The sequence below is a fragment of the Tursiops truncatus genome, chromosome 14 (genome assembly GCF_011762595.2).
Source record: "Tursiops truncatus isolate mTurTru1 chromosome 14, mTurTru1.mat.Y, whole genome shotgun sequence".
Lineage (NCBI taxonomy): Eukaryota > Metazoa > Chordata > Mammalia > Artiodactyla > Delphinidae > Tursiops > Tursiops truncatus.
The window spans coordinates 31992212-32064300 of record NC_047047.1 but is presented as its reverse complement, the minus strand read 5'-3'; positions in this window follow the sequence as shown (position 1 = coordinate 32064300).

Sequence of the window (72089 nt, the reverse complement as noted above, 5' to 3'; positions counted from 1 at the left end):
ATTGTTACAGACTTGAGGGGAAACTGGAAGAGAAAAAAGAAGAGGGGTTCCAGAGTAATTGGTTTTTACCTAAATGGAAAGGAGGAGCAGTGGAAATAAAGCTGTCAGAAGAAAAGACAGATTGCACTTCCCCATATCCCTCAAGAAGAAATGAAGATTTTCAGAATCCTTGACCAGGTATATGTCTAGTTTTTTTTTTTTTTTCTGTCACCTTTAGGAAGGCCAGTGTACAAAGACACATGCCCAATGAAATTAGAAGTTCCCCAAAAGAGGAAATTCTAGAGTTACCCTCACACCCTCAGAATAGCCTACAGACCCATTTATTAGGTGTTCATAAAACTAAGCATTGTTTTGTTTTGTTTTGTTTTTTTGCGGTACACGGGCCTCTCACTGTTGTGGCCCCTCCCGTTGTGGAGTACAGGCTCCAGATGCGCAGGCTCAGCGGCCATGGCTCACAGGCCCAGCCGCTCCGCGGCATGTGGGATCTTCCCGGACCGGGGCACGAACCCGCGTCCCCTGCATCGGCAGATGGACTCTCAACCACTGCGCCACCAGGGAAGCCCAAAACTAAGCATTTGAAACCTATTATCCTTGTGATCATTTCATTCATCAGTCTCCCCACTGAATAAGTCCCATGAGGGCAGTCTGTGGCAGTGTTATTCACCAATGTGTCCTCAGAAACTAGCACACTGCGTCACATAGAATGTGTTGCATAGTCATGTGTTGAATGAATGAATGAATTAATGCTACATTCCAGAAGTTGGCAACATTCTGTTATTAAATGCTTGCACTACACGTGAAGTGGGATAGTGTTATTTGAAAGTGGACTTAACTTAGTTTAAAATGAATATTGCAAAATCCAGAGCAATCATAAAATTTTTTTAAAGAAATATACTTGCTATGCAAAGAGATGAAATAAGAGGAAATCATATAAAATGTTCAATTAAAAACAGAGAAGGCAGACAAGCAAGGCAGAAAACGAAACAAGGAAAAGAAAAGGTGTAATGAAGAGGAAAAGTTATGAATATGGTAGATATTAATCCAGATATATCAATATATCACTGTAAATGTGAATGGCCTAAATACATCCATTAAAAGACAGAGATTATCAGAGAGGATTAAAAATAAAACAAGATCCAGCTATATGTTGTCTACAATAAACCCACTTTAAATATAAAAATAGATTAAATACTACATCCCAGTCTTCCTTCTCTCCTACACACACACATACACACACACACACACACACACACACACACACACACCCCTGATAAAATAGAACTAAGAATGAGTTACTTCCTATTCTCAATGTACTAGATCCTTTGTGATTATTAATCAAGACATTCGCAGAAAGGGATTGAGACTTCAAATGATCTCATACCTTCTGTAAGCAGTTTTCCAAATCTGGAGCAAAAATGAAAGAAGCACTTAACAAACTTGTTGAAGTCTTGCTCTTACACAGCCAGGATTTAACATGCAGTTGAAAATTAGTTACAGTTTCTTAGGAAAATGATGAAAGAAAACATGCAAATATAACCCATATGTTAGCTTTGATATTTGTCCCCCAAGGCCCTGTCACGTTGCCATTTCACACTTAGCAAATGACAACCTCTCTTGCTATGTTGATTAAAGAAAACTGAAGTTTTTCTTACCTAAATGAAAGTAAGGTTGTTCCCACCTACTGATGCCCAAATTGGGCATATTATTCACCCCCAAACCTATTACTCTTAATAATTTGCATGTTTTTTTTTCTAAAAAAGAAACTGACATTCAACTTTCTGAACCATATAATCTACTAATTGAAATAAATTTTAACAATGCATACAGAAAATGTGAAGGAGACAATATAAGCATTTTTAATTCAAACAATAAATGCCATATGATTAATAATTTGTCAGTCAATTTCCTGTTAAATTAGTTAATACTTGACCTTTGGGGTGGTACTCTAATTACATGAAGCAATTACAAAAGCTCTCCATAAGAATAATAACTCTGGTTACAACAAAATTTGCAAACACACAATTGACATGCCATATATGTCCACCTAGGTTTACTTGCCTCTACAGTTCTTTTTTAAAAAATGAATTGGTTGTCAACATATTCTAAATGAGAAACTTCACATGTACACTCTGATTTCAGACTTCTCTTGAAAAATAGATCTGTGACACCAGGGCTTATAATTCAGCATGGCTAATAGTAACTGCTAGGCTAATAGTAACTGCTCCCTTTAGTCAAGCAGGCATGAACAATCCAGTTTGCCACAGTCACCACCATTCCATATTGCTTTCCTGACAATGAGGCCCAGTACAGTTGCCATTCATCATCATGCTTCTGCTGTTGTTCTTCTTGTAGTAAAGAATTATTTCTCTGTATTTATTCTTCTATCAAAACTGGGAAGATACACCAAGAGGATAGCAAGCATTTTATCTTATCTGCCTGCTTCAATCATGCATATTCACTGACCAGGACATGGAAACATTTGAACTTGCAACCTATGTCCTATAGAACAGCAATGGAATAGTTCTAAGCTCTGCAATTCAAGAGGTACAGGTTAGCAATAAATCAGGGTTCATAGACATTCCCTCACGTAACAAGAATAATCAAGAAGATGGCACTCCAAATAGGAAGAATGAAAAGGGATTTAGGGTCAATAACCATTTTTGGAAAAATTAAGACCCTCCAGAACACTCCCTGTATTAGCTTCCTAAGGCTGACATAACAAAATACCACAGATTTTGTGGCTTAAACAACAGAAATTTATTTTCTGACAGTTCTCACTGAAGTGAGAGGTCCAAAATCAAGTTGCTAGCAGAGTTGTTTTCTCTTGCAGCCTCTCTCTTTGGTCTCTTGCTACCTTTTCAGATAGTTGTCCCTCTGTGCATGCATGCAGCCCTGTGTCTCTCTTTGTAGGCCCTAACCTCCTCTTATAAGGAAAACAGTCAGATCGGATTAGGGTCTATTCTAACAGTCTCATTTTAACTTAATTACTTCTTTAAAGGTCCTCTCTCAAATACAGTCACTTTCTAAAGTACTGGGAGTTGGAGCTTCAATATGTGAATTTGCGGGGGCGGGGGGCAGGACACAGTTTAGTCCATAACAGTCCCTAACTCAGTCTTTGAAACTAGCATAATCTTTATCTCTTCAAATATTCCCTCTCCTCCTCCTCCTCTCCCTCTCCTTCTCTTTTTTCTTCTCCTTCTCCTTCGCCTTCTTCTTTCTTTCTCTCTCTCTCCCCACCCCCTTTTCCCTCTCCCCTAGGATTCAAATTATACATATGTTACAGTGTTTGATATAGTCCCAGAATTCTTGGGTAGTCTGTCCTGTTTTATTTTCATTTTTTCTCTGTGTTTCAATCTGGGTACTTTCTATAGACATAGCTTTAAGGTCACTAATTCTTTCCTCAGCTGTGTCAAATCTACTGATGAGCCTGACAAATGCATTTTTCATTTCTGTTATTGTGTTTTACATTTCTAGTGTTTCCATTTGACTTTTTTATAGTTTCCATCTCCCTGATGAAATTATCCATTTGATCTTGTATGCTGTCTGCCTTTTCTATTAGAGCCTTTTAAATATTATTTATACTTATTTTAAACCTCTGTCTGGTAATTCCAATATCTGTGTCATATTTGAGTCTGGATCTGATGATTGCTTTGTCTTTTGGAGGTGTGTTGTTTTTCATTGCCTTTTCATATGCTTTATAAATTTTTCTACATCCCTGAATAGAAACCAGAAGTCCAACATAACTTTGATATCAAAATCTGAAAAAAAACATTCAAGGAAAGGACTTTACAGACATTGCTAAACAAAATATTGGAAAACAAAATTTTAAATGTATAAAAAAGATAATAAATCATGACTTAATTGGGTTTAATCCCCCAATACAAGTGATTTAACATTAGAAAAATGACTTAATGTAACCCACCACTTTGATAGAAAAATAATTTAATTATCTCAATAATTGCAAAAAAATCATTTGATAAAGTTAGAAACCCTTTAATGATGTAACATAAAAACTCTTAATAGGGCTTCCCTGGTGGCACAGTAGTTGAGAGTCCGCCTGCCGATGCAGGGGACACAGGTTCGTGCCCCGGACCGGAAGATCCCACATGCCGCGGAGCGGCTGGGCCCGTGAGCCATGGCCGCTGAGCCTGCGCGTCCAGAGCCTGTGCTCTGCAACGTGAGAGGCCTGCGTACCGAAAAAAAAAAAACAAAAACAAAAACAAAAAAAAAAACTCTTAATAAAATACAAAAAGAGACCATGATGGAAAAAAGAATATATATATATATATATATATATATATATAAATATAAATGAATCACTTTGCTGTACAGCAGAAACTAACACAACATTGTAAATCAGCTATACTTCAATAAAATAAATTTTTAAATAAAATAAAATAAAATAAGATAGGAAATTTTCTTAACTAATTTTTTAAAATAATAATTTTTAAAAACACACATATATAAAATACCACACTCAAGAATGAAATGTTGAATTTATTCCCTTTGTTATTTAAAATAAGATAAAGATATCCACCCTCACAAATTTTATTCAATAATGTACTGGAGGTCCTAGACAGTACAGTAAAGAAATAAAAAACATAAAGTTTAGAAGAAAAGAAATAAAACACATAAAGGTTAGAAGAAAAGAAATAAAACTGTCATTCAGATACATAATTAGAAGTCAGTTTATCAAAGTTGTTTGAAACAAAATTAACATATAAAAACTTTTGTATTTTCATATTCCAGAAACAATTACTTAGAATATAAAATTTTTTAAATACCATTTATAAAACATATGGATAAGAATAAAAGATCTCCTTGGAGAAAATAATAAAATTACTTTAAAAGAGATTATTAATATAAATATAGGAAGACAGAGTATATTCAAAGACTGGAAGACTCAATGTCATAGAGATGTTCATTCTTCCCAAATTGATCTATAGATTCAATAGAAAAATTCCCAAAGGTTTGTGTGTGTGAGAGGGAGGGAGGGAGGGGAAATGTGGTGGGGAGGTGAGGATGTGTATGTGTATGTGTATGTTTGTTTGAGTGTATTTTGAAACTTGATTCTGACATTCATGTAGAAGTATCCAGTATTGGCTATTCTTGATCAAGACATTCATGAAGAAGAAGAAAACTGGGGAACCTTGTCCTACTAATTACTAAAACTTATCATAAAGCTACAATGATTAAAAAGCATGCTATAGGCTCAGAGATGGAAAAACAAATTAATCAAACAAAATAGAGAATCCAGAAATTGAACAATACTCATCTGAACAACTGATATATAATTGAGTTAGCATTACAAATCAATGGTAACAGGATGAAATTTCAAAAACTTGTGTGGGAACAACTGGGAATTCATTTGGAAAATAAAATAAAATTTACCTTTACCTATAATTATATAAAAATCAATTCCGGGTTTTAATGCTAAACAGCTATATGTGAAAGCAAAGGAATAATATTTTAGAACGTAGCATTTTCTTGGTGTACAGAAGGACATTTTAAACAGGACACAAATAGCAAACCCCATAATGAAAAAGATGGATAAATTTGCCTATACTAAAATTAAGTACTTCAATCACCAAAAGACACCATAAAGATGGCAAGAAGTTAAGCCCCAGCTGGGAGAAAATGTTGTAATTCATGTAACCAAGAGGAGTGCGATCCAGACTATAGAATAATTTCTGGGAGGGAGGGAGGGAGGGAAGGGAGGGAAGGAGGGAGGGAGAGAGGGAGGGAGGGAGGGAGGGAGGGAGGGAGGAAGGAAGGAAGGAAGGAAGGAAGGAAGGAAGGAAGGAAGGAAGGAAGGGAAAGAACGAAGAAAGGAAGGAAGGAAGGAAGGAAGGAAAAGAAAAGAAAAGAAAAGGAGGGAAGAAAGGAAGGAGGGAAAAAAGAAAAGAAAGAGGGAGGGAGGGAGGGAAAAAGAAAAAAAATGAAAAGAAAAATTATTGAACTTCAAAAGAGGAAATCTCAATAGTCAACAACTTATGAAAATGTGCTCAACTTCCCTAGTAATCAAAGAAATGCAGATTAAAAGCACAATGAGCTAACATACTTGCACCAAATTTGAAAAAATTATAAATTTGACAATACCAAGTGTAGCTGAGGATGTGGATGCAGTGTCAAATTTCATACACTGCTGGTGGAGGTATATATTTGTACAACTATCGTGGAAAAAACATTGGCCGTATTTAGAAGAGCTGAAAATGTGAATTTGTTATGACCAAGCAATTCTAGATATATATACTGGAGAAACTCTTGCCTCAGAGGATTTGTACCAATTGCTCGTTGCCTAAAACTGGACACAACCCAAATGTACATCAACAGTAGAATGGAAAAAATAACTTGCGGTATATTCATGCAGTGGAACAATACACCACAAGCAAACTGGGTAAACATCAATATCATGTGTCAGTGAATTTCACAAACATAACTGAGGGAAAGAAGCAAGTGACAAAAGAATATTTACATCATGATTCCTTTTTTGTTAAGTTCAAGAAGAAAAGGAAATACAATGCAATTTTATGATGCATATATTAGGGGTAACACCAAAAACTCTGCAAAGGAAATAACTATCACAATAAAATAGTAGTTATGTTTAACGGGTAGAGGGGGTTATGTTAGAAAGGATCATGAATGAAATTTCTAGAAAACCAGCTATGTTTTATTTCATAACCTAGGTGAAGAGTTAAAGTGTTTGCTTTAATATTATTATTGTTGTTTTATTATTATTTAAATTTACGTTTTTAATCAATCTTTTGAATGTATGCAAATTTTTTTTAAATTAAAGTCTTCAGTAGCCCATAACTATCTATAGAAGTCAGAGAGGTAAAAAGTCTAAAGGGGAGAAGCTTAAATAAATTATAATATATCCATATGAATATACTATGTAGCAGTTTAAAAGAATAAGGTAGATCTATTGGAACTCATATGGATATATCCAAGATGGGCACTAAGTGAAAATAAGTAGTAAAAATTCCATTTATACAAAAATTTTAAATCCTATAAAAACATATATTCCCTTATATATACACATAAGTTTTTAAATTTATAGAATGAGTTCAGAAACACACACACATACACACACACACACACACACACACACACACCCTTTGTAATAGTAGTTACCTCTACCAAAAAGACTGACATAAGTGTAGAGGTGACGTGGGGTGGGAAAAAGGTGGAGAATTCTAGAGGGAATTTTACCTAACCAGTATTACTTGCCCCTTTTATGAGGGATGTACTCCTGCACCAATTGTTTTTTGTTGTTGTTAAAAGTCTAGGACTTCATCCTCCACCAAGGAAGGATAAACTGCCATGGGAAATGTCTTCCCTCTGTAAATAACTGAACATCAGACAAAATATATGAAACAACAGTATTCAGACATTGGACAGCAGGTAGCACAGGACTGTAGTCTGTGAGAGAAAGGGAACAAAGGAGGTGAGTCCTAATAATATCCAAGATTACAGACTAAAAAAAAAAAGATAAATTGAACTTCATCAAATTGACAACTTTTGATCTTTAAAATAAACTATTAAGAAAAGGAAAATGAAAACCACAAAATGGAAGAAAATATTTGCAAAATATGTATCTGATGAAGCACTTGTATCCAGGACTTAAATTTTTTTAAAAAAACTCAATGATAAGAATACAAATAACTTGATTTGTAAAATGAGTAAAAGATGTAAACAAATATTTCACCAAAGAAAATATATGGATGGCAAACAAGCACCTAAAAAGTTTCTCAATATCTTTAGTCATTAGAGAAATGCAACTTAAAGCTGAAACTGCACAACTCAGGTGGGACTTGAACCCACTGTCTTTTTAATTGAGATCACACACTTGGTCTCAGGACTTAATGAAGCTCAGGTTCTTCATGTCTCATCGCAGAAAGAATTCAGTGAGAGATAAAGTGATAGGTAAGAAGTGGATTTATTTAGAGAGATACACATTCCATAGACAATGCAGTCCATCTCAGAAGGCAAGAATGGCCCTGGGAGAAACACACTCCACAGACAGAGAGTGTGGGCCATCTCAGAAGGCGAGAGGCCCTGAAATATAGGCTGGGTAATTTCATAGGCTAATGACTGGGAGGATTATTCCAACTATTTTGGAAAAGGGGCAGAGATTTCCAAGAATTGGGCCACTGCCCAAGTTTTGACCATTTATGGTTAGTCTCAGAACGGTCGTGGCACTGGTGGGTGTATCACTTAGCACGCTAACGTATTACAATGAGCATATAATGAGGCTCAAGATGCACTGGAAGTCAAATATTCTGCCATCTTGGACCTTGTTGGTTCCTACCAGTTTATGTCGTACCTTCAATGGCTGTGTCATTCTTTTAACAGTTGTGCCCTGCCCCCTTCCCTCCTGTTTCAAAACCACAATGAGATGCCACTCTACTTTCCCTGAAATGGCTAGAATTTAAAAGACTGACAATACCTAGTGTTGGTAAGAACATGAAGTAACTGGAACTCATACATTGCAGGTGGAAATGCAAAATGACACAGTCATTTTTGAAAACATTTCGCATACATACCATCTAGCGATTATATTCATAGGCATTTACCCAGAGAAATAAACACATTTCCATCAAAGTTTTGTAGGCAAATGTTCATAGCCACTTTATAATAGTCAACGACTGGAAAAAAGTCCAAATGTCCATGGACTGGTGAATGGATAAGTATATTATGGTATATCCATACAATGGAATACTACTCAGCGAAAAAAATTAATGCTACATGCAACAACATGCATGAATCTTCAAAACAGTCCAGAAACAAACAACGACATAACTGCAGTCAGCAGAGAAAGAATGAATGCTCTCTTCCTCCACCTTTTGCTCTATTCAGACCCTCAACAGATTTGATGATGCCCACTCACACTGGGGAAGGCCATTTGCTTAGCTGAGTCCACCAACTCAAATGCTAATCTCACTTACACACACTCTCACAGACACACCCAGAAATAACGGTTAGCCAAATACAGGCACCTCGTAGCCCAGTCAAGTCGACACATAAAACTATCATACCTTCCCTAAACCCTCCAATCCTTATCTGGGTTAGAAAACCTTCTTTTGATCTCCCAGTGCTCTCTGAGAATACAACCATCATTACAAGTAAAACCGAGTCCAGCTAGGTTGAATTACCCCAAATTTCTGCCATCCCTCCTCCCAGTTTCTGTGCTCCAGAAGTCCCTGATGATTTCATGCTCGAGTTCCAGTTCTTTTCCTCCAGCATCAGCAAATCCCAAGCCTCTCCTGCCCTTGTGAGCTTCAGGGCCTGCCCTGTGTTATGGTCTCGGCTATTCCCTTCCTCCCTCCCTTCCTCTACTGCTGGAAGAAGGGTGCCGGGAGCTTTGGGTCCCGGGAGATGAGGGAAGAGGGAAGGTGGTCCACCACTCTAGTTCGGCTGGCTCTTGATTTCTTTTGTTCTTCTCAAGAACCTAAAAACCATTTTAGATGCATCTTCCACTCGCATGGGGGCCAGTCTCTTGCCAATACCTGCTCATTAAGTCTGAACTAGACATTCCCGCCCAGCCCCATCCTTGGCTAGTGTCAGACATAATTTTACTCGATAATCCTAAAATAACTTTTGTGCCTTCCCAACCATAAGTTACAAAATACTCTCTCCTAGCTTGACATTGCAACAAGCCCAGTTATCCTGTCCTAATTCCTGGAGTCCCCATCTAAGCAAAGGGGTGGGAGAAAGAAAATTCTGCCATATACCTAACACTTATTACCATGGAATTTCTGCTTATTTTAACATCGATCCCACAAGTCATCTTGAGGGTAAACAAGTCATCTTGAGTGTAAACACCAAGCCTTGTTCGTTGCCGTCCTCCCAGTGCCCAGAACAGTATTTACCACGTGCTGAATAGATGAAAAAATGAATGCCTCATAGTTTACTTGAATTGGAAGAATAATACAAGAGGTATGATTTACCCCATGCACAGATCTTTAAGCAAGTCTATGAAAAGATGGCTGTAGAAAGGCTTCAGGCATTCACCATCCTAACCCCATCAAATATTATTTGAGGTACCAAGAATGCCCAGATGTTTTGGTGCAATGCTGAATTTGTACTGAGGGCAAAGGCTTCTATTTTCATGGTAGGACTTAATTTGGAGGTTTGATGGTCGAAAAAAGGAAGGTAAAGGGGGCAGGACTGAGAAGTGTTAGCTAAAAGATGGGGGAAGGGAAAAGTGGTTGGTAGAGAGACACCGATTGAGAAAATACGCCCCCCACTCTCACCTCTACCTAGACTTTGAAATCATTTAAGAAGCAGACTGGTTCCTGCCCTTCCTGAGCTCACAGGCTCAGTCTCTGCGGCCCACCTTTTCCAAGTGCTTCAGTCCTCTGGCAGACAGACCACCACGGTTCTACTGCAGTTCTATGTCTGTCGTCCCCTGCAATGAATACCCTCCAGCCTTCTTCCACACCATATGAATTAAGAGCATAGCAGTGAGAAAAGGACTGGAAGGAATACAATTTCAACGCCATTTGGCAGCTGTGTGGTTTCAGTGGCACCAGCAGCAGCTCACCTTTGGCTGTGGGCTTCAGATGAGCACCAGCATGCTCCCACGAGCCACCAGCCAGAGCGGCCACAGCGCCCTTCACAGTGACGGCCTTCAGAATACAAGCAGACCCAAAACGCGGGGAGCCCATCACTGGAATGCCCTCCCCTCCAGCCTACTTTCTTCTTCTCAAAATCTCCAGCTCTCAGTGCAATTGCATCCCACAGATCTTCTCTCAGGGAAGATGAGAGGAAGGCACCACCCCTCCCCCTTCTCCATTTTTGAAATGACTCCAGGAGTACCAGATGTACAGACTCTTCCAGAAGGGTGTTGGAGGAGAGTGTGGGCGCATTAAGAGCACCGAGGTGCCCCGATTATGCAAGGAATACGAGAGCCCCTCTATTCATCATCTCGAGGTAGACCATTAAACCTCTGGAAGCCTTCCACACAGTTTAGGAACGGAGATCCATTATGCTTTCCCTCAGGTTCCACTGAACACCAGCGAACAAACATATGGTGAGTCAGTTCTAATGGAATTCCACACCACATGCAGGCTCTGCGCAGGGGGCTGGGGGGAAGCTGGCCCCAAGCAGCCTTTGATGGCAGCTTCTCCAAGTGCTTTCTGTGACAGGATTTTCCTGCTTTCACCATGTAGGGATGGGAGGCTGGGGGAATTCGTTGTCTTTTAGTAAAGACTTTGGCGAGGAGGGTAGACATCTCTTTCTGTCCTCATCTCTCAGAGGAACTTATTAGCCGAACTTGGGCCAGTCACTTGGTTCCCCCGGAACCTCAGTCTTTCTCTCCTTAAGATAACCACAGACGATACCAGTTCTATTTCACAGGTGTTGCAATAAGGAAACACTTCAGTGGACAGAACCATGTTTTGGAAAGCGTTGCAGATTCGTATAATTTACCATCACCATCCTCCTCCCGGATTTCCTGTCTCCAGCGCATGTCTCTAAGCTGCATGTGATACAGGAGCCAACCACATTCTCCTAGGAGGCTTAAAACGAAAACAACGAAACTGGAGTATTAACGATATTGATACCAAGAAAAAAAGATTCTCTAAAACCACTTGGAGATGAGCTCTAACTTCCTCTTCCGAAGGTAGAATTTTAAAAACAAAAACCTGTCTTCCCCCTTGGGCCTCCCTCCCCCATACTCCAAAAAAAAAAAAAAAGTGATTATGGAGTGAGAGCCATACTGATGATTTTGACTGATCAACTGGAGAAATTTAGATAAATTTGGCTCTTCATTAACTGCAGCTGTTGTTTCTTTCAGTGCCTTAATGCAATTTATCATTTGAATGTGCTGGCCGAGGAGCGTTGCTGGAGTTTTCTTTTGCCTTCCATCGTTAATCCTAACAGTATGAATCCAATTTCTATAGTTAGCCTTGAAAAAACTCCCTTTCCTCTCCTCTAACGTTCTTATTGAAAAGTTATGCTTTTAGGTCCGTTTCTCTTGCTCTCTCTCTGTCTCAGACACACGCATGCACGCGTGCACCAACACGTGCACCACCATCAACAAATTTCTATTCAAAGCCAAATCCAGCTCCCGTGCCCGAAAAGGACAAGTGTAAGAAGCTCTCTCAAGGCAGGTCCCAGATGCCCCACCCACACCCAGCTTATCACAGTCCCCGCCTACTCCCTTATTTAGAATAATGTTGAGTGTGGCCTCTGAATTCAAACGTGCAGCAGTAAGGCCTCCCAAACTAAATGGGATTTCCAGCTCCAGTGCACAAAAAGAAAGTTTTGTGGTTCCACATGACTTGTCTGTGAATGAGGGCTGTGAGGTGACAGATGACCTCCAAACAATATTGGCTTCTTTAAATTAAACTATTATTCATTTATATGGAAGGATGACTCATGATGATCTGCATTTAAAAAAAAAAAAAAAAAAAACGGCCTCAGAACTTGTTTCCTGTTGATGTTCTAAGAATAGCCTGATGCTGGGCTCTGTGTGGTTTCTCCTTATTCTTAGAACTTTACTTACCGTCTTAATTATTACATTGTTTCTTTTGAAGAAGAGGAGGAACAGACAGACTGTATTTTCTCTCTTCATACCATGATGGATTCAGTGTCAAGAATAATGCTACAGGGTGGTAGCCACCAAAGGATGCTGATATGTTTCAGGAAAACCCACCCAGGAAAGGAGAAAATAGAAACACTTTAGCATCTCTGTGTCTTTCCTGACTTCATTATGTAGGCTGGGATCCCAACATCTTAAACTAAAATGGAAAAGAGAGCAGAGCCTCCTCTGCAAGCTAAAAATTATCCTGTGTTTGGAATGAGAGTGTTGAGAAGAACAGACACGGGTGTTGTAACATTTTCCAAAGGAGAAGGAGCAGGGGCTTTACTCCTGTGCAGGCTGACAAAAGGAAGCCACAAAGAATGGGGGTCACTCCAGAGAACTGAGAAACAAGTTGGGGCCATCTTCAAAGGTCCCCATTCTGAGTTTTTGAGGGAGCAAAGGTGGGCAAGGAAGCAAGGGAGATGTTACTGGCTAGTTCATCAACAACTGATTAAAAGGTTCTACTTCTAGTTCTGTTTAAGAACCAACCACACACACACAAAAAATCACACATATCTGAGGTAGATGGCACTGAGCTAGGCTCACGGAAGCACTAAAATCTTTTCAGAAAATCAGGAAACAAAGGTCAGTCATGGGATGAACTCTGAAGTTCAAGTTCACCTTGAATGCTAAAGCCGATCGGGGCATTTTACTCACTCTGGCAAGAAAAACATCGTCACAGCACACACCCATCAGTGATTTTAGTCCAGCAGAAAAGTTGGCCCCTCTGGCAATAGCAAAATCTGTTAGACAAATGATACCCTAGAAAATGCATGATCCTCTATAAGCTCCCAACACTCAGTGAAGAGCTTAGTAATTTCCATGTGTTGAGCACATCTCAATTCTCCACACAACTTGAGTGGTAACTAATAGCTCCACAACATTACCAACCACACACGTCCCATCTCTCTTTTCATTTTTGAGGAGGGCTCTCCTCTCTCCCTGCCCCTCCCCCCCAGTCTTCTTTAATATTAAGGAACTGTTTTTTGATTCTGTATTCCCTTATCCATCTTCCTTCAATACCACATACCTTGAGGAGCCAGTCACTCACCCCCACGTCACATGAAGTACACAGATAAAGCAAAAGTCCTGCCAAGCAAACTACCAGAACCAGGTCAGATGCTGTCAGCTCTTCTGAGGGAAGCTGGGATTCACTGCCCTGACCTATGAGGGAGACTGATGGGAATAGAGAGTGCAGCCCTGTCATCCCAGCTGCAAAATTTTTAAACACCAGCCCCCCAAATCTTCCTTCTTTTTTCCTCTGAAGAGCCACCACTTAAACACTTGACCACAGGATGTGCCACGAAAACCTGGAGCTCTACAGCAACCCTGAAACCCAGCACATCTCCAGGATGTGTCTCATGCCGAAGCCCTTTCCTAATGGCTCAGAGTGGAGGACCAGTGCCATGGGTCTCCTTGAGGTGTTAGAATACCCCCTCCTCGCTCCCAAATGAGTACAGACCACACCAGAAACTCCAGCCCACAAAACCAGGTGTGGGACTTCCCTGGTGGCGCAGTGGTTGGGAGTCCGCCTGCCGATGCAGGGGACGCGGGATCCTGTCCCGGTCCGGGAAGATCCCACATGCCGCGGAGCGGCTGGGCCCGTGAGCCATGGCCGCTGAGCCTGCGCATCCGGAGCCTGTGCTCCGCAACGGGAGAGGCCACAACAGTGAGAGGCCCGTGTACCGCAAAAAAAAACAAAAAAAAAACAAAACAGGTGTGGCAGCACAGCAACAGTGCTCCAAGAAAGGTCCATTCCACATCCCTCCATCCCAACCACCTCCTTTCCACCCCTGCTCTGTACTCTCCTCATCTGTGAATGAGGGTGAGAAGTCAGAACAGAGCAGACAGGACCCCAACGTTAGCTCTCACCATCTTATACCAGAAGCCTGTTGAAAGAACATTGCCATCACTCCACACCGGGATAGAAAACAAAACATAACAAATGCCAATAGTCTGTGTATCTCTTACCATCCAATAAAATACTGTCATCATGACTACCACCCCAGTGCCTTGCTGGAAAATACCTACTCAATATTACTGTGCGTTAAGTCTGCAGTAAATGAATCGATAAAGTTATTTGAACATCTACTGTCATAGCTGTAAAATGCTTTGTAGCCCAAGTTCAGTTTCAGTGCCATAGTTCAAATTCCTGACCTCCAAACAAAATTTGCAAAGGGGCTGACCCCCCAACCCCCAGACCACTTTCCTCGGACACTTTGGCCACCTTGGAGAAGCAGGCCGTCCCCCCCACCCACTGGGAAATCAAGGACTTTCCACACTACTCGACCTCCTCAGTGAGAATTATGACTCTAAGAACTAGAGGGGGGATAAAGAGATGATGTACTCCGTCAATATCTATCGAGTCCCCAGTATGTGCCAGGAAGTGTGCGGGCCCCAAAGCCATAATGATAAACCGGGCAACCAGGCAGTTGCTCTCACGTATTTCACCATCTAACCTTCACAGTCTCGTGAGGTCTATAGCCACACGATTTAACCAACAAAGAAAGGTAAAGAAACTCATGAAAGCCCCCCAAATAGAAGTGGATAGAGCCAGGGTTGAAATCCAGGTCTGTTGTCTCTAAACCACTGTTCTTTCCAGATTTCACTGACCCCTGAGTTAATGAGGGGTGAATGGGGGATCAAGACCTGTCCTGTTCTTTCCTGTTATTAGAAAACTGGTAGGAGATCATCCTGCGTGCCAATCAGGCCCACTCCCTGTTCAGTCCAGCCGGAGCATCGTCAATGGGAAAGGGGACCTCCTGCTGGTCTCAATGATGGCACACGGCCACGTGCTGATACCAGATGGTCCAACAGGCCCATTTGGCCCCTGGGCATGGGCTTAAGCCACCAGCAATGCCAAGGACTCCAAAATAAAGTATGAGAAAAAATTTTCGAAGAATTAATTCTTAAAAAAAGGAAACATACCAACATGGTAAGATATGAATTTTGTTAGATTTCTTTGTACATATTGTAGAGTCTAGTGTTATTTTTCTCTGAATTACATAGAGACAGGGGGACACTAAAATCTTTCAGTGCTTAAGGCCTCTAAAATTCTTAATCTGACCTGTGAGGTGCTCCTAGAAGATTCTGCTCTTATGCCTCTCTTATGCCCAAAAGAGAAGGCACACATTTGGCCTTGCTGTCTTTAGAAAGAGAAGGTTTTATTATCCTCATTTTACAGTAGTAACTGCAATACACAATACAGTAAAATGACTGAGCCAAGGTCATTCACACAGGAAGGGCCAATAGTAGACCAGAAGCTGAGGTTTCCTGCTCCCTTTGGCACTGTTCTATGCGTCCCTCCCTAGGAGTTGTGAGGATGAGTGCTATCATGAGTAGGAAAACTGGGACTTCCCTGGTGGTGCAGTGGTTGAGAATCCACCTGCCAATGCAGGGGACAGGGGTTCAATCCCTGGTCCAGGAGGATGCCACATGCCATGCAGCAACTAAGCCCGTGCGCCACAACTACTGAGCCTGTGTGCTGCAACTACTGAAGCCCACGCACCTAGAGCCTGTGCTCCGTAACAAGAGGAGCCACCACGAGAAGCCCGCACACTGCAATAAAGAGTAGCCCCGGGCTTCCCTGGTGGCGCAGTGGTTGAGAGTCCGCCTGCCAATGCAGGGGACGTGGGTTCGTGCCCCGGTCCGGGAAGATCCCACATGCCGCGGAGCGGCTGGGCCCGTGAGCCATGGCCGCTGAGCCTGCGCGTCCGGAGCCTGCGCTCCGCAACGGGAGAGGCCACAGCAGTGAGAGGCCCGCGTAATGCAAAAAAAAAAAAAAAGAGTAGCCCCCACTCGCAGCAACTAGAGAAAGCCCGCGTGCAGCAACGAAGACCCAACGCAGCCACAGATAAAAATAAATTTTAAAAAAAAGTATGAAAACTGGGAATGTTGTCACCAAGATGGTGAAGTGGGAGACTCGAGCCTCTGTCCCCCAACAAAAATCAACAATTAGACAGCTATCCATGAACAAAAAAGCTCTGGAAGGGCTCAGGAGTCCATTTAAGAAAATTCAGCAACACAGCAGAACAAAACACCTAAGAATAATCACACCAACAGAGCAGGAGAAACAGCTTCATTTTGCCCGCAGCATCCCATCCCCCAGGCTGGCAGTGCTCGGCTCCAGGAGAGAATTTCCAGCTACCAGAGTTCCTCTCACCAGAAAGGGAGAGAAGGATGAGTGACCAGCTTCCCCAACCTTTTGGGGCACCCACAAAGGACCCACTTCAGTTTCACCCCACCCAGAGACCAGTAAAACTGAGACGAATAGAGACAGCTAGGAACAAGGAAGAAGAGCAAGGGCCACCAGTGTCAGCTATGCCGTGGGGGTCCCCAGGACTCCTAGTGACCTGTTCTGCACAGGAGCACAGCAGGTTTTGCCACTGAGAAACCAACGGCCGGCACAGCAGCTGCAGACCCCCTGCAGATTTCACCCCACGGCTATTCCCATTTGCAGATGCCAGCCCCCTGAGCCCCTCCCCGCTCTCTTCCACCACTACCCCCAGCAGAGCCCGGGACACACACCAGCAGCCAGCCCAGGCCTTTGTGCTTGCACACATGGAGACATGAGCTAGATGCCCACAGCTGACTCCTACCACCTCATGCATACTTGGGGCTGCCCTTCCAGCTGTGCGCTTGCACACCACCAGCCTGATGCTCACTGCCAGCCTCTACTGCCATGTGCATACCTATGGCAAGATCCTGTAGCCACAAAGGTGTACACCAACAGCCAAGGCACGCACAGCTGCTTGTGGGCCCGGATCCAGCTGTGTCTCTTGCCACTGGCCTATACCACTAGGCTCACCTGCAGCTAGCCACTCCAGCAATGTGCCTGCCTACCCCCAGCCCGACTTCCTTCACTAGCCTCCACTGCCAGGTGTGCCTACGTGGAAAGACCCTGCAATCACAAGAGTGCCTATCCAGAGCCAGCACCCCTACAGCTGAAAGTATGCCTGCAGATGCCCCAGGACCTTGCTTCTAGTCCTAGCCCCCATCACTATGTGAGTATCTACAACCAGCCCCTACTGCTACATAAGCATCTGCAGCCAGAACTCACAGCTGAATGTGCGCGCTCAGCTGGTTCTGGCCGCCGCTACTGCCTGCCTTGGACCCTAGCCACTGGACCTGGAGATGCTGCTGAGGACACCACTCAAGACCCCACCTTGTCTGCAGCACTAGACAAGCACCACACAGTTGTTGATGCTATGGACCCCAGTGGCCTGAGCCAAAAAGACATTATGTCCCTCTGGAATCAGAGTTGCCACATTCCCCTGCACTTGGCACTCTCTGTCACTATACCCAGGGTGACAGCATGCTCCAGAGTGCCCCCTCCTGCATGTGAAGGTCCTTCTGGAAATAACAAAGCCAGCAAATGCACAGCCACCTACATGAGGCTACAGAAACCACGGAAAATCAGGGAAACACGATACCACCAAAGAAACTTCCAATACCTGACCACAAAGCAATGGAGATACATGAACTGCCCAACAAAGAATTCAGAACAATTGGTCTAAAGGTGCTCAGAGAGCTACAAGAGATCAGAGACAAGGAATTTAACAAAATCAAGAAAGCAATACAAGAACAAAAGGAGAAATTCAACATAGAGATAGAAAACATAGAAAAGAGCCAAACAAATTTTGGAGATGAAGAATACAATAACTGAACTGAAGAATTCAACAGAGAGCTTCAGCTTAGTAAGCTCAAAGACAGATCAATCAAAATTATCCAGTCAGAAGATCAAAAAGAAAAAAATGGAAAGGAATAAAGAAAGTCTATTTGAATGAGAAGAAGAAAGGAAGAAAGGGGAAAAGACCTTATTTACAGAAATAATGGATGAGAAATTCCCAAACTTGGGAGAGAGATTTGGACGTCCAAGTTCAAGAAGCTAATAAAATAGGTCACCCCCTAATTTCAATACAAAACTGCCTTCTCCAAGACACATTATATTAAAGCTGTCTAAAACCAAAGATAAAGAGAGAAGTTTAAAAGCAGCAAGAGAAAAAATAATTCTCCCATACAAGGGAACGCCTATAAGGCAACCAGCAGATTTCTCAGCAGAGACCTTGCAGACCAGGAGATATTGGGATAATACATTCAAAGTGCTAAAGAAAAAAACTTCCAACAATATTTTACCCAACAAAATTGTCCTTCACAAATGAAGGAAGGATAAAGACTTTTCCAAACAAACAAAAGCTGAGGGAGTTTCTTACCAAAAGACCTGCCTTACAAGAAATGCTGAAAGGAGCTTTTCAAGCTGAAATGAAAAGATGCTAATTAGTAACATGAAAATATACAATACATTGGTAAAGGTAAATATGTAGTCAGATTTAGAGTATTTTAATACTGTAATATGGTAGTGTGTTAACCACTGAACTCTGGTATAAAGAGTAAGGGACAAAAATATTTTTAAATAGCTATAAATACAATAAGTTGTTAATGGATACACAATATAAAAAGCTGTAAATTGTAACATCAAAAACAAACCATGTCGGGGAGGGGAGGGAAGTGTAGAATTTTGTATACAATTGAAGTAGTTATTGGTTTAAAATAGACTGTTATATCAATAAGATGTTTCAAGTAAGCCTAAGAGGTAGCCACAAACCTAAAACCTATAGTAGGTACACACAAGATAAAGAGAAGGAAATCAATTATACCACTAGGAAATTCACAAAGGAAGGCAGTAAGAGAGGAACAAAACAGCCAGAAAACAATTAACAAAAGGCAAGGGTAGGTCTTTACCTATCAATAATTACTTTAAATGGAAATTCTCCAATCAAAATGTATAGAGTGGCTGAATGGGTAAAAAACAAGACTATGCACTATGCTACCTACAAGAGACTTGATTCAGCTTCAAGGACACACATAGGCTCAAAGTGAAGGATGGAAAAAGATATTCCATGCATGTGGAAAACAAAAGAGAGCAAGGATAACTATACCTGTATCAGAAAAAATAGACTGTAAGTCAAAAAATTGTAGCAAGAGATAAAGAAAATCATTATGTAATGATAAAGAGGTCAATTCATCCAGAGGATAGAACAGTTGTAAATATATATACGCACCCAATATTGGACTAGCTAAATATATTAAGCAAATACTTACAGATCCAGAGGGATTAACAGACAATACAATAATAGTAGGGACTTCAATACCCTACTTTCAACAATGGACAGATCATCCACATAAAAAAACCAATAAGGAAACACTGGACTTAAACTATACTTCACATCAAATGGGCCTCACAGCCATACACACGACATTCATTGAACAACAGCAGGACACACATTCTTCTTGAGTGCATATGAAATACTCTTCCGGATTGATCATATGTTGGGTCACAGAACAAATCTTAAAAAATTTAAGAAGACTGAAATTATATCAAGTATCTTTTCTGACCACAGTGGCATGAAACTAGAAATCAGTAACAGGAGGGAACCTGGAAAATTCACAAATATGTGGAAACTAAATGACACACTCCTGAACAGCCAACAGGTAAAAGATAAAGTCAAAGGGTAAAATGAAAATAGAAACGTAGCATATCAAAACTTATGGGATGTAGCAAAAGCAGAGGAAATTTTGTAGAATAAATGCTTACATTTTTTTAAAAAAAGAAAGATCTCAAATAACCTAACTTACACCTAATGGAACTTGAAAAACAAAGCCCATAGTTAGCAGAAAGAAGGAAATAACAAAGGTTGGAGCAGAAATAAGTGAAATAGAGAACAGAGAAATAATAGAAAAGATCAACAAAACTAAGAATCAGTTGTTTGAAATGATAAACAAAATGGGCAAAACTTTAGCTAGACTTACCAGGAAAACAAGAGAGAAAAAACTCAAATAAAATTATAAATAAAAAAGGAGACATTTCAACTGACATCACAGAAATACAAAGGATCATGAGACAACTGTGAGCAATTATATGCCATCAAATTGGACAATCTAGAATAAATAGATGAATTCCTAGAAACACACAACCTAGCAAGTCTGAATCACAAAGAAATAAAAATATCTGAACAGACCAATAACAAGTAAGCAGATTGAACCAGTAATTCAAAACCTCTCAACAAAGAAAAGCCCAAGGCCAGATGGCTTTACTGGTGAATTCTACCAAACACTTAAAGAGGCATTCATGCCAATTCTTCTCTAACTCTTCAGAAAACTGAAGAGAAAACACTCCTAAACTCATTCTATGAGGCCAATATTACCCTGATATTAAAGCCAGATAAAAAAATACTATAAGGAAAAAAAACTACAGGCCGATATCCCTGTGAACATGGATGCAAAACTTCCCAACAAAATCCTAGCAGACCAAATTCAGTGGCACATTAAAGGATAATACACCATTGATCAAGATGGATTTACCTCTAGAATTCGAGGATAGTTCAACATATGCAAAATTAATACACAAACCACAGTAATAGAATGCAAGACAAAAATCATATAATCATTGCAATAGATGCAGAAAAGGCTTTTGACAAAATTCAATGTACTTTCATGATAAAAACTCAACAAACTGGGTACAGAATAACTACATCGACAAAATATGAACTATCTAAAAATGAAATAAAGAAAATAATCCCATTTACAATAGTATCCAAAACAATAAAATACATAGGAATGAATTTAACCAAGGAAATGAAAGATCTATACAGTGAAAATTATAAGACATTGATAAAAGAAATTGAAGAAGACACAAATATATGGAAAGTTATCTCATGTTCATGGATCAGAAGAGTTAATATTGTTAAAATGTTCATACCACTCAAAGCCATCTGTATATTCAATGTAATCCCTATCAAAATTCCAGTGGCATTTTTCACAGAAATAGGAAAAAACAATCCTAAAATTCATATGGTGCTTTGTGACCACCTAGAGGGGTGGAATAGGGAGGGTGGGGTGGAGGGAGATGCAAGAGGGAAGAGATATGGGGACATATGTATAGGTATAACTGATTCACTTTGTTATAAAGCAGAAACTGACACACCATCGTAAAGCAGTTATACTCTAATAAAGATGTTAAAAAAAAAAGATTAAAAAAAAATTCATATGGAACCACAAAAGACCTCAAATAGCCAAAACAATCTTGAGAAAGAACAAAGCTGGAGGCCTCACACTTCCTGATTTCAAATTATATTGCAAAGCATAATATAAAAACAGAATGGTAGTGGCATAAAAAACAGACACATAGATCAGTAGAACGGAACTGAGAGCCCAGAAATAAACCCTTGCATATACAGTCAATTTGAAAAGGGAGACCAATTATACTCAATGGGGAAATGATAGTTTCTTCAATGCATTGTGTTGGGAAAACTGAAAAAGTTTTCCCAACACAATGTATTTCATGCAAAAGAATGAAATTGGACCTCTACCTTACATCATTCACAAAAATTAAATCAAAGTGGATTAAGGACTTTTAATATAAGATCAGAAAACTTAAAAACTCTGGCAGGGGGTAGGGTGGAAACAGGGAAAAAACACTTTGACATTGGTCTTGGCAATGATTTTTTGGCGATGAAACCAAAGCACAACAACAAAAGCAAAAATCAGCAAGTGGGACTACATCAAACTGAAAAGATTCTGCTCAAAAAAGGAAACAATCAACAAAATGGAAAGGCAACCTACAGAATGGGAGAAAATATTTGCAAACCGTCTATCTCATAAGGGGTTAATATCCAAAATATATCAGTAATTCATACAATGCAATGGCAAAAAAAAAAAATCTGATTTAAAAATGGGCAGAAGACTTGAGTAGACATTTCTGTGAAGAAGACATACAAATAGCCAACAAGTATATAAAAAGGTGCTCAATATCACTAATCATCAGGAAAGCATAAATCAAAACCACAATCACCTCACACGTATCAGAATGGCTATTATCAAAAAGACAAAAGACAGTAAATGCTGGCGAGGATGTGGAGAGAAGGGAACCCTGGTGCACTGTTGGTGGAAATGTAAATTGGTGCAGCCACTAAGGAAATGTTCCTCAAACTATTAAAAATAGAGCTACCATTTGATCCAGCAATTCCACTTCTAGCTATATAAAGGAAATGAAATCACTATCTTGAAGAGATAACTGTACTCAACTGCTTATTGCAGCATTATTCGGAATAGCCAAGGCATGGAAGCAACCTAAGTGCCCCTCAATGGATGAATGGGTAAAGGAAATGTGAAGGATGCATTAACTAACCTTATTGTGGTAAACCTTCCACAAGGTACCAAATCATCACGCTGTACAACTTAAACTTACAATATTATGTGTCAATTACATCTCAAGGAAGCTAGGAAGAAAAAAAAAAGAGTATGAAAACTGGTGTTTTCTCTCCATAAACCTAGAAAGCACTGTTGAACCATGACATATCCTTTTTCATATTTATCATGGAATTCTCAAGTGGAGAAGCCGGCACAATCGCTCATCCAATCCCTGGGCCAACACTGACTGCAGGAGATAAGAAGCTCTAGGGGATCACCTTCCTGCACAGCTGTGGTGGGTTCCTCCCTCAAGCACGCAGCACAAAGAATCCTAAGGCTGCTTGGGTTTGGTCTCTGTACGTGACCTCGGCTTAGCGAGAGCATCTTCAATTTCCCCCATAGTTTTCTCCTTAACACCTCTCCCAAGAGGTATCATCAGGGCAACAGACTTCTTTAAGACCAGAACATTCTAAGACTGTGGTTGACCCAGGCCGTTGGTGGGAATATTTTTCAAGTCTATCTTTATTACCATAATTATTCAACTTGTGGGCACAAGGTAAGCCAGTGACCTCAGTAATCATGTGCACCAGCTCTCCTTGCTACCTGTCCACCCAAGAGAAATTTCAAAACTATAAATCTCTGGGGAAAGGAGCCTCAACCACAGGCTCTTCCCATCTGTTCATTTTAGATGGCCAACTCTCATTTATCTCTTAGACCAAGAGCTCTCACCCTTGCCTATGTCTCAGAAACATCTGGGGAGTTTCAGATGCACCTTGCCTGGGCTCCACCTCCAAAGATTCCGGTTCCTTTGCTCTGGGGTAAGGCCCACATCAATGCTTCTTAAATGCTCCCCAAGCGATTCATGGCTGAAAACCACTGCTCTTCCTAGGTCACCTCCCAACACACACATTTCCCTTTTAGTCTCCCAGAAGCTTGAATGTTTACAGTTCAAGTAAACTGCCTCTGGATCTCAGGGTGAGAGAAGTTTAAAGCCTTTCAGTGCTGTAGGTGTCTTGGATTTCTGAGATAATTTACAACTAGTGAACATAAAGTGCAACTCTCCTCTTCTGCTTTCCTCTCACTAACCCAGGTCTCTTGGCAGGGACCCCTAAGAAGGTTTATTTGTGGGAGAAGCTCTGGCTTAGGGATGAGGCTAAAATTCAGATATGAAACTTTTTCCCTCAGGGATTCTCAGCAGAAGGAAAATGGAAGTGAGTGAATCTGGGCACCCAAGGACCCTTGGAAAAGATCTATGGTCATGACAGGGATTAGGATGGCTGAAAACCGTGCTGACCTACATTATCTTCTCAACCTTCACCTAAGCCTTCAAAGACAAAAAAGAAATAAAGAACCTTGCAGCAAAAAGCCAATGGATTCCAAACATGACATCAGGAATGGGTGTCTGCAATTTTGTCTGTGGACAGGGACTCTGACCCACCCTTCACAATCTCGAATAAAAACGCCTAAATTGAGCACCTAAATGCGTTTGGGATATTGGATATAAGACATGTCCTAAGAAGGAGTTATAAATACTATTGACAGATTTTTGCACAAAATAGCAGGAAATGTTAGGAAAAGGTATCAAGCTGTGAAAAAACAGGCCTGTTCTGTGTTACTCTGGTTTCAGGACTTAGTATTAATAATATCATATGTTAAATATGGGCACAAACACCATCAATGAATAACCAAAGGTCACAGATTAGCCACAAGCATAGTCTGGCTCAGGAAATATTTTTAGATTGATAAAGGCTAGATAAATATATAGATGCATGCATGCATGGATAGATGGATGGATGGATGGATGGATGGATGGATGGATGGATGGATGGTTGGATAGATGGATGGATGGATGGTAGGATGGATGAAGTCTCTGGTGAACAATGTTTAAGCCAGCAGTGGTGAGACTGTTAATAAACAGGAGAGGAGCAGCTCTCTCTATGGCACCTTATTGATCCCTATGGCCACCTTCCACCCATCATTGCAGTTGAACCAGTGGTGTGCCTCAGTCCCAGGAGACTTCTCTAGAAGACTGTTTTAATTAAGACCTTCTCAGCTGCAAGTGACAAATTCCCATTTTTTAATGGCTTAAACAAAAACAGCAATTTGTTGAAAAGATACTGAAATATCTGAGGGAATACAAGGATCAATGCAATTTAGCCTGAGAAATCATTTAGAACAAGAACAAGAATCATGTAGCGAACCAGTTTTCTTTCTTTCTGTGCATCTGTTTCATTTTTTGCAGTGTATCTGCTTCATCTTCCTCTGCCATATTGTAGAGCAGTTCTTCCTATTTGCCAAAGCATGTAGCAGAAAACTGTCAATGAACCTTGTGTTTCACGTAATATGGATCCTGGTACTGACAAAGAATCAAATTGACTCTCAAGCTCAATTCCAACTTCCTGGGAAAGGAGCACAGTGGTCAGTTTGGGGTCAGCTGTGTACTGCTGGAACCATCAACTGAGGCAAGGGGCTGGGGTCATGTCAAGGAATGTACATGCTCTCTCAGTGGCCCTGAGAATGGAGGGAAGAAAAAAAAAGTTCTAGACAATTATAGGTGAGCAGACAATCCAAATTCCTACAAATAGACTGACAACACTGACAAAATTTGCGAGCAACCCTGGACAAACTGTGACACCTGACTCTTCTTTAGCCTCCACTATTTCTGCCCTGCCTCTCACCCCACAAACTTTTGTCTTCTTCAGCTGTCCAAGGCTTTCAAGTGATCTAAGCGGCAATCCAAGGTGCCCGCTATGAGACCCTACCCAGATGTACATCCCCATCCAAACTCCAGACTTTTCTTTTTGACCCGGAGTTTCAGGATTCAAAAACTGAATCCTTGAAGGAACCTTGAAAAATATTTCAGCAGCCAGGCCTGATGGGATGAATAGAAAGCAGAATTCAGCATGCCTGGTAGAGACAGGAACCAGAAGATCACTCAGTGTTCAAGATCCAGTCTGACAGCTCATGCCCTTAAAAGACCATCTTCGTAGAATCCTTTTCTCATATTGTCATTTAAAGGAGTCAGGCCCTCTCTGTGATCCTTGAGATTTTTCTACTTCTATTCCTGAAACCACTGCCTTTCTCTTCTCTTTAAATTTGTGATTGGTTCATCATGCCCTTTTGATCAGAGATCAGCTCACAGATTGGCTGGCTTGGAGTCAAATGCCCAACCCCTGCTGTCCAGTTAGCTCTGTGCAGGAGACAGGGTCATGTGCTATAGATGCTTGTTACTGTGGGTGTGCTCTGGGGACCAGCAGTGTCACCAGGGAGCTAATTAGAAATGCATATTCTCAGGTCCCACAGAGACCTACTGAAACAAAATATGCATTTTCAGGAGATCCCCCTAGGTGATTCATAGGCTGATTAAAATTTGAGAAGAGCTGGTATAGAATATAGCCCTTCAAGTCTGGAACTGCCTTGAGCTGTATCACAAGCAAGCAGCTGTGGACAGCACTGATAACTCAGTCTCTTTTCAAGCCACTAATCCCACCAATAACAGCATTAGCTATCTCTCCTCTCAGGAACACTGCCATCTTTTTATAATAGATTCTAGAATCACAAAATCTGTAAAAAGAAAAGGAGGGATCTCTTGGTGACATTTCAGGCACCATGATGGGTAGCTGGAGAAGAGAGTACTGTTCATTTATTGTGGGAGAGATTTTTATTGGAAGGGTGTGTTATGTTTTGCTTTGTCTTTTAACAGAATCTTCATCATCTATTACAGCTTGCCGTCAGAGAAGCTACTTATTCTGTTGACTCTTCTGTCTCTCTATAAAAAACAACCCTGCCAAAGCAAGTGTCTCTACCTCCTGCTGTAATCAAGTCCTTCCCTGGAAACATCACTGCCAACTTCCTACAGAAAGGGGATTCTAAGGTCTTCTGTCCAACCTCCTTACTTTACAGATGTGGGAACTAAGGCCAAAGAGAGAAGAGGTTGAGACAAGTTCACAGAACTGAGTAAAGCTTCAGCTGAGGCCAGAACCCAGGGATCCTGACTTCTCTGTGAGGGTTCCCTTTGCTAAACGGGGCTGCCACCAAGCAAATGCTCCAGAATGTGGCTTGTGGGCGTGGGATGCTGGGAGGACATAGTAAGGGTGTTCTGGGAGAACACGTTGCTGGTGAAATTTCAGACAAGGGCCTGGAATCCAAGGGTCTGCCTCAGACTCAGTCCCTCAGAATACAGATGCCACAGGACCTTCCAGAACCTTCTGAAAGGGCTTTTAAGAAAACAGCAAGTACAAAATATGAAAACAACTGCCCCCAGCTGCTCCTGGGGTCGTTGTATTCTGACTGCAGCTGTGGAGAATTGTTGTTGAATTCCATTCTCAATGTTGCTCTAAAAGCATTTCAAAGAGGTTCAGAGAAAGCTGTGTGCACTTTGGTAAATTGGAAACTATTTGCGACTAACCATCCATCACTGTCTCTCAACATTCGCCACCAGAAAGAGGTGGGGGCCAAGGGGGCAGAAGGCCAGACCCAAGTCAGGGGGAGCTGCTCACAGTCCCAGTTGCCCCTGTCTTTCTGGGACACCCTAGAATAATACATGTCCCTTTCGGTCCTTGCCAAGGAGATTTTAGAAGAAGGAAAAAGAAAGATGAAGCAGCAGACACTTCTGTTTGCCATATACCTGCTTCTCAAGAATTGTAAGCTTTTGTGAAGTTAAAATAAAAATCAATCCTTCCATGAACATCCTTCCATAAATACTAATGACAGCGACTCTGCGTTGTCTTTAATACCCGCCCACTGTAATCGCCTCCAAGCTGGAGACATTTGTTAAGAGTCACTGTTATTCAACTACTTTTTCTCATTATTCAGTCTTATAATGTAGAAATGTTATTGCAATCTGTCCTAAGATTTACAGAATGTATTTCTGGGGGGGGGGGGCGTGGGGTGAGGGAAAAAGGAAGATGATGACATTTAGCAAAAGAAGCCATATTTTATTATTCCATTCAGATAAATTTCAAAACCAGGCAAGACCAAACTGTAGTGGTTAGGGAGGCCTGCTGAGGTGAAAAGCCAGGAAGTGATTACCATAAAGCTTAGGATAGTGGTTAATTTGGGAGTGGTGATGGGTAGAAGCATGAGGGAGGGGAGGGAACTCAGGAGTACAGGCTAAGTTCTAGCTCTTGACCTGAGTAGTGGTTACATGAGGACTCACTTTCTGATCCATTTTTGAACAATGCAATTTTATATTTTTGTACCTTTTCATTTGTGTCTATTCCACAATTTTAAAAAATTAAAAGAAAATAAAGGGCCAAGATGAAGAAATGTGTCTCAGCCGCCAAGCCCTTTACTTGTATGAAACCCTATTCGGTTGTGTTCCCTCTGAGTGACAGGAACAGACAAGCTCCAAGAAGGGCATGCTGTGGACAAGATGAGAAGCAGGTAAAACCTGCTTCCCTGTTCCATTCCTGTCCTCTAGGTTATTAGAGGGTAACCAAATAGGCCCAGTCGCAAAGGTTTTTAGTCTCAGGAAGCAAGACCCTTTTTTTCAAGCAAGACCCTTTAAAGGACCCTTTAAAGGAACACTTACAAGGAGGTAACCGTATATAAGATACACAAATGGTGCTGCATAGGTATAACCAAATTGCAGATCTGGGGACACCCATCCTGGTTCCTTGTTGGCCTCTATGGTGGCCCCAAAGGTACTTTCTGGGTGGCCTCCCGGGCTCTTGAGAACACAGTTAAAAAGCCCCAGATCTAATGAATAGCCATTGGTTAGCCATGACTAACCTAGAGGCCAAGACAGTGGTCAGGGGAATTGGGATGTAGGACAGATAAGTCTTAACATGAGAATGAAGGTCAAGCACAGTTAAGTGTCAGCTGGCGAGCGACCATGGAGGGACTCAGGACAGCTGGAGAGCAGTGGGTGCCGGCCCCAGGCAACATGGTGAACAGGGACCCAGTCATGAGACTAAGTTGTGCAAATGAGCGTGAGAACACGTCCAGTCAGTTAACATGAACACAGCTCCCAAAGATCCCCAAGGAGTCTCGCTAATGGGAGTGGCAGGGACTCCAAAAGGCCCGCAGGGAAACACTTTGGGTCACGCAGACCTTTCTGTAGCTTTCACATCACAAGTAAGCAACACGTGCCCCAAGTTCCAATGAAATTAAAGAAACAAAATAGCTGTGATTTTTCAGAAGGGCACGTCACCAGGAAGATGTTCTGCTGCTATGCGGCCAAGGCTCTCCTTCCCTGCCCCCTCCCCTTATTGAAATGAAACAGAGAGACAGGGAAATTCACTGGGCCGTCCTCTACTTTTCTCCACGTGGAAGAGAAGAATGTTTCATGTTGGCCTTTAAACTACAAGGCTTTTCAAACCAGATATCCCCATGCTGAAAATCCTTGCTTCAGGCTGGGCTTAGTTTTGCTTTGTTTTTAAATCAAATAAGACCAAGCAGAGAAAGGTAAGCACCTCTGCACAGCTCTCCGGTCACTGCCAAGTGCTTTCCCATTCTGTCCCACCCTCACCCCACTCAGCTAGACTCTAATCAGCTGCGGGGGCAGCGAGCTCTTCCCCAGCCCCTTGGTGACCTCTGGTGTCTTGCGTGAGGTGGGCCCACGTATAGGATTTGGCAAACATGATGTACTCAACAAATGTGAAGTCAGAGTAGTAATAGTAATAGTAGCAGTAATAGCAGTAACGTTTGTAAACAGCCGTTAAACGGCTGAACTGCCCAGTCTGCCCCTATTAACACTGAGCACGTGGGTAGGAATCGCTGGGGTCCCCACAAAACATAGTACTGAGAGCAGAGGATTCACTAAATCTGTGACTAAATCACTGGGTATTTGAGGATCCATAAAGCATCACAATGGATACTGCATTATTACAGCTGACACTATATACTACAGTGGCCTGTGTTTGATGCAAAGCCAGTTGACAGGAAGAGGTCCCCCACTGAAGACAGGATATCCGCAGAATCACCTCCAGCAGCACAAGCAAAAGTCACCTGCTAAGCACCTGACGGTGCGTCCTGAGAGAACAGAGTCACCACAGTGAGTGCTGAATGTGGGAACTCCTAGGTTACCCTCCTCTGGACCAGGTACTAGGCATCTCTGGAAAAGTCCCTTAGCTTCCCTAGAATGCAATCTCTCATTCCTGAAAACTTAGTTGAGGTTGGTCTTCAGAGCCCTGTCACCCCCTTTACAGTACTGCTCAATGTCACCCCACCCCCCCCCACGCATCCAGGAAAGGTATTTATGCCCTTTCCCCACCTCCCCTCACCCCCAACCAATGGCACCTGGGCAAACAGTGATGCTGGGGTAATCCAGAGGTTCCGCTTAGTCCCAGTACCATTTTAGCAACAACTGACATCCCCACACAATTTCTATTTCTATGGGCTATGTTTATCACATTGATCATATTAGAAGTTTAAAATAAATGTTTTAAGTACTTATTAACTGGTTTGAAAATAACAATAAACACGTTATGTATAAGCATAAATAGCATTGTCATAAGAATAACTATATTTACCAAAACAAATTAATGAGAAGAGTGGTGTTGTTTAGATTTTTTTCCTTCTTTCTGTCTAGCTTTATAGAAGATAGCTGGATTCCCCCATCTGCTTCCACATTCAGTCTGTTGTGATCTGTTGCTTTGCTTGAACTATATGAAGAAAATCTGATCTCACATAGAAATGTGTAAGGAGAGAGAAAGGAGTATGTAATAAAGTAGTCTTTTCAGATAATTACAGATACTCTTCTTTGACATTACATCAAAATTCAACAGTGCTGATTTAATATTGCACTAAAACTCAACAAGTGCCAATGAGGGATGGGAAGCCATATTAACAAACTTTTCAGATTGTTATATTAAAGTTCACTAGTGTATCTTGTACTTTGAATGGAACTTTTTCCCACACATAATTTTATAACATCATGCCTTGGCCATTTGGAAAATTTTGGTTTATTGAGTTATACAGATCTTCCAAATGTACAATGGAAAACTCCACTACATATTCATGAGAAACTAAGAGTGGAAAAGGGAGATAACATCTCAGTATTATAATGAAAGTAATAGTTTTGACCTTGGGAACCCCCAAGAGTCCCTGGACCACACTCTGAGAATTGCTGAGTTAACCCACCACATAAAGTAATAGTTGTGGATGTGTCATTTAGAGAATTGTCACCTCTCCCAGGTGAATGACTTAACCCATTTAGGTAATGCCTACTACTTTTCCTTCGAAACCTGTCAAAATAGGATGGATAGTGAGTGTGGGTCAGAAGGGAGGCCTGGAGCCCATCAAACTCTGTATGAACTACTCATCCCTGCCCCTACCAGCATCTTGGAAATTTTAAGTACAAGCAGTGATGTGCCTGTGAGTGTTGAACAACCAGCTCTCCAGGAAAAAGAAAAGTTCTGTTTTTCAGCATTTGCCAATTCCTATGGTATAAAATCTTCCACCATGTCTGATTTCAAGCGACCAACAGGACATCACTGAACAAGCTGCTGGGACAAGAGGCACACGATTGGTTTTCACAAGCTGGTGTGAGCCAGCTCCAGCACACCCCTGAGAAAGAGACAGAGACCCACCTCTCAATGGGAACAGTGCCAAAGAATTTCCAGTCATTTGGTTTTAGCTTCCACACTCTACCCTCTGGCTATAGATGATTTACATTCCTGCGACATGCAAGAGCCAGTCTCATCCCATTACAATATCAGACTTAGGCTCAGGCCCAGTATCTAGTTCACTAGACCAGTCCCAGGTGTGAGTGAGGCTTCTCAAGTATCATTGTCAAGGACAGTTCCTGTTGCTTGGAAGACCTGTGAGCTAAAGAGGCAAATTTCCTGCCTCTAACACGCCCAACATACTATACACCTTACATGCAATAGTGAAACCTGGCTAGGATGACCAAATAGACGTTCCTGTTCAAAAACCATGGGAATGCGAGGCACACAGCCATCACTGGTCCACAGCAGTTCTGAAATCCAGCCTGGCACGAGTCACCAGTTCCTTGATTAAGACTGTTTCTGGGGAAAAATTCTTTACAGACCCTGGTTCCACCTGGTTCTTGATTCTGCCCTCTGGGTCATCTTTTTTCTGTAAGAAAAAGCCTGCGTCTGAACCTGAGTGGTATTCGTAGCCTGCTTCCTGCCTAAAGTAGTTTGGGTTCCAAAGGTCTCTTCTCATAGTGTACTTCTCTTTCTGTTTTGGTCCCCAAAGGAACAGAGACAGCAAAATCAGGTTAAAGTGAGTGGTGTGGAACAGCATGAGAAGAGAAAAGAGTCTGGGAGGTCAAAGGGTAGCCTGAGAAACATGTGAGGATAAGAGAAGCTATGCCTTAGGAATAATCCATGGACTGCTGATTAGATATAAGATTCCTATGCAGAAGAGGGCCGTTCCTCCACTCCCAGAGGGCCCTGGAGGCATGGCCCCCCATTACCTGAAACCTAAGCCTAACCCTAGTTTTACTATTTGTCTTTTAGTCTGAAAAGATTTATAAAGATATGTATCTTCTCACTTGGTCATTTTTCTAGTTCTTTTTTTCAACTCAAGAAATAATAAATACTCATAAATTTTAAACTGTCCAAAAATAAGTGTTCTTCCCACTACAGTTTGTCTGACCAACCCCCAAGGCAGCACTATTTGCAATCTCTTAGTGCATCCTGCCTAAAATAGTCTGTGAGCAAACACATAGAAAAATGATGATTGATAGATAGATAGATAGATAGATGATAGATAGACAAATAGATAGATAGATAGATAGATAGATAGATGATAGATAGATAGATAGATAGATGGTTGTTTTACATAAATGAGGACATGCTGTGCATGCTGGTCTGCCCCATTGCTTTTCATCATTAATTATCTATCTTGGAGATTATTCCATAAGAATACATGTAAATCTACCTATCATTCTTTTTCCCCCTAGTTTATTTTGGATTCATTCCCCTCCCCGCTTTATGGAACTTCACTTGCTTCTTTCTTTGATACATTTCCACAGCATCTGATCTTCTCCCTTTTAAAGCTCATCACACTCAATCGACAGCTATAGATTGCTGACACAATATACGCCAGACATAATTCTAATACTGTATAAGTATTAACTCATTGAATTCTTGCCCCATGAGGTCAGCACTAGTAGGGTATGAGGCTTTCCAAGGGCCATACAGCTAGAAGTAACAGAGCTGGATTCAAACCCAGGCACTTTGGCACCAGCATCCACGCTCTTGACCACTTTGCTCCACTTCCTTCCCCCACTCCCATACCCCATGCACTGCCTTGACATAGTAAGGCCTCATTGTCTGTCTTTCTCACTAGACCTGAGGGTAAGGAGCATGTCTACATTGCTAGCTGTCAAATCCCCTAGTAGGTGCTCAATAAATATTTCTGAATTGAATGTCAGTAATGATACCATGTTCTGGAAATTCTTTACTATGGTCACTGTGCTAAGCATCTCACCATACAGCAACTCTACGACATTGCTGCCATGATTGTCCCAACTTTACAGCAGAGGAAATGAGAGAGCCAGGTGTGGACCCACGTCTGTCTGACCCTAAAGACTACACTTGGCCTCCAGACCAGCCATTCTCTCCGACCCACCAACCCCCTTCCCTCACCGAAGCCCACCACAGAGAGCCCTGAGCGCCCAGAACCAGCTATGGAACAAAAGCCTCCTGCAGCAGACTCGCTACAGTTCCTACTGCTCCAGAAAAGATTTAGAAGGTGCCTGGGTTATTATGATTTTTAAAGAAGTGTCTCTCCACACACAGTGCTGCCTTAGGACCCAGTGCAGTTCAGTTTCCATGGGTCGTAAGGCACTAAATATCCTCTCGATCACCATCACGGGGATTTACATGAGACACTCACACCCCTGAAGAGAAGAGGGTTCGTGTCTGCCACCCAGCCAGGCATAATACTTGATGTCTTGAACTGGGGAAGAGGGGAAAATCTTAGAAGGACTTTCTTCGGAGTGAAGCTAACTAGCATACGTTTACTGTAAATCCAATAGACCAGTTTCCCCATCTAACATAATTTATCTTGAAACAACACAGGTGGCCTCTATTAAGAGCAGCTCTGGCCAGGCCACTCGGCTCCCAGCGCTGCAGTCTCACACTGCCCTCTGCAGTCTGACTCCGGTCTTCACACGGCTCCCCGCACCCTCCGCCCCCTGACCAACCCCAAGTGTCACAACTTGGAACATCCTGCACACACCTCTAGTCCTTCAGGTAGAATCACCATGGACCTTTGGTCTGGAGACAAAAGGTAAACGATTGTGGAACTTGCTGCCTGAGCTGTTGCATTTACGGCCATGATGCATCTCTTCAGAGCTGGTGGATTTGGAAAGCACACCTTGGGGGGCTCCATTCATAACATTCTTTTCCCGTAAGAGGGCTAAAGAAGGAAAACAATATTTTACCCGGATTGGTGTGATTTGTTCACTCCAACCTCTCCCAGCCCATCTCCGTTTCACCACACAGCACACAACACCTGAAGAGAAGGCAGATGCTATCTAGGTCAAAAACATACTGGGTGAAGAGAGAAGCAATCCAAGGGAAAGAAAGAGAGTTTTGCACACTTGACCTATTATTTAAGAAGAAAAATCCTTAACAGATTTTTCTTCCTGAAAGAGGATGAAGAACCTATCCTAAAACCCAAAACGAATACATTCGTGAAGATCAGAAAAGAACTAGATCTTTTTTTTCTTGGATATATTGTGTATATGTGTATCTTTCTATGTGTATATGTATATGTTCTCCTGGAAAACTCTTCCTAAATTGGTTGGAAAAGAGTTGTCATTGTGTTTCAACATCCCGGCCTCCAAGAAAGACAGCATCAATTCCCTTGGCAAACTTACCACTAGCCTGCCAGATATTCTTAGAAATCTGCTTCCACCCCCTCCCCACACACACAAACACCCTGCACACACATGCATTCTACAAAACCCTCTCTGTGAGGGAGCTTTTCTGGGAAACCAGCTTGAGACCACAGGCAAACACTGGTTCCACACCACTCTACACCAAGTTCAGGGCCCGTCCCTAACTGGGCCTTTAACCCAAAGCTCAAGCTTATTGTTTTTGGACTACACATTTGGGTGTCTGATGGGGATGGAGGGAGATCATTATCTGAAGGAAGAGAAAAGAGAAGATAATGCCCAAGTTTAAAACTTCTAGGAATGGGGCCAAAAAGGGCCTAAGGAAGTCTGTGAACTCAAAAGTTGGCATCATTGGCTTTAGGATCAAGTTCAGGCTCCTTGGTGTATTCAGCGCTCTTCAACCTCTGTCCAGAGTCAACCCCTTGTGTCTTCCACCTCCCACTATCCAGCCCAGGTGTCCTCGGTACATTTACACCACGTCTCCCCACTCCCCTTCCCTGCAGCACCCACTTGCCCATTCCTCCAGCCCTGTCTTTCTAGACATAGTCAAACCCCTTTTTAGTGATGAGCTGGATGCCCACTCCAGCCAGACCTGTTCTGCCTGTGGCCAGTCCTTGTTCACCTTCTGCCGCTCCCAGGGGAGTTGCATTGCTTAGGGAGCAAAGGCACAGCCCTCACACTGAGTAGACTGCATGTTGCTTGAGGCTGGGCACTGTGTACTTGTCTGCTGACCCACCGGTTCCCTGGCTCCTGCTGGCTGGGCAAGCTGCCTTATGACCACATCAGAGCAGAGGGTCCCTGGAGCAGCAACAGATCTGCTCTAAGTGGCCATCATCATGGCCAGCACAGTTCCAGGCATTTTCTGGGCACTCGGCACACTTTAATTAAATGAATTGAACTGGCAGAAAAAAAATGGAGAGTGACCGCCCGAGGTCACATATGCTAGGAAATATGTCAGTCCACTGATAAACTCCATCCGGTCAGCAAACGGGAAAATACTGAGAGGCCAATTTAAAATGATTTGATAGTCCTGCCCATTGTTCTTATTGTACAATCATTGTCATAAAAGGCTAGTCAATTGCTATAATTTAAACGTACACACACCCAATCACTCCACTGGCAGGGACAGATCTGTCCGGAGTTTCTGAAATGTCAGTGATTCTCCAGGTTACCAGAATTTCCAAAGCTCTAAAAGGAGAGAGACATTTCAGACCAGGAGAAAGGATGTTTTTGCAGGGTCAGTTAGATCCTTTAGAACGACAGCACCGGCCAACGGGTCGAGAGAGGGCACAATTTACAATTTATCCCCATTAGTGAGGCTGTGTCCTTTGTTTCTCAGTATGAAAGGCTTCCTTGGATTGTAAGGAGGGTATCTCCCTCTAACCCCCCAATGTTTCCCTTTTTATTCCATAATTTATACATAGATAGGTAGGTAGGTGGATAGGTATATGGTAGATAGATAGAGCTAGAGACAGGGAGATAGATAGATAGGTAGATAGATAGATGATAGATAAAAGCAAGAAAGGAAAAATAGAAGATCAGTAATGGCCCAAGATATCCAGCCAGGTTTCTAGACATCCTTTGGAGACTGTCAGCTTTAGACATAAGGTTCTAATTTCTATCACTTCTGCAGCATTCATCCTGTGTCTTTGGAGGGAAAAATCTCAAGACATAGGTGAGAAGTAGGAGGCCTTTGAGGTTTTCTTGGGTCCTTTCTTTTAATTTTATCAAAGAAGACCAGAGAGCCTTTTTCCCTGTGAATACTCTACTCTCTGCCTCCAAAATTGACCATACTGACTCAGCTAGGGCTGCAGGAACTCTTATATCCATTCTGCCCTTTGTATCCATCTGTGTATATGGTCACCCAAAGCCTTGAATCAGATTCATTGTGTCAGATTATCCAAACTGTCCAGCATGGTGAGGAGCTAGTTTTTACAGTGTCAATAGTTTAAAGGGGAAAAATGTTTTTCCCAAAGATTCCATAGGTTCAGAATCATAAATGGAATTATGCCACATTTCAACCCAGCAGCCCTACACGTCGGTAGAAGAGAAGAGCTAAAACTTTTGTCAGTGTCCAGATTCATTTTTTTATTATTAAGCTACACGGATGTGCACAGCATCAAGGGATGTCTATCTCCAACTCTATTTGTCGTAGACTGTATTAGTAACCAAGTTAGCATATACAAAAATTAAAAAGAGGAAGAAGGAGAGAAAGAAAGGGGGAGGGGGATTTATTAGCAGAATTCTTATTTGGGGTATCTTTCCAAATGCAAAGACAAGAATATGTAGTCAGACCTAAGAAAAGACTGGAGCTAAGAACTGGAAAAGCATGAGGAACCCAGGGAACAATTCTTGTCCATCTCCCAACTCTGTTTTTTTCCGTGCCTCTCTCTCTCTCTCTCTCTCTCTCTCTCCCTCCCACCCTCACCCACAGTCACTTCTCTGTCCTATAGCAGCACATGGCTCAGTCTATTCCAAGCATCCATACATGGTCCCATCAGAAGTAAGGTCGGCAGGATGGGGGCAGCAGTCACGTGGTCCAGCAGGGCAATAACTTACAGATTGAGGAGATCTGACTATTGGGCTTGGCAGGCTTCTCAAAAGATATCTACCCCATTAATACCTTCAAGCTATTAGAGGGTGAGGAAATGTATATAAATTACAAATTAGTCTGAAACTATGTATATCTTACACATGTCTAGACCATAGCAATTAGGAATTTATGTGTTAGAGGTTGAAACATTCTGCTCTAAAATGATAAAAATAAGTTGCATTTGATGTACTCATCTAAAGAGGCTCTAAGGGGCAACATCCCAGAATCAGCCTTATAAGACGGTGGAATAGATATTTATGTGAGGGTATTTGAGGGAGCCCATGATGGTGGAGGGGTCGTCCTGGGAAAATAACAGAGGCAAGAGGGGTGCAAAAGTAAAGAGAATACACTACAAAAAGGAGGGAGCCATTACAGCCTGAAAAATAAATCGCCTTACTTGAAAATCCTTCTGGGGAACAATATGATATTATGTGCTAAAAAGCCTTAAGTATTCCTGGCCTGGGGATTTATCTCAATTAATATTTCTTCCCAAAAAGAAAGAATTTATGGTATGAAGATATTCATTGTAATATTATTTATAACAGTGAAAAATCATGAGCATTCTAAATCACCAAGAATAAGGAAAGTGACACGTGAATTGTCATATATCCACTTGGAAGACTGTCCATCTACAGAAAATGGTGGTTATAAAGATCAGGCGGTGACTTGGAGAAAATGCACGTGAAAGGATGCTAACCCCCAAAAAGCAAATTACCAAATTATATGAATGTTATGATTAAACCCATATTAAAATACATTTCTATGGAACAAAACAAATAAGGACTCCTTATACTTGAAAATACTTATATGGGAAAGTCTCTGTTTCAGAGACTTTGTATGATGCTATTATGGTATTTATAAAATATATATTTTAAAATTTATTTTATTAAAGTATAGTTGATTTATAATGTTGCGTTAATTTCTACTGTACAGAAAAGCGATTCAGTTATACGTCTACATACATTCTTTTGCATATTCTTTTCCATTGTGGTTTATCACAGGATATTGAATATAGTTCCCCATGCTGTACAGTAGGACCTTGTTGTTTATCCATTCTCTATGTAACAGTTTGCATCTGCTCATCCCAAACTCCCACTCCATCCCTCCCCCACGCCCCGCTCGCTGGCAACCACAAGTCTGTTCTCTGTCTGTGAGTGTTTCTGTTTCATACTTACTTCATTTGCGTCATATTTAAAATATATTTTTAAAATCTACATGCAGTGAGCCCTGCTGGTTCCCCGTCTTCAGCCTCTAGTCCTCGCCTAGAATGTGTCTTTTGCTCAGAAGCGTAATTTCCCGTAACAGGCTGGAATTCCTGCTTCCCAGGGAAACCCACTAACACCCCAACTCTCCGTCAGCACAACTTCCTCTACTGTGAGTGCCAGCCTCTCTTCTGTTGTGCCTGAGGACCACTTGGATGGGTCAGAAACTGAAATGGATTTCTGGAAGCTCCAGAGCAACCAGGAAAAAAGCCAGACACCTCCAGAGGCAGATGGTTTAGTCTTACAGTTTTTATTTATTTTCTCTGCTCACCAGGAGAGGTTAGCTGATCTACTGGGCGGGAGGGGGTGTGTGGGAGCTGTGTGTGTGACCAATACGTCTCTGCTTTAGAAAACGTCTGTTTGGCAGGGTGGCATTCACACGGGGCGAAATGTCACATCTTTTGTCCCAGCGTTCCAGGGGATGCTCTATCAGGAGAGTTTTATCAGTGCAATTAACACAAAGGCCCCCTTCTGTCTTAAAAACACAGGCCCCGGATACATGGTGAGATGAACTAGCCATTGTTTCTGCACTGCACAAAAACTCCCCTTCTCCACCCCCCAGCACCCAACCCATTTATGGGGTTTCACTAAGGCCCACGGGTGCCCCCTGACTTATTTATTTAGGAAACACTGTTATTGTCTCAATGTAAACAGAACTCAAGATCAGTTGACAGTTGGAATGGAGCAGCAGAAAGGTTTTCAAAGGCGCCTCCTTGGAAAGGGGTCCCTGCATTCAGGCCGGGTTCCTGTATCATACTGCCAGCACTGTTCACAAAATAAACAAATGTTTGTTTTACAACATGGCAAAGGGGGCTCCCATTCAACGCTGGCCAGATATGAAAACAAACTTTCACATATAAGGGCTTTTGATACACATGACTTACTTGGATGACAAGGGGCTCGGCTGGGGAGTGCTTAAAGCTTATTAATATTGCACAAAAGACTTTTGTTTATCATTTCGCCGGACTGCCTGGGAATCACAAGACTCAAGCCGCCACCCGGCTGGTGTCCTAGCATTTCAGCAGCCGTAACGTGTGGAGATTGCGAAAGCACTGCTGGTTTGGAGCCAAAAACAAACTCTCCGCAGACCCAGGTGAAAGAACTCCGAGCTTGCCGGCGTCTGAGAACCAGATTTGGAATTTTATAAAGAGTGAAGTGACAAGAGCTCCCCCTACAGGTGGAAAAAATGAATGCCTTGCACCTTCCTGTTTGGAAGGGGGTAAACTTCCTTCCAGAAAACCTGGAAGCCGTGGCCTGCCTAATTTTGGGACATTTCCCCTTCTGTTCAAAAGGACTGGTTCTCCAGAAGCTCTGGGGGACTTTCTCTTTTAAGTTGACAGCTCCACTCCCAGAATGTCTTATGAGATGTTAGCTCTCTGAGCAGAAATATGAATGTGTGAGGGTGAAAAACTCAAAATCAAAAATCAGTTCTTTAGGCACTGGTTTGTTTAGCTAGAAAGGGAACCGTGTAAATCCGACACAACCCCTCTTCTCAAGACTCGTTCTGACAATACAGTGGCCACCAGCCACTTGTGGCTACTGCCCACTTAAAATGTGGCTAGCCCAAACTGAGATACATTGTAAAAGAATGTCAAATATCTTGACGATTTCTTACACTGATCACCTGCTGAAATGATCATATTTGGGATATATTGGGTTAAACAAGATCTATTAATTTCACCTATTTCTTTTAATGTTTTGCAATGTGGTTATTAGAAAATTTTAAATTAAATACACATCCTACACATCACATTATATTTCTACTGTGGTATATTATAGAACTACTTCAGGCTCATATAATAATAAATTTTGACTCTATAACATTAGTGATTTGTGCCAGGTGAGATGATTTTTTTTTTTCTTGAGTACATGTATTCAATCCAGACACCCTGAATCTCCTAAAGAAGGTGAAGTTGAAAAACACTACTACCAACTGCCTTGCAATGATCAGTTTGTTATATTTAAAGTCTCAGAAAAATTAAAGTCTTCAGTGTGGGTTAAGTTCATATATGTTGAGAAAAAGTTTTCAAAAGTAAGGACGTATTTTCACTCCACAAACTCCTTCCTTCTCCTGGCCATACCTTATGTGCATTTAACTACAAATCATTCCAAGAGAAAGAAATTCCTTCTACCATAACAGTCTTGCAAAAATGTTTTCAAGTCACTAGACAGCAGATATTTGCTTAATCCCCCCCATATCTGGCAACCTCACCCACCTAATCAACCCTCCGTGTAAGCAATATTTGGGATATGTGAGGTATATGGGATTATGTGAGAAAATATGTGACCAGCAAACTCACCATAGTATTTATATAAAACTCCTCAAAAGTCACTTACAGTGGACAATACTGTCACCCTAATTTCTGAATTAGAGTTCAATGATACCAGCAGCTGCCTCTGATAAACACACTCAGATCTGGCCCATGGTCACCAAAACACCTGTAAAAGGAAGACCAGCAGAGAATATTTAGCCTTAGCAATCTGCTGCCTTAGATGCACCTTGGGTTTTTTTTAGTCTCAGGAATGTGCCAAGATCTCACTGAAAGTTTAACTACCTCAGTAATCAGACAGCAATTTCGGAATTATACAAATCTTCCTGAAATCTTTCCCTGGAATTTTGCCTTAAAACTAAGTCAAAGGTGGGTACAGCACTACAGAGTCCACAGCAAATGGTCAAGGGGACACTGCTGTAAACCAGAGACAGAGGGAGCTGAGGAAGTGTCCCCAAGTCCTCTGAGGCCCTCCAGTGCAGTGTCACTCAGCCAAAGGTGGGTGAGATTAGCAAAGCAAATTGCAGCTACCATCTCGGAGATTACAGGTGAAATTGCCAAGGGAAAGAAACTCTGACAAACAAGGGTTTCAGTTACAAGTCAGGACAAATATAGGCTCCTGCTGAATAGCTACACAGGGAAAAATTTGGAGTGGTACCGAAGACCCTCACCGTTCTCCCACAGACAGAAATGATGGCTCTGGGGAAGAGAGGCGGCAATCCTACCGCATGAACTGTGGATTTGGGCGATGGTATTTGGAGGGCACTGGAGTGGGACAGGATATTCACTGAAGATATTTGCTGGTATGATTTTCCATCTGACCTTATTATTCTGGCACGGCTGCCAGCACCTTATAATCCCAGCATTGTGTTCACAAGCTGTGTTCACAGCCTCTGCTCATTAGCAGAGGCTGAGTCCAACATTGCTCTTGTAGGGGCTTGTGCGTCAGCATGGACCAACAGACAGTGTTTCCAGGAGCTAACTGCAAAGAAACAAGGGCACTACTCATTGGGGGGAAGGCACATGTATCAGTTAGGAAAGACAGTGACTGCCAGTAGCAGGGTCTGGAAATAACAGTGATTAAATAAATTCACTTCCTACTCATGTGAAAGAAGTCCAGAACAAAAGTCTAGGGTTGCCTGGCAGGGCTGTGGGGTAAGGCTCCTTCTGTGCTTATGTTCCATCACCTTGAGACGTGGTTTCCACCTTCAAGGTTGCCCCACGATCTAAGCTGGCTGTGGGAGAGGCTCCTGTAGCCACATCCATATCCAAGCATGTGGTGGGGAAGATGGAAAGAACAAAGGCGAGACACATGTCCGCTGTTGTTCCCTTCTCCAGGAGCTTTCCCGAAGTCCCACCTAACAACTTCCTAATCTAATTGCTAACTTCTAGCTACAAGGGAGGCTGAGTGCATTGTCACTCAAATAAAATCCGATTTCTTTTACCAAAAGGTAGGAGAGAATAAAGCAGGTCGCTTCAGAAGCAAGCAAAGACATCTCTACAGGAGAGTTAGGTGCAGCTTGAAATGTTTATTTCAGTCTTGGTAACCAAATTAACTACAGGCATCGTAACCTCTGGGCCACAGTATGCCTTCATGACTTTTGCCTTCTGTTGGATCCTGGAATTCATTTTCTTAAACTCATTTGCAACTTGTGCCAGTTCTCCGTAAAATTCCTTGATATGAAGGACGTTATTTCTGGGCCCACAACACTGTCAAAATCTACAACAGTCAACATGACATCTGTGGACTTGATAGAGAAAAAAGTTAAGCCCCATCATTAGGTTAAGATTCTCCTGACTCACTATGTGGATAAAGAGGAAAAAAAAACCTACTGCACAAGTTGCCACGTACAGATACCCAAAGTGACGCGGACAACGGCTCATCTAACCAGGTGACGTAAACCCTGACGAGTCACCATTACCTGAACATGGTGACTGAAAGCGGCTGTTGGTTTGCAGGGTCATGGAGAGCAGGAAGATGCTACATGCAAAGAGGTGTCTAATGAAAACTCCTGGAGGATAGTAATTAAGATAATGATGAGGAGGACAATAAGTAGAATGATTAATTACTTTAACTCTTCACTCTGAGAGTATAGTCCTATAGAGTAGGATCCCTTCCATTTCTATTGATCCCTTCAGTTTCTACTATACTTCACAATTTATAGGCAAATGTATGATCTCATTTGTTCCTCAAAATTCAGAAGTAGGAGGGACAGGTATTGTCATCCGTGTGTTCCAGTTGTCGGGAGAGAAGCTCAAAACTACCAAGTGACTTAATCAGGTTGTCACAGTAGAGGCAGAAAGCCAGCATTAAAACCCCACCCTGGCCCCTGGGTTGGGACGCTCAATTATACTTCTCTAGCAGAATATCTGTAAGCTTTAGACTGCTTTACCGAAGCCTGAGGTTATTGCTTAAAGATTTTAAGGTCTTTAAAGGCAAGGGCCATGTCTTACTTATCATGAACTTTGTACCCACTAGGCTAGACACTCAATTAATGTTTATTAAAGATAATCATGTACTAGCCAGCATGCAATAAGTTCAGCAACATGTACTGTTAGCATAAGCGAGGGCTGAAAAATGGGGCAACGCTGACCTTTTCTACCAAGAATACAAGGACACTGGCTCCATCTTGGTGGGGGGAAAGAGGAGGGGGAAGTGTGATCAAAATTTGACCTCGTTTTGTTGGAGTTGCTTTGTCTGTAACAGAAGGCGATGGGAACTGGAAAAAACCTCTGTGGTACCTCTTGTACTACAACTCTGTGATTCTAACTACCACTCAAACATTTCTGAGAAGAGATCCAGGTAATGCTAGACAGGTGAGGTTTACAGGTCAAATCTCCTTTGGTCCTTTTGAAAGAGCTGCAAATCTCGTTTAGAACATCTGCTCTTCCTCCTCTCAGTAAGTTACACCCCAGCCAATCCCCATTCTCTCAATGTCAACACAATCACTAAAAATAAAGACTACTACTGGGCTTCCCTGGTGGCGCAGTGGTTGAGAGTCCGCCTGCCGATGCAGGGGACGCGGGTTCGTGCCCTGGTCCAGGAAGATCCCACATGCCGTGGAGCAGCTGGGCCTGTGAGCCATGGCCGCTGAGCCTGCGCGTCCGGAGCCTGTGCTCCGCAACGGGAGAGGCCACAACAGTAAGAGGCCCACATACCGCAGAAAAAATAAATAAATTAATTAAAAAAAAAAAAAAGACTACTACCCACCGGTGAGAAGTACCACAAATATACACTCCAGAGGTTCCCCTCTCAGGACCCTGCATCCACCTAAACCCTTTGTTCCTGAGCCTCTGCCATCACTGAAACTGCAACAAAAATTTCCAAAGTTTAGGGTTTTCTAAATTCAGCCCCCTTTAAATCCTTCCCCCAAATCTGAGCAAACTCCATCTACAAAACTTCAGATTCCTCATCCCAATGCTTGGTCCACCCCATTGAATCATCCACCATTTACAATATGATAAAAATCTTGACTTCAATCTTCCCTCCTTCAATAATAGTCAACCCAACCCAACGAAAGCCTCACAAAGCATTCCATTCTCTGAGATGTGTTTTGGCTGGTGGCCTATGAGACTCTCTTTTTGGGGAAATAAAAGGAGAGTGGGAGCAGCCAGCCTAATGAGTTCCACCACTCTTCATACTAACTCAGATAAATCACCAATATCCAGAAGTCCCTTCTACTCCCCAATTAAGATAGCTGTGTATTATAGCTGGAGATGATGATACTGATGACAATGGTGATGACAATGGTGATGACATGAGCTATAACAATAAACATATTTTGAATACTGTCTGCACTGTCCTGAGTGCTATAGGTACTGTTTCTCATTTAATTTTAACAACCATCTCCAGCAGTCTTATCAACCACACTAGTTTCCTCATTTTACAGATGAGGAAACTGATATTTAATGGCTGACCATTGCTCCACAGCCGAAAATGAGCTCGAACCCAGGTCTGTAAGATTCCAGATCCTATGCACATTGATTACCCTGCTTCTTGGAGATGGGAAGCAACAGTGAATCTGACAGTCTTGTCCAGAGCCAGGGTGGATGTAGAAGACCCTCAGCCACCAGAGTGGCAAACAGAGGATTACCCCCCAAAAAGAGATAAACAGGGCAATGCCATTTAGACCAGATTTTATTCTTAAACCGGATTGAACCCTGAAAAATTTGTTAAACTGAAGGCATTGCTCTCTCTATTTTTTATAACCAAATTTAAGAATGCCATCATTTAGGGAATTTCCGTAATATGGGAATACTAAAATAGTAACAATAACAACTCAAAGCATCAATTTCCTTTCTTTTACCACCTGTGGACCTCATGGGATAAGGGGCAGATGGTAAATTTGGGGGGAAGCTGGTCTATTTTGAATGCTTATTTACAAGGCTACATTCATGCCATCCACCAAACACCATCTGCTGGGCTATTTCTTCCATGAGACTAAAGCATTTTTTTCCATAGCAAATAAAAGTGCGACCAAAATTCTATCAGCATGCTGTGTTTGGGTGAGCACCAACACATTTCAAAACCGGCTTTAATCCTTCTCCAAGTCCAATGCAAAGAAGGCTCCCCTAAGAACAGTAACCCAATCAACACATTCATTCATTCATTCGCAAACTCGCTCTGAAAGAAAGCTGGCCCCGTGCGGACCAGCAAAATGTGGAAAGTTAATTTTACAATGGGAACTGTTTTCACCCTGGGCCAAGACACAAGTACAGGCACCCTACGACCTGGGCGTGATTTAGGAGTATCTCAGGACTCTGACACGTGAGGGCATTTCAGCAAGGAGCCCCCTCCTTTTCTCCCTGCCCCTCCTCCCCAGCCACTAAAGCTCCCAAAGAATGTCTTTCATGTTTGCTGCATTCACTTCATGATGTGCTCCTGCTGCCCATCCTTGAATTCTCAGCTTACTGCCCCCGAATCAAGGGAAGTCAAGTTGAATCTTTCAAACTGAGAGCCAGCAGTGAGGACACACATCAGCAACTCGAGGCAGGAAAATCCACCCCCAGCTACTTTTTTGAAACTCCAAGTTCCGTTTGTTATCCTTAAGAGATGGAAGGCCCTGTCATTTCCAGGGGAGTGCCTTGGATCAGGAATCAGATCTCAATTTTATTTCCAGCACTGTCACTGACAGGCTGTGTGGATCTGGACAAGTCGTTTAATCTCTTAGGACCCCCAATTTGCTCATCTATTAAATAAGGAGGCGGTGCCACAATAAATACCTGGTAATAGCACTAGAGCCTGTATGGCTGTAAGTTAAGAAGCAAAATCTCCATAAAGTGAGGGAGGGTGAGAAGGGCTAGCCCAGGAGCCAGGATACCTCCAAAGAAGTTCTACAGTGAACATCATACATGACCTACAGAGGAAGCCCCAGGAAACCAGAATGGGTTTTACATCAGCCGGAGTCGAGCTGCCTGCTTCCTAGTTTTGTGGCCACTCTGACAGCGTGGGAAGGAAGTTTAGGAAAGTAGTGCAGTGCAATCAGTGGTCAAGAACATCGTGTTTTGGAGGCCTTCTGGACCTGGATTCTGTCCTTTACTGTCTCCGTGACCTTCACCTGTTACTTACTTCTTGCGCTTCATCCTCTGCATCTGTGAAATGGTACGATACCTATCTCTGGTGGTGTGCTCACAGCAGCTTGCCAAAGCCAATTTTTAGATTTTCTGGAATTTCACCAGCTGGTTGGCTGCCATCACATTGGTAGTTTGAAACAGGCCATGGTGGGAGTATTTACCACAGAAATTAGCAAATGCCACAAATCTGGGCAGCCTCCCAGAACTGGTTGTGAAACACTCATCAGCACACCACTGTCTACCTCTCGGCGAGGCTAGAAGGACCAATGGGAGGTGATGCATACAAAGTGTTTAGCAAGATGTTTGGTGCATGACAAGAAAGGAGAGTCAGTACGGTTGTTAGTGACTCAAGACACAGCCTCTCTCATCCTCATCTCTCACTCTTCTCTTGCCCACAGATCTCATGCTTTTCTCTGGAGACCCAGAGAGGGATGCCCTTCAGTAAAAGCTTTTCTCATTCATCCTAATTGTTTATGGCCACTCATTCAACAGATGTGGACTGACTACCCACTGTGGGCCCAATCTTGTACCCGGCACTACAGATACCAACATGATTGACTACAACCTAGCCGTGGCCTTGAGATGTCCACAGGTCCTTTGGTGGACAGGATGCAACTGAGTCTAAGAGGGACACCTTTTACCAACAACATGGAAATCAGAGGAAGGCAAAGCATTCCCAACACTGCCAACTCTCCTGCCACCTGAGATCCCAAGACCTTTGAAGCCTTCGGGGTAACTTCAGCTACAAAATGCAACCACCTTCTCTAAGATGGCATAATTATCAGGACTGCGGGGCACTCAGCTTTCCTGCTCTCCCTGCCCTAATGGCATCACCCTCCGATTGGCAACATCCTTCCCCACTGGCTATGATGGTTGCTTGTATCCGCCTGGAAACCAGAAGTGTGGAACATCCAGCCTGGCCCCTCGCCAAATTTCTACAGGGCATTAGTAACAAACTGGTGAAGCTCATTAAAAAAAGAGAGAGAAACCTATAACCATTAAAAGTCCATTAAGCAGCCTGTCATTTTGTAGAGCTAAATAGCCCACAGTAATCAAAAGCATATGAACCCCAGCTGGGATACCCAGTGAATTGTTTCGATTTAGGGGAGAATTCATCAAGAAAGATTGTTCTTGGGATTGGGTTGATTTTTCTCCTTCAGTTCCTGGCCCCATGTTCCATTATAATTAAAGTGATTGATGCACCTCCCAGACAGAGGTGAGCAGTGACCACCAGAGCCAAAACATCTGCTCCTTCCAAGCAAACAGCTAATACGGAACTTCAGTCGAAAGGCACGTAACCTGAGGTTACCCCTCCACTGTCAATTAGGTATGGCAGTCAACTCTTTGCTGTCCGGCTGGGTTCCCTCTCAGTTAGCTGTGAAATTTCTCTTTCCAACCATACTTGGACTTTTATCCACACCCAGATTATGGTCAAGAAAGAACTGAGTCTGAGGCCAACAAGGGACAATCCCTAAAGTGGATGATGGAAGATGCACCCATCAGTTGAAATGTCTTCCTGTCAGTGGACGGACACTTGTTCATGTTGGAAATGTGGGTTCGTTCCTTAAAATTTACCACAATCCCTCCCCTTCCTGTTGCCCATTACCCCTCCCCTGTGTGGTGTGCCCCTGCCGTGCCACTGCCGTTAGCACCTCCGTAGGTGGCCACATGCTGAGGACAGAGGTAAAACTCAGAATGACAGTTTATGGTAGCACGTTAGCAGTTCTGGCTCTGACATCATGATGGTGAGAAAAGAGAGAAAATGAATGATTCAACATGGGTTTAGGAGGCCATTGGAGGAGTTACTTCTTCATGCTTATCTATCCCATGACACTAGGTGAAAGCAAAGTGTTGAAAGAAAATGATAGAATGAAGATATTCAAAGTCAATATGAAGTCTTCTGAGAGCAATCACGTGTTCCCTTGATCTATCTTTATTATCATTGCTTCTCTTAAAATTTTCCCCTGGACTTCCCTGGTGGTGCAGTGGTTAAGAATCCACCTGCCAATGCAGGGGACACGGGTTTGAGCCCTGGTCCAGGAAGACCCCACATGCTGCAGAGCAACTAAGCCCGTGCGCCACAACTACTGAGCCCGTGCCACAGCTACTGAAGCCAGCGCACCCTAGAGACAACTACTGAGCCTGCGCTCTAGAGCCTGCGAGCCACAACTACTGAAGGCCGCGTGCCTTTAGAGCCCATGCTTCACCGCAAGAGAAGCCACCACAATGAGAAACCCGCGCACCGCAAGGAAGAGAGCCCCCGCTTGCTGCAACTAGAGAATGCCCGCACACAGCAACGAAGACCCAACGCAGCCAAAAATTAAATAAATAAATTTAAAATAAAAAATAAAATAAATAAAACTTTTCCCCCAAAATGTCAATAGTTTGATTTTAAATACATACAAACATATATCTATATATATATATATACACACACACACACACACACACACACACATATATCTGGGACTAATAGATACACACTACTGTATATAAAATAGATAAACAACAAGGACCTACTGTACAGCACAGGGAACTACATGCAATATCTTCTAATAACCTACAATGGAAAAGGATCTGAAAAATAACATATATATATATATATATATATAGCTGAATCACTTTGCTGTACACCTGAGGGTAACACAACACTGTAAATCAACTATACTTCAATATAAATAAATAAAAATTTTTAAAAAGTCATGCTCAGTATAATCAACACTCTTCCCTCCTCCCCCACTGCCATCTATTCCAACTCCTATAGTAGTTTCGGAGCACTACCTATTTATATTGATCCTTTGAGAGCCCTGCACTGTTAAATGTGTTCTTGTGTCCAACCCCCATCATTGACTCTGCAGTTCTCAAGGGCAGGGACAACGTCTTCTTTTACTCTGTATCTCCCATTGCATCTCCTTAGTAGAATCTTTGCAAGTCAGAGTTCCTCACTAAATATTGATGGAGTCATCTTTCAGGGTTGCCAGCCTCAGCATTCCAGTCTCTCAGAACCTTCCGATTCACCAAGCACTTAATGAGCCCCTGTGCTGCCCACACAAGTTCATTTGCCTTGGGAATAAAAACAGATCAATGTCCCCTTTAGGCACTGAATCCACTTAAACACACATCACAGATTTACATACATATGGTGTGCACGAAGGCAGTTGCGCCCCTAGCCTCTTCTCACCATCCACATCCCAATTCTGCCCAACTTTCAAGGCTTGGCTGTCCTCCCATGACCACTGCGAAACCATCACAGAACACCCAGTCTGGGCCAGCAATCTCTCCCTCTGAATCCTTAAACTTCTAGTAACTAACAATCTACTGATATCTCTCAAAATTGCCTTGAATTGATTTAGTTAAAGGAGTAATTTAATTCCTTAGGTTATAAAAAGTCTCCCCCAGTAAATTCTTCAAGGGCAGCTATTGTAGTTTATCCTACTTCGTCTTCTCACAAACCAAGCAGAGGATGAGACACACAGTGAGTGGCATGAATAAGTAAGCAAGAGAGTCAGGGAGTGACAGTGGGCATGGGTGGACGGGTGGGACCGAGTGCGATGGAGTCAAAATGAGTGTAGGAGGGTTGAATCTAGATGAGGAGTGAGGCCCACTGTTGGCCCAGGTCAGTGAAAGCATGTCCTTCTCCCATCACTTCTCCAGGGAACCTGGGGAGATGTGGCCTATCACTAGACAGAGGGAGTCTCTGACCCTTATGTTCTTTCCTCCTTGGAGGTCTAATAGTGAAGGAAAAATAAACACATAAAACACCATAAATCCTCCTGCAAAAATAAAGATCCCTTTTTAAGGCCCAATAGCTAATGACTTAAGTTAAATTCCAGACCCTTACAAAAAATGATAAGACGTCTTCCACCTCTCTGCTGTCTTGACCCCTTCCAGAGTCAGGAAACTCCCTATGTGTCTCTTTATTGATGGACGTCTGTAAGTGGTGCTTATGGCCATATTAAGGGCTTGAAAACAATCACACACTTTCAAATCAACTGGAGAACTGTCCTGGGAACCAGGACCCAGGTCCTCCATCTCGGAGTATTTTCTCCCAAATTCAGTTGGGAATGAAAGATGCTTTTCTCGGCAACAACCTGTTTTGTTGAGAACCAGCATGCCGAGTGTGTCCGTGGCACTCAGGACCACCTGTTGTTCTAGGAGAGATAAAGAATCTACCTTCTTCTTGGTCTCTTGCTGGCACAGGACTTCCTGGGAAGGAGGATGTTCAGTAACATCCCCTCCACCGTCCAAAGCCCTCACTCTCGTATGGCTTTCTCTCTGCAGGTGACCTGGCAGCTTAAGGACAGCAACGAAAGACAGAAGCCATGAAGAGAGCTGCTCCTGGTGTCAGCTCCACTCCTTGCTAGCTGAGCGACTCCAGCTCTGAACCTCTTTATAATCTGTGAGAGGAAGGGGTCCCACTATGTCATCCCTACATCCTTCCTAGCCTGGCTTCTGCCATCCTTCCTACTCATCCTGTTACTCTCCACCTCGAGTTCTCTTGCTTCCGCTCCACACCTGTGTCAAACAACACACAGTGCTGTCTCCTTTGTAATGCCCATTCCCTCCTACGTTCAGGAGACCCCTTCTACTGCTTCTCTCCACGGTTATACCTACCTCAGCCTCCCATCCCACCCTAGTACTTTCAGTCTCTCCCTCTCATTAATCTCATCCCCTCTGACTATGCATAGGCTCTGATTTCTTCTAGTCTAAAAAGCAAGCAACCTTCTGTGACTGTATGACCCTGTCACTCTCTTGAACTTTCCACCATCAAACTTCTCCATCGAATGTTCTCTACTGAAGTCTCCAGCCAGCTCCTTATCCAGTCCCTCCTCAACCCTTTCCACCCTGGCACCTACTTCTCAGCACTCTACCCTCTAAGCACTTACTAATGGTTGTTCCACCCTCAGGAGTGTTCTCCCAAGACCACTCAATCATAGATCCCATTCCCTAGAAGCAGACCCTGCAATGGGGATTCACAGACAAGTGATGAGAGAAAGCAATGCTCCGGAGAAAAACAGGTCAGGGAGTGGGGGAAGCAGGGCAATGTAGGAAAAGAAAACAAGCAAAGTCTCAGGGGGAAGTTCTGGAGTATAAATTATTCCTCGGGTTTGTCCTGGCTTAAGACAAGGGAGCGGGGCTTTCACACTCCCCAGCTGGCAGTCATGGGCTACGGGCTCGGGTGGGACGGTAATTCCAGGCACTTGCTCCCCTCCGATGTTGCCAGCAAAGTCATACCAGGAGCCTGAAGGCGGTCTTCACAAGAAATGTCACGGGGGCCAGCAGTTGGAGCCAAAAGCACATCTAGGCTGGGTAAGGGACACCCAGAGACCCTGAGGGAGACCCAAAGGACACACAGGGCATTAAAAGTGTCCGCGACCCACACACCTTTCATCCTGCTGCAGCTTCTACCAGCGCTGAATGTGCTCCCTTTTGGAACATTCTCCCCCCGGTCTCGTGCAAGGAGAGCATCCCTGTCTTGCTCTTCTTCTGTTCGTTCCTTTTCTCCCTGCCTCATCCCCATTACCCTCCCAGCTGTCCCATCTCTCCTTTATTTTTGTCACTTAGTGACCTCAGCTCCCCTTATAGCATGGATTACCACACGTAAAATCTCTCAGTCCCCATTTCCCACTCGGAAAGGAGCTTCTACTCAAATGCCCAACCAAGCACTCCCAAATCTAGAATTAGAACACAGGGACTTTTTAGTTCAAGTTCAACAAAGCCACTGATATAAAGTGGATATTCATATGCTTATTGCTGTACCAAGCAATACAAAGCAGTAAGAAGTCTTCAGAAAATAGATGTTCACTTTTAACAGTTTTGCTTTTCAATATTTTTTGAACAATAAGTAAGTGACCTTTAAAAGAAATGTATTACCATGTTGAACCCCACTCACAATCTTAAACAGTGCACTTCTATTTCAGATCCTGCGGCACACCGAAAATAACCATCAACAAGAAGCTAAATGGTACCTTGCAGCTTATTAACACAATTAGACGTTCATAGCATGTGAGAAGAAAACTTCAGTGTGCCTTTAAATGCCATCTCACAGATTGTTCCCATCATTCCTATGAGCTTCACTATTAAGTTTTAAAATTCTAACATTTCTAAAGTACACAGAACCTTATAAAGTCCCCATTTTATAAAACTCTTCCATGTGTGAGAGGACCCAACACACTCTTCCCTTCCCTTCCCAGACACCAACTCTGCTCCTGGGCTTGGATTTATCAGGACAAGTGCTCTGGCCACTCTGGTCTGAAGAACACCCAGGATGGAAAATGATTTTGATAACTAAGCTGCTTCATTTGTGTTGATCAAATATCATATAAGACTGTGCTCAAAGTATCGGGAGCTGAGACAAGTGTCAGAAATCCATCCAGTCATTCGTTGCCCACACTTCCCCCTTAAAGACATCCCAAGGAAAAGAGCATGGCAGGGTGTGGCTAGTCCACAGCTTTCTTCCACCAGAAAGGAAAGACTCAAGCTCAGGAGAAGAGTGCAGCCCCGAGTGTTGTCCATGGACCAATCCTGGTTACACATTATCTGTTACCATCTTAGGATAAGTAGAGAAAGTAAGAGAAAGCATTTAGACATGTGTATAGCAATTTGACCTTGTCAGGACACCCAAGCACATGAGCTTGTATTCTACAAATTATCAGTCTGCAATCCACTGAAAAAACATTTTTAATGGCCCATCGCCACAAATCATTTGAGAAGCGCTGCCTGACAGAGAACAGTGTATATAATCCAGTGCAGCCTCCATACATGCAAGATGGTGAAGATGGTGCCCATTGGGCAGAACTTGGACTTCTTGTGTTCTGACTCCCCTTCTGTCTACAGGAAGCTAACGCAGTGAATCGGAGCTAATAGGACCAAAGGCCTAAACCCACTCTCTCAACCCCATTCCTTCAAGGGTACGTTGAGAGAAGTATGTCCCTTATTACTGGCTAATGATCTAGCAAGAGCAAAGAAACCAAAGCAAGGGAGACTGAGAAAGAGATTTCTCAGGAGGGCCCGGCCTCATTACAGACACATGTTGGACTGTGGGCGGGTCAATCACATGCTCTTCCAATAGAAAAGTCTGTTCATTTCTATCACAGAGACAATAATCTCTGTCCCATCCTCTCAGCAGACATAATGCTGCCTCAAACTGTGATATTTTTAAGCTATTTGCATTCCTTCTTCAGAGTAGGAGATTTTATGTTTCAAGAGTGACTTTTTCAGGGCTTCCCTGGTGGCGCAGTGGTTGAGAGTCCACCTGCCGATGCGGGGGACACGGGTTCGTGCCCCAGTCCGGGAAGATCCCACATGTCGCGGAGCGACTAGGCCCGTGAGCCATGGCCGCTGAGCCTGCGCGTCCGGAGCCTGTGCTCCGCAACGGGAGAGGCCACAACAGTGAGAGGCCCGCATAACGCAAAAAAAAAAAAAAAAAGAGTGACTTTTTCTTTAGGACTTGTCACCTAGTTTATTCTGGGACCAAACTCTACCAGCATACATTCATCCTTCAGGATCAAAAAAAATGAATTTTAAAACATTCATTCATCCATGGATTCTAGAAGAAACAGTCCTAGGAAAGAGGCGCCATGAGCTGAGAGGTATCGAACTGATTAACAAGAGCGACAGATCACAGGAAAAATGAAAAACCAGCCAGCAATCTGCATAAGCCCCCAAACAGGGGAGGAGATGAGAATGGATTGTTTAAACCAGAAAGCAGAAGTTAGCACCTGTTAATGACCAGTTTGTTGGCTCACAAGCTGTTAACACTCAGACAAACTGGTCGTTAAATGTGGTCATTACTTATTTCAATGCAAAATTTATTAGAGCCCCCATTGGAAGATTTAATGGAAGGGCAGCTCTCGCCCTCCACACCTGCTATACCCGGAGGAAGCTGGGAGCCGGCCTCTAGCTGCTATGTCTGGATTTTAAAAAAATAAGTAATAATAATAATAATGGCCATCCTGTCACATCAATTACCGATTTTTTTCAGCAATCAGAATGTTAGATGAGTCCTGATTCACAGCTGGATACCTAATAAGGACCACTTGAGTCTTCATTACTTTGTGGGACCATTACAGTTAAGTGCGCACGGTCTGCACTCTTTACAACCCCGCTGCAGGACTCACTATTATTAGATAGACTTTCGATTAAGCTCAGAACATTTTTTTCATCTTTTCAGGCTTTTGCAGATCACAAAAAATACAAAATAAAATAAGAAGAGAGAGGGCTGAGGATTCACAGTGCTTACAGCAACAGAGGCGGATGGTGAGTCCTGGGAGAGGAGATGTGAGTAGCATTATTTTGTCTCAGGCTGTCCCCAGGGTGGTGACAGAAAGGGTGGCCACCTGGAACCTCAAGGGCCGGAAATTCTCAAAGCAAAATCTTTCCCACCACGACACCTAAATCTACGTTCATTTGTGGATTTTGCAAAATAATGCCTGGGGCGGGGAAGAAGATAGATCTCAGGAGCCTGAGCCAGCACCAGTTAACAACTCGTGTTTTTTATTGAGGGGGAAGTTGACCTTAGAGCACTCTGTGCATCTCAGAGAGCGACCGGAAGTGCATGAAAACACCGGCCCCTTTTCCTTACGTGCCTCTCATACTATGGCACCAGAGCTGCCGAATCTAGCCAATAAAAAATCCAGGATTTATTTATTTAAAAAGATAAATAAATATTTATTTCAGATAAACACTGAATATTTTTTAGCATAAATATGTTCTGTGTAATATTTGAGACATACTTATGCTAACATAAAATAGTATTCATTGTTTCATTGAAATGCAAATTTCACGAAGCCACCCTATATTTTATCTGGCCACCCTAGAGAGGACACTTGGCTTTTGGAGAAAATGAAACTCTTTGGAGTTAGTAGCTCTTCAAATTGGTGGATCACGTAAATCAACGGGGAGATTATCAGGTGAAGATTGTGCCTAGGGAATCTGTTTTGTTGAAGGCTTTGAAGATGATGATAATGATGATGGGCCAGTTGAGAGGGGGGACCAGTGTTCTACAATATATCTGCATGACTCCTATAATTAAGGAGAAAGTGGAGGGTTAATTGGTGAACTAAGCACTGACAAAGGTTGGCCTCCCAAGGCCCTACAGAGCCCTATTCATTAATCAAAGTTCCTGAGTTCCCACCAGGAGCAGGGATATGTCCTTGGGGAACTAAAACCCAGTAGAGGGAAGAGACAAGGATTTAGAAGACAGATATTGATAGAAGGTCTTCTATGTGCCAGGTACCACACTGGTGCTTCTACATCCATTATCACATTTAATACTTACAGCAGCCCTTTTTATGTAGGTGCCACTATCCTACTTCTACAGATGAGGATTCCGTAAAAGCTTAACTTGCCCAAGATGAGGACATTAGCAAGTGCCAGAGGGACGTTCATGCCCAGGCTGGTCTGGCTCCAAGCATTTGCTGTTTGTACTACAAGCTCATCATATCCAATAAGCGCCAAGTGAGTGGAACAAATTAAGTACAAGAGACAAGCATCTTGATACTTGGTTCAAGTGTCACTCTGGCACTTCCTAGCCCTATAACCTTGGGCAAATGACTTAACATCTCTGTGTTTCCAAAGTTGCTGCTGCTTTGCAACTGCCATCATTGCCGCTCAGAGAAAATAAATGAAGAGAATTGGGGTGTAAAAATACGTTCACATCATTAAAATACAGAAGAGGTCAAAACAATGAGATCAATAGAAGAGAAACTTCTTCAAAACCTGGGCTCACGGAGCCAGGATCCCTTCCATTTTGAGCTCATCTGCTGTGTGACTATGAATAGCAGAGTCCCCACTTAAGCCTTCTTTGCAGAAGATGTCCCCACAGGGAGGGCTGTCTGTGTCTGGACATCCAGTGGTGGCCCCCAAAGCCTCTCCTATATCTTAGCAGTGGAAGAAGCGTGAAAGTATATAGGAATTAAACACGCAAGCACTTGGGGTTTTATGGGATGGAGCTTATCAGATTTAAGGCTGATGGGCTTTAGAAAAGCACTTCCTAAAGTCAAAGTAGCCTTCGTATCCAACATTTCTAGCCCAGCAATCATTTTCCTCACCTGTAAAAGGTACTTCAAAAATTTCTCTGAGGATTAAATGAGATAATATATTTTAAATGCTTACTGCAATGCCTGATATATAGTTAGAGCTCAATAAATGTTAGCTGCTATTATTATTACAAGTTCTCTCCTACCAAACTGTGAGCTCCTTAAGGGCAGAAAACTATACTATTCTTCGCTTGGCCAACATTAGCACAGTTGCTTACAAAGAGGAAGCACCAGGTGGGTGGGTGGGTGGGTGAGTGGATGGAAAGAAGAAAGGAAGGAAGGAAAGATATATGGGTAGATGAATGGATGGGTGGGTGGATGGATGGTTGGATAAAAGGATGGATGAATTCAAGAATGGATCTTCTGGCAATGATGACTGGGAAAATCTTCATGAAGAAGGTAAGAATCAAGCTAAACTATTAAAGGTAAACCATATGACAATTTCATGGTTTCATACGTGCATAATACTTTCATTCTTCTTTTTCTTACTTCTATAGATGGATTATAGGATACCAGCCTTTTCGAAAAATACCAGTCAAAAGGTATAGACGATCAGCATAATGCTATGCACCTAGGAGATGCTCAAAAGATATACTAATTCATTCAAAAATATTGGTAATTTACCTTTTTCTCATTGGGAAGAAGAATTTTAATGTGACTTATACCATGTTTAAATCCATAATATTCTTTAAGATAAAACCATATTAAAGCAAGTGGCCAGGAAGGAAAAGAAGAGTTGGTGTTTTTATTCTGTCCTCAAATTGCCTGGGTTTCCGAGATCAGTGTGATTGCTGCCCTGACTTCATTTAACATAGAATAATTGGGCTAGTAAAATTTTAAAAGTATATTTTAATTTGCTCCAGTCTGTGCAAGCTCAAAGAAGAGGGAGAGTGTGAGAGAGGATATGACCGGGATAGAAAAGGACATAGGGAGGAGAAAGGACAGACTGTAAAACAAGGGCCAGCCGGCAACAGACATGAAAAAGGGCCTGGCAGAATTAAAATAATCAGGAACTAAGAGGAAAAACCAAGGGTTCAGAAAAAGTGAAGAGGATTCCATTAATAATCATTTCAGAAGGCAGTAGCGGGTAGAACTCTTGCAAGGGAACGAACGAACAGGAGGGAGTGAAAATAAAGTGAACAGCTGCACATTCCTCTCTCGATCCACAGCGGTCACCACAGCCCCAAGCTCTTGACCTTGCCACGGAAAGGGCTCCTGAAAGCACTAGCCAAGATGGACCAGCCCCCGGAGGAGGGAGCTGAGCCCAAGGAGCGCCAAAGACATACTGGCCCCTTAAGGGTCGAGGACATCACCAACACGCTGGGGCCACTTTGTGTGTAGACAGAGATGGCAGCCTACCCTAGTGATTTTGAGGGTCCAGGCCCTGCACCCCAGAGAAAAATTCCCTAACTTGCTGTCTGACACCTGCAATTCCACAGTTACAGATTTCTGTTTTGTCCAGTTTCTTCTTCTCAGTTACAGTGAAGATGCTCCTAGCAAACAGATATGAAATGTACCAGCCATCCATACTTATTGTGAATGAGTCCAGCAAAACATTTTCTGAAGCTACCTTGTTAATAAGACGGTCAAGAGATGCTGAGCCCCAGGATGCCTGCACCGAGGTCCAACAGGTCAAGGAGAAGGTTTGAGGCACCCAAACCTGCCAGGATCCTTTTCCATTCTGCCTGGCCACCATCTGGTGCTGACGTCTCGTCCCTAATGGGGCCCAACCCCAGCGGGTCTTGCTAACTGCTCCCTTAATTGTGCCAACTTTTGCTTCCTAAAAGGGAAAAATAACCCCCAAGTATCTCTCCGTTGGATATTTGGGGGCTATTTTGATTTAAAAGAGCAAATGAGATTGAAAGGTAGACACAGGCTCTTCTTCAATACAAAAACTCATTAAAATTCCCCTGAACTCATCTTCCTAAAATGAGTATGTACCAAGCATGACAAACTATTGATCATTGTTAGTACTGAGTCATGGGCACCTTGGGGATCATAATATTCTCTCCACTTTTGTATATGTTTTTAAATCGCCACAATAAAAAAGGGAATAATAATCATTTCTTAAAGACTATGTTTCCAGTGAATTAATTCCACTGAATTAAAATGAATGATTGAAGAGTAAACAATTCCTCCATCTCTTAGATGTTTTACCCACTCTCACCCCAACACAAAATGCCTAAATGATTGGAAATACTCGGTTGCTTCTGCTTGGAGGAGGGGGATTTTGCTTTTCATTTCAACGTCTTTATGACAGGTGGACGCTGCCTGAATGCTCCTCCCTACTCAGCCGGGGCTCCCGCCTTTTCTCTGACTCGTTCATGGACTTTGCCATTTGCCATCCTCAGGTCTTCACTTTTAGCCTCTTATTGCTAACTCCATTCTTCCAGTTTCCTCATCCCAGCCTCCAGCCTTTGCCACTGGCTACTCTCTTCAGACGTCAGGAATCTCTGTTTCACAGATTCCCTGCTTCTCAGTCCCTCGCTCTCCTGCTAGAGATGCTTGTTCTCTTTTTTCTCCCCTCAACGGCTGGTTTGTTCATCCTGTGTGATTAATTAATGCATCGGCTGGCTCAATCTTATCACATGATCGCTGGCATTAATTAACCCTGCGGAGTCTTTGCCTTATTAGACGCAAAAGGAAAAGGATTGCAGCACTGATGCCTCATGTTAGAGAGAGAGAATTTATGCTAATTTCTCAAAGAGAGAACTCACAACCAAACCACATCAAAAAGGATTCCTAAATTAGCACTCATGATTCCTTGGGGCATAGAGGGCAAACCTATTCACACAATTCACACTCAGCAACAACACCACCTTTAATAAGGATACTGTAATTTCTGTATTTCATTTGGAGTCTTCCACAGAGAGTGACTGTTTTGGGCTAAACGTGAAAGTCAAACTGCAAAATAAAGACCAGGTGTAGAATCTCCACATGTGACCCAGACCAGTTCTGACTGAGCAGGTGTCAGTCATAAAGGCCTCAGAGAACCAGGGTCCAGTCTGACCCACCTAAAATCTCTGTGACATCAACACTTATGTTCACTCTGGTGGTTGGAGAGTAAAAGGACCTGCAAATGAAATAAAGGAAGCCAATTCTATATTCTATTAGGGCTTATAAAAAGAAACCCACCTCCGAATGTAAATTGGGGCAGCCACTATGGAAAACAGTATGGAGGTTCCTCAAAAAACTAAAAATAGAGTTGCCACATGATCCAGCAATCCCAATCCTGGGCATATATCCAGACAAAACTCTAATTTGAAAAGATACAGGCACCCCTATGTTCACAGCAGCACTATTTACAATAGCCAAGACATGGAAACAACTTAAATGTCCATCAACAGATGAATAGATAAAGAAGATGTGGTACATATATACAACAGAATACTACTTAGCCATAAAAAAAGAATGAAATAATGCCATTTGCAGCAACATGAATGGACCTAGAGATTATCATACAAAGTGAAGTAAATCAGAAAGAGAAGGACAAACATTATATGATATCACTTATATGTAGAATCTAAAATATGGCATAAATTAACTTACCCACAAAACAAAAACAGACTCACAGACATAGAGAACAGACTTGTGGCTGCCAAGGGGAAAGGGGGTGGGGGAGGGAAAGAGTGGGAGTTTGGGTTCAGCAGATGCAAACTAGTGTATACAGAATGGATAAACAACAAGGTCCTACTGTATAGCACAGTGAACTACAGTCAATATCCTGTGATAAACTATAATGGAAAAGAATATGAAAAAGTATCCCCAAAATTGGCAGAACTAATCTATGCTGTTAGAAGTCAGAAGTGTTCCTTTGGTGGAAGGGGGAGTGGCTAGAAAGGAGCATGAGAGGGGCTTCTGGGGTTCTGGTCATGTTCTATTTCTTAACCTGGGTGCTGGTGATGAAAGGGGATGTTTAGTGTGTGAACAAGTATTGAACTGGGTGCTTGTAATCTCTGTACTTTATGAATATTATACCTCACCATAAAGTTTTCAAAATGAAAAAAACAATAATGGTGATTGGAAGCACACTGGAATTTCTCTTCCCTTAATTGGATAAAGGTTCCTGAAAAGCTAAAAGAAAAAAAAATAAAATCCACCTCCAAGGCGGCAGCTGGGAGGATAAACTTGCTATAGATACTCCAGAGAGGAGGACTGGAATTCCAAATGTCTCTTCCAGGGAGAAGATAAAATCAATCTGCTTCAGCTTTCACTATCTCTATGAATTCTTTTTTAAAACTCTTTCATTCAACATTATGTCTGCGAGATTAATCCATCTTGATGCAGGTATAGTATTTCATTTTCTAATTGCTGTGTACTATTATAATTATGTACAATTAAATATGTTACAATTTATTATCTGTTGGGCTATCGGCATACACATGGCTATTAGGAATAAGACTGCCCTGAAGAGTCTTGTATGTGTACGGGTGTGTGCCCATACATACCCATTCCCGTGGATGCTGAGGCTGAGGTCCAAGGTCACATGAGTATGCATGCATGCTCAGCTGTGGTAGACACTGCTCCTAGCCATCTAACAATTGAGTAGGCCCTCTTAACAATTACCCTGCATAATTCCTCTTCTCCTAGCTTTGAACACCTTCACCTTCCCTTATGCATACCTCTTCCTCCCAAGATTCTTACCTTGATTGCCCCCTTCCCTCTGTATCCTGTGCCCTGTAGTGACCTCACTTCTTCTAACACATGTAACTGACCTTCCATTTCTTTCACCACACGCCGACTTCATGTCAAAGCATCAGTCATGTTCTTGCATCTTCTAGCTCAACATTCACCCCTGGATGTTCTTCCAGTGTTTGAAACATGTCCAGTCAAACCCCTCTTCCTCTCCCTCCCACTCGTCATTTCTCCTTCAGACCTTCCTGGTTTGATTACCCTCGTCTTGGCCATCTGGGCTGGTAACCTTGGCAGTCCAACATCTAGATGGAATTTAAATCCTACTGGTGACCCTTCTACCACAGACCTCAAAGGGGAATGGATTTCTCCTACAAAACAGTTCCAACTGTTAGTTTACTTGAAATGGCTACCAAACTGAGAAATAGCAGAAAATGATTTTTATGTTTCCTATCTCCCAAATCATAAGGAAACACCATTTAACGGCTGGGAACCTAACCCACTGTCTTCAAATTGCAATTTGTAAAGGAACATTTCTCTTTAAGAAGTGATGTCCAGAAAAGGGAAAAGGCGGTTTATATAACATTTAAGAGCATGGCTTTGGATCAAATAGACCTAGGATTCAAGTCCGGCTTCTGCCACCTTCTAGCTGTGTGACTTTGGGTAACTTACTTCCCTCTCTGAGCCTTGGTTTCCTCATCTATAAAATAAACGGAAATATTGCTATGTTGCCCATTTGCTGTGAAAATTAAATGAGATCAAGAGACTTAGTACAAGGACTTCCCTGGTGGTGCAGTGGTTAAGAATCCACCTGCCAAGGCAGGGGACACGGGTTCGAGCCCTGGTCCGGGAAGATCCCACATGCCGCGGAGCAAATAAGCCCATGAGCCACAACTACTGAGCCTGGGCATCTAGAGCCCGTGCTCCACAACAAGAGAAGCCACCGCAATGAGAAGCCTGCACATCACGACGAAGAGTAGCCCCGGCTCGCCACAACTAGAGAAAGCCCGCGAGCAGCAACGAAGAGTCTATGCGGCCAAAAATTAAAATAAAGGAATAAATAAATTTCTTAAAAAAAGAGAGAGACTTAGCACAGCATCTACCATGTCTATACTCATTAACTGTGGTTGGTGCAGCTGTGTTGCCAATTCTCTATGTGGGAAAACTGGATAAATCGCAACTCGTTCTGTGTCCCAGAGAGGTTACCACCGGACAAGCAGCAATTTCGAAGTTCTAATTTCTTTTACTTTGCTCTCTAAATAGCTCAGAAGGGATGGCTAGGCGGTGAAAAACGTTCTCGGGCTGGTCAGTTTGAGGTATTTCATTTCGCGGATCTGTCTGGAAAGTGCCAGCTCATTTCATTGATCAGCGGCCATCCCAGTGTTGGAGTTTAAGTTACTATCATCCTAAACTAAAGCTGAATGGGATCCTTAGGAGCCAGAAGCTCCGACAGTCTCCATCGGAGACACAGCTGTGGTCCACAATCGGGCTTCAATCCATCGGAGGTGCAATGTTCATTTGTGCCAGACTCCCTTCTCTCGTGATGGGACTTTCTCCACTGGCTCATGGATGGTCTTTTGCAGCTGCCTCAGATGGTGCTTTCTGCAGAGCTATCAGTGCATACGTCTGTAGCTGTCTGTCCTGTCTCACCCTCAAAATGCCCTGTCTTTTAAAGTATAAGCAGAACCCAAGCAGATACTGTGTCAATGCATCCATCAATCAAACGTACATCAAGCATCTGCTAAGTACGGTGCCAGGAATCTCACGGCAGGAAAACACAAAGATTCTCCAATCACAAAGCTTGGGTAACTAACAATACAGGTGAGCTTGTGGCTCAAGTAGTTACATGTCAAGATACTAATAGGAAGGAGAAGTCACTTCCGGATTCATGGATTCCAGAAACAATGGTAACCAATCCCCACTCCAGCCCCACTCCTCTGACACAATCAAGAGCGGAACTCTACACAGAGTGGGTGACTCATAAACGCCAACAAATAAATGCTAAGAGTGCATTCTTAACATGTTCTTGAATTATTATTCTTTCTTTCAGAAAATCTTTCCTCCTCGTGAGCAGAAGTTTAGATGCTGAGTCCTCACAAACTAAAGTGATTTATCATATGACACAGTAGAAATATCATAAGATTGTAGCTAGTAGGTAGGTAATAACTGAGAGTCACACCCCATCCTATGGGGGGTGGGGGGATCATAGGATGAGGTTGGACTCAGTTACTACCTACCTACCAGCCATAAATCCTGAGCGACTTATTTAACCTTTCGAGCCTCAGTGTCTTCATCTGAAGAAAACGAGTGAACAACATCTCTTTCACAAGATGACTGTTGGGTTTAGAAACAGTGTAAGTAAAGGATGCAATGGTACAGAAAAGTGCTAAATAAAGTATATCCATTAACATTACTCTGTTGAACAAAAATAGTCCAACTCCCACCCCGCCAGCTCCCTTCCATGGTGGATGAAGCTCCCAGCTAAGCCGTGCAGGACTCTGAGCTTGGAAGACACCCACAATAATTAACAAAGCTCAGAATTCTTTTGGCCCTATCTCACCTGGCTTTCCCAAAAGGAGAAAGATAAAACGCAATGACAGGCATTCAGAAACTGAGAGAAACTGAACAAACTAAACCTCCCCCAAATACTCCATGAATCCCTGCTCTCGTAGAAGCTTCCCTGCCCAAGTTTGCACCCACACTCAGTCCTGAGTTACAGGAACCCACCTCTGGCCTAGGGCTATCCATACGTCCTCTTTGTAAGTGACTCTGTGCGCAACGGCAATTACCTCTAAGAGCTTGTATTTTCCCATTGATAATTGTTCACGAGACCGACTGCACCGAAAATGAATAGAACCCATCAGAAGGATGGAAAGAAGCAAATCTCTTCCATTCAGTTACATCGTCAGCCTCACACCAAGATTTTTCATCTCTCTAATTTTCCCAATTCCAACAGATCTTGCAGGGGTTTAAGTGAAATGATAGGAAAATACACGTGTTCCACCACAAGTCACATGGATGCTACTGGCAGAGGCCGAAATGTGGAGGCACACACATAAAATAGGCATTTTCTTCCCATTTGTGCATCTAACCAGCTCTCTGGGTTGCTGTTTCAGGGCCGGGCTTATACCAGGTCCAGTGAAAGATGGAAAGTCCCACTTTCTGGAAATGAACTTGGACAAAGTTCTGGAAAGCAAGGCCAACACAGCGTGGCCAAGGTTCTGATGAGCCAGAAAGGAGAGGAAATGGTACTTTCCTCCTCGGATTCATGCAAAAACCATTCACTCTCGGTCCTTCTAACTATTCATGGTCTGAAAACATGGTGCAGCTGTCCTCATGAGCCATCCCACTCCCACCGTGTCACTCCCAGTCCGAGCTGACACAGAAATCAGACCCAAAGTGAAAGCAATGGGGTGGCCTCTACCCTAACCGTTCACAGATGGAGAAGGGCCGCACCATAAGTGCTCTCTCTTGTTTCAGCACTATAAAAACGTTGGACTGACCCATGAAAGATGGAGACGGAGGCTCACGCTGCCACGAGGAGGCATGCCTGCCTCGGAGCAATAAACTCATTCCCATGGTATTATGAAAATGGTTTTATTGCAGTGGGTTACATTTTTGCCCCCTCTGCAAAAAATTACTGCTTATCAGCGTCACAGAAATCACGCTAAAAAATCCCCACCTTTTCTCTCTTCTAATACAATCCCTCCCTCTGGCCAGGAACGTAATAAAATGGAACATTTCATTATTCCAGTTTGCATACCTCTTTTGAAGCTGAAACTGTCATCTCAAGTGAGTGCTCGGAAGTGGCCAGTGTTAGGCTAATTTGATTGCCCCTTGCGTTTGCTCAGACACCACCTGAAGGCTTGAAGAAGCCACTTAGCGTCCAGGCCTCTTGCTGGACTGGATTTGGGAGTTGCCATGGGAAGGAAGTCATTCAAAAGCAGTACTTTCTGATTCCTTCAAAGTACAGTTTGGATACGGCTCTTTCATGAGCTATTAACTGCCTGTCAGATGCCTTAAGAGAGGAAAACAAAACCAGGTGTACTGAGAATTCATATATTCACAAAGAGCTCAGCTCAGAGAGGCCTCTTCTTTTCTTAAGGCTCAGTGGTCGGGGCAATAGGAATAACCAGATTGAAATGATCACCTCTGACACCAGCCATTTCCGAGGAAAACCTTCTGCTGTATTCAGACAACTGAGCCTCAGTGGATTAACACACCCAACTGGAATCCTCAGTCAATACCTTTATGTGGAGTACAAAATCTCGGGAGGTGTGCAGAACCTCAGGCTCAGCCCCAGATTTACTGAACAGGAATCTCCAGTTTTACCAGATCTCTAGGTCATTTGTAAGCATAACAAAGTTTGAGAAGTACTAGTTTATACAACAGAAGCAATACTGATGGCCTCACTCTGGCCGCCCAGGTTACTCAGCTAGTACCCAGTTAGTACTCATGTTACACCCTGCTGCAGTCACAACAACCAGGAAGGCATGGTCCTGGCCTTCTGCGAGTTCAGCATCTGGGTAGACCACATACAGAGATGGTTCGTGTCTACGAGGAGTTAGGCAGCCTTGGAAAGGGGCCTCACGAATCTACAGACTTTAAGGGGTGAGCATCAGACCCTCCAGCACACCTGCCTCCCTGTGTGGTAGGTGGTCCCCCAGGAAGGCAATCAGACCCTCTGCCTGTGGCCTCGAAATGTCTCCCACAATCGTGTCTACCCAAACCCAGCAGTCCAAGCAAGCAAGAGCTGACTCCAGCTCTTCTGCCTTTGAGAAGGCCTTGACCATTGCACCTCCCAGCGGTCCAGCTCCCTGCAAGCTTCTCTAGAACACTCCTACCACACAAATACAGGTCATTAACAAAATGAGACCCTCTTAACATAGCATTCGTCCCAGTTATGCTTTGAGGCAGAGACATTTAGCCCTCACTACGTGTTCCCCACATCTCCCAGTTCAGATGCAGTTAAGAGGAGCACTGTGGCTAATTACGGTCAACGAGTTGCAAGCGGAGATGATGTATGTCACTTCTGGGATGAAGCACTGAAGAGCTGGTATGCTGAGCCCTTCCCATGCCTCAGGAACCAAAATGGAAGATGTGTTCCAGATAGCAACAGATGCAAGCAACCTAGATCTCTTGGAAAGGAGCTTCCTGAAGAGCTCCAAGTTGAACCACTAGTAGAATTTTCATGAGGAAGAAATGAGTCTTTATATGTTAAGCCACTGAGATTTGGGGATTATTTGTTACCACAGCATAACCTAGCCTATCCTGACTTATACATCTTTGAGTCATCCTTTTTTTCCATATTAGCTTCACATGAAGAATTCAACTTGACTTTTGCCTAAAATGTGGCAAGAAGTGATTGAACATAGCAAGGACTTTTCCTCAGGTTTTCTCAGCTAAATGCCTTTTCTATTTTCTAGTCATTATTTTTTCTTAAAATAATATTAGAAAATAGAATGAGATTTGCCTTCTTTATATGATGTTTTGTATTATTGTCCATTTTCCATTGAATTACTGTCCCAACCTCAAAGTTGAGAAAGCTGTTGGCACTTGGACGTGGTAAACAAATGTGGTCCCCACTAGATTCAATGATTAGATCTGAAGTAGCAAATGAAAGCAGTCATTTGAACAGGTCAATAACCACATATTGGGGGACAGTGGTTTTCTAACCCAGGTTACATGCTGGAGAAGATGTGGAGAAAATACTGTGGTTATTCTTTTTCCCATCCACTGCGTAGACATTACGCTACAGTGGCAAGCTTCTCTTCTCCTAGGGAAAACAACTCAACCTAGGTTTTCTCTTTTTCCAAATACATTGATCGACTCTTGATAAGAATTGCAAGTTGAAAAGCTATTTAATGTTGTAGGAATATCCACAAGATAAAGTCATGTTGTGACTTTAAATAACATGTAAATAATATTTAAACCATCTGCTCCAGAATCATCCTATCCGCCTGCCAAAATCCTTTTTTGGAGGAATGAGCTTTTCCTTTTTTCCTTTTAACTGGCGTATAAAATGGAAAAAAAACCCAGCCCACTCCCACAAGAGATACCCTAATAAAATCACTAGGTATTAGCAATCTGGCTTCAAGTGCCAAGAATCCAGGGTAATTCTGATTTAGGACTGAAATTCTGCCCTGCATTTAGCTTGTTGTGAATGGTGATGGGAAAAGCTCATACTGCTTGGTAGGTCAGAACACCCACTGTTAGGAAGTCTTTCAGATAATGGACCATTTGAGATACAATACCTGGGCAAGGTTACATAGTCTGAAGAGAGGGAAGTTCAACTAACCCATGGGCGACAGTTCAGGAGTCAGGCTTTGAAGAGATGTTTTCCTTGCTTCCTGCTTGAAAATCTATAATCAAATAAAAAAAAAAGATAAGACCATAGAAGTGATAGGAAAATATTTAATTGTAGAAAATGTGAGTGAAGACATCCTAAGGAAACAGAAACAGAAGAAAAAGAAAAGAAACAGAAGAAGGAGAAAAACAAGACAAAGGGAAAAGAGGGCAAAGTTCAAGGAAAGAAATCTACAGAGACAGAGACTGAAGGATAAGAGATTAGATATACCCCCAAGATACGCTGCCCTGTGCACAGGAATTGTGTTTTCTATTTTGTGCATTTCCCACTCCTCTAAAACCTAGCACAGTGCTGAGGACCCAGCTGCTCTGGACTGACAGACAACATAAATTGAACTAATGATCTTCATTCTACTCTTGGTTCATGGGACCAGAAATCAGTCTAGTTGAGGCAAGGAAATTTTGGATTGAATCATGAGTCTCACGACCAACACGGAACAAAAAATCCCACAGAAGAATCATGGAGCTAAATGAAACCCATCTGCCAGTTACACAGAGTTTAGCACTTCCCCGGCGTCCTTTACAGCTATAAAGACCTGCGTGATGCAAAAAGGAAGAAGGGAAAAAAAAAGAAGTCCTTCCATGGTCTTCCTGACAGCTGGATATGAAATTACCAACGGAAACATACAAAACTAAACATAAGCAGAAAACAAGATCATTGCAGAGCTCTGACCGATGACAGAGTCAGGGGTTGGCTTCTGAGCTATTACTCCAATGCAACCCAGAATGACAACTGGTGTCATGTTGCCCTGTAAAATCCACTTACCATGGGCGAGGACCAGCATTACACAACCTGAGAAAGTCCATATAGACGCCCTGAGGCTAACTGTCTCAAGGTCACCCCTGATTAAGCTCCTTTTCAGTCTGTGTCAACTCAGGTGTGGGGCTCGTCTCCTTTCCCTGGATGGACACACATGTACACAGCATACACAGCCACCCTCACCAATGAAGTCCGTGTGAAGCACACTTTACTGAAGTGTGAAGATGGACAGCGCTAGAAAAAGTGAGCACAGACAATGTAATAATAAATCCAGAATACATCATCAATCCTGTGTTTAAAACTCTGTCAGCCTTTCTACCCTGTAGTTCCCCTTTCTACCCTGTAGTTCCTCTGCTCCTTTTCCTGCTTCCCTTTCCTTTTGCCCCCAAGACAACAAATTCTCCCATTCTCCTAAGCATGCCCATTTTTTTCTCCTAAGCACACCCTCTCCTTCCAGAAACTTCCCTGAGACTTATCTTTTCAACTCCCAGTGACCCACCAGGTTATCTTATGAAACAAAGTCAGTCCTTTTCTGAAGAAATGAATTTTGGTGTGAATTGTTTTTGTTTTACACAATTTTTTAAAATGTATTTATTTATTTATTTGTTTGTTTGTTTATTTATTTTGGGCTGCATTGAGTCTTCGTTGCTGTGCTCGGGCTTTCTCTACTTGTGGCGAGCGGGGGCTACTCTTCATTGCGGTATGTGGGCTTCTCATGGTGTTGGCTTCTCTTTTTGCGGAGCATGGGCTCTACACGCACCAGCTTCAGTAGTTGTGGCACATGGGCTTAGTTGCTCCGTGGCATGTGGGATCTTCCTGGACCAGGGCTCGAACCCGTGTCCCTTGCATTGGCAGGTGGATTCCTAACCACAGCACCACCAGGGAAGTCCCTGGTGCGAATCATTAACAATCTTCTTGTGATAACCCATATCATTTAAAAAGCACTGGACATACAAATGACTTTACAAAACAGAAACAGACTCACAGATGCAGAAAACAAATTTATGGTTACCAAAGGGGAAAGAACAGGGGGAAAGGATAAATTAGGAGTTTGGGATTAATATATACATACTACTATATATAAAATAGGTAAACAACAAGGATCTAATGTATAGCACAAGGAACTATATTCAATATCTTATATTAACCTCTGATGGAAAAGAATCTGAAAAAGAATAAGTATATTCAGTTATAGATATATAACTACTTTGCTGTACACTTGAAATTAACACATTATAAATCAACTATACCTCAGTTAAAAAAAAAGAAAAAGAAAGTAACGAGGGCATCAATTCCTTAGTATTAAAAGAAAAATATTGAGCATTTAAGCTGACTTTCTTGTAAGAATTATATTTGATTATGGACTGCATACTAAATGACACAGGTATTACTGTTAATTTTTTTGTTTGTTTTATTTTTATTACTGTTAATTTTATTAGGTGCGATTGTGCATAATCATACCTAATAAAATGTAGAGCTAAAATGACATAATGTTTGAGATTTTTAAAAAATATTTCAGTAAAAAAAAAACAGGTGAAACAAGTGTAGCAAAATGTTGATTACTGTTGAATCTGGGAAATGTAATATATGTGATTCATTGTTCTAGTCTCTCTACTTCTGTCTTCATTTGAATTATTTCCAAATAAAAATTTTATGAAAGAAAAAAAAACCACTGGTCAGGTCGCTTTGATTGAAAATATCTCCCTCATTTAACACTGTGTTTTCTAACAAGTTGTCCTTAGCAGTCAAATGTTCATCAAGTCTTCTGTAGCTGAGGATGTTTACAGCTATGTTTATGTCGATATCTGTATCTGTATCTATAGCTCTAATTATGTCTAAATCATAAACTTGCCTGCCAACAAATCCCAAGCCAGCAGCAAAACATTGTGTGCCTGGAGGTTCAGGAAAGAGGAAATGAAGAGGGAGGAGGGGACCGGTAGGAGGAGGTGGGGAGGGAGAGGGGAAGAGGAAGAGCCATCACCATCAAAGACAAGGTGAAGGTCATCAATGAAAATTTGCCTCTTTCACACACTCCCAAGAGCCAGTCCTGAATACAGTCCCCAGTGAATCCAGCAGAAGTCCCTTTGCCCAGGAGACCCATCCTTGGCGGCTGTCCGTGATCCCTCCCTCCCTGCAAACCAGGTAGATCTTGCAGCCTGAGGACATGAAGCCCCACACAGCCCCAGCCCCGCCTGCCCCTGCCCCAAAGCCTCCCCTCTGCCTGTCTGGGGACTCGGGCAGACAACCAACTGCTCCAGGAGCGGGAAGCTATTAGGAAGAGGGGCCCCCTCCCTACCCGCTGCCCGGCCAGCATGATTAGCATAATTACAATATGTTCCTGCAGCACCAGGATGAAAACTTGCGCAAGAGGGGGACGGGTTAACACACACAGGCCAGCCAAACAATAGTCAGGCTTTGTAATTAGCTAACAGTTCCTCTTTAGGAGCTTTCCTGGGATACTCCCAGGAAGCCCCAGGCTCCAGGCAGCACCTTCAGGACCAAAGGCAGCAGTAGGAACACGGAGTCCCTGCTTGAAAGCAGGGAGCTGATTCCCCCCACCCCCTCCAAAGAGGTAGCATTTGCCATTTTGAAGTGGAAAGTGACATCTCCAGACCTTTCCAATGGGTGTTAAGGAAACACCTCTTCACCCCTCAACTGTCCCTTCTTAACTGGCCTTAAAAAGTGCTAACCTTCCCGGGGCTGAATTTCCTCATCACCAAAGAAGGAAAAATAATCCATGCCTATTGTAAGAAATAATTAGATAATTGCTAGGAAACCTCTAAATAGCAAGAATGCTAAATAAATACCAGGTGACAATGATGATCTGAAAAGTATCTGGATTTGAATTATGGAAGTCATCTAACATCTGAAGGCATATTTCTGCCCTCTCATCCCAGAGTTAGATTTTCAGCATTTCCCTCTTCCAACCCTTACGCATACACATTGCCATAGTTAGTACATTAACACAGTAATAATAGAATTATTCGGGTTCCCTATAGCATGTTTTCCTTTTTCCTGCCATGGCATACATAGAAATTGATATTTGTAATAGTCCCCAGGGTAAAAGGTTGCTCATGGCAACCCAGGTCCCATCCTGTCGCCTCCAAGGCCTGATGGGATCAATAATTCCACATCCACCCAACACATCCATGAGACACAAATGTGTCCCTCCATATTGCTGGGAAGCTCTACTCCACGTCATTGGTTTTATTCTGATCGTTGCATTGTTGGCTGGTTGTTTTGTTTTCTTTTTTTTTTTGCGGTACGCGGGCCTCTCACTGTTGTGGCCTCTCCCGTTGCGGAGCACAGCCTCCGGACGTGCAGGCTCAGCGGCCATGGCTCACGGGCCCAGCTGCTCTGCGGCATGTGGGATCTTCCCGGACCAGGGCACGAACCCACGTCCCCTGCATCGGCAGGCGGACTCTCAACTACTGCGCCACCAGGGAAGCCCTGTTTTGTTTTTTAACAGCCATAGCCCCCTGTGATTCTGGAGCCTGTGGTGGTCCAAAGCAATTGCTCTCAGCTTTGACTGTATATAAGAATCACTAGGGAAACTTTTAATAAACACCAACACTTGGGCATCACCCCAAGAAATTCCGATTTAATTGGTCTGGGGTGGGGCCTGAGCATGAGGCGCAGTTGAGAAACAGTGCTCTAAGCTGTGCTTCTGAAGCTTTAAAGTGCCATCAAATCACCCAGGGAACTTGTTAAAATGCAGATTCTGATTTAACAGACCTGAGAGAGAGGTGGGCCTGAGATACAGGATTTCTAGGAACCTCTTAGGATACTGATGCTGTGATCCACAGAGCACACTTTGGATAGCCTTAGTCTAAAGAAGGAGATCTCAGATTTGAGCATGCCTTGCAATCACATGGAAGGCCTTGCTGAAACAGACTGCCAGGCCCAACCCCAGAGCTTCTGATCCAGGAGGTCTAGTGTGGGGACTGATCATTTGCATTTCCATCCCCAAATCATGAGCACAGGTTACCTGTGGAAG